Source organism: Diospyros lotus, chromosome 5, assembly GCF_014633365.1.
Source record: "Diospyros lotus cultivar Yz01 chromosome 5, ASM1463336v1, whole genome shotgun sequence".
NCBI classification, from domain to species: Eukaryota; Viridiplantae; Streptophyta; class Magnoliopsida; order Ericales; family Ebenaceae; genus Diospyros; species Diospyros lotus.
The window spans coordinates 7611318-7683406 of record NC_068342.1 but is presented as its reverse complement, the minus strand read 5'-3'; the positions used below and the strand labels follow the sequence as shown (position 1 = coordinate 7683406).

The 72089-nt window shown below is 34.6% G+C and overlaps 1 protein-coding gene across 4 annotated transcripts; it reads left to right on the top strand.

Annotated features, from left to right (window-relative positions):
- Positions 1–26792: 26792 nt before the first annotated feature.
- On the top strand, positions 26793–46739 carry LOC127801888 (pre-mRNA-splicing factor ATP-dependent RNA helicase DEAH10). 4 transcript variants are annotated; one of them, XM_052337396.1, is made up of 16 exons: positions 26793–27453; positions 27565–27606; positions 27882–27971; positions 29365–29558; positions 29658–29704; positions 31699–31779; positions 34071–34287; positions 35747–36167; positions 37112–37315; positions 38726–38886; positions 39240–39425; positions 40292–40523; positions 43114–43310; positions 43555–43689; positions 45128–45356; positions 45821–46739. In XM_052337396.1, exons 4-15 carry the CDS (start codon positions 29398–29400, stop codon positions 45315–45317), a joined length of 2232 nt encoding a protein of 743 aa, XP_052193356.1. In that variant the 5' UTR covers positions 26793–27453; positions 27565–27606; positions 27882–27971; positions 29365–29397; the 3' UTR covers positions 45318–45356; positions 45821–46739. The 4 variants fall into 4 exon arrangements, with proteins under 4 accessions (XP_052193356.1, XP_052193355.1, XP_052193353.1 ...); XM_052337395.1 differs by having other exon boundaries at positions 27882–28015; positions 45836–46739; XM_052337393.1 differs by having other exon boundaries at positions 27882–28015.
- Positions 46740–72089: the final 25350 nt, after the last annotated feature.

The window sequence follows — 72089 nt, the reverse complement described above, 5'->3', positions numbered from 1 at the left end:
ACCTTCACTTGATCATATTTATGATTGAGACTAACCAATAACTCCATAATCTTATCCCTTTTTAAGTATGGAAGTAAGAGTAGTAGCATCTTCACTACACAACATCTTTATGTCTTGATAGTGATCTAACTCAGGCCAGTAATCATTCATTTTATTATAACAATTAATCACCGACAAAGATCTCTATTTGGTACTACTTATTTTTGTTTTAATCTCTAAGGTAAAAGATGCATCTTGCACTTTAGAATATGCTCTTTTTACTATTTTCCAAATATCATTGGCTATAGATAAAAATATCTAGTTTCTACTTACCACTGGCAGTATAGAACTCCATAGCTAGGACATCAACATTGAGTCCTTAACGTCTCAGGCAACAAATGCCATATTAGTGGCCTGGGATGTTGGTTCAATCAAATGGGTTATTTTTTCTTGGCCCTTCAGAAAAGTTCTTACCATTTGAGACCATTAGAGATAATTTATGCTATCCAGTTGGTATAATGGTGCATTCTTTGTAGCTCGCTAATAAGAGTATTAGCAGGTGATTGTTCAAATAAAGCAACTTCTACTATAGCCATAAGAGTGGTTGTTTCGGAGATTTTTGATATGGTATCATATTTGGTAGGTATATTAGGTAATGCAGGCCAAAAAAGAGTAAAACAATGAAGGCAACACTATGGCGATAAAAGTACACAATAATTAGACAATGAAAGCAATGAGAGGAGTGAAACTAGGGCCCTAGGAATAGGATAAATAAAATTATATATTATCTTTTACGTGTGTGGTATAGCCTCATTTATAGGGTTAAAAATTTACATCATAAGAAAGATTACATTTATGCTAAACTAGGAAAGATAAGCTATGCAGAAAAATAGGAAAAGATGGCTCTATAGAAAATAGGAAAGTATTAAAAAAAGATAGGTTGATAATTAATCTCTAAAATCAGTCTCTAAACTAGGGATGATTTGGCTAATCAATTTCTTAAATTAAGGAATGATTCTAATCAAACATTTCTTATATTTATGGATAGGGAAAAAATCAAAAACCGCCCCTGAGGTTTTAAGAAACTACCAAGACACCCTTGCACTACTGAAAACCCATATTTTCCACCATATCAAAAGATTATTAACGTTAAGTGTAATGACGAGATGGCAGTGTGATGGAAAATTTATCTTTTTGCATTTTTGGCACGTCTGAACTACAGGTATACACTATTCTAAATTTTTATGTATACTTATGCAGACCAATATGGGGTTATTACGACTGAAAGTGACTTTCTTAGGTGAATTATATGAAATGCTCCTAGTAAATTCTGAATGTATTAGTTTGATTGTGTTAATTAGATATGTGAAGAACCTGGCTCTTGGTGATGGATTAAATGGGGATGATATGTGCAAAGTATTTGTCAAATTGCCTTGGGAAGATGATAAAGTGGAGGTTATGATAGATGTGCAATTTTTGAGGATTTTCAATGAGCATGGAGAACATGGTTTCAAAACTGTGGAGGCTAACATAGAACGGACACCTATTCAAGTTGAAAAACTCGTCCCTCTGCAACCATTTACTGAACTAAGTGATCATGACGAGGAAGAATATACTGATGGGAACAATGATACTGATAACGAAGGTGGTGAAAGTGAAGAATCAGCTAAGGAATGCAATGATCGATAAAGAAGATGGTGACACTGAAGTTTTTCAGGAAGAAGAATCTCAAAATGTCCATCAATGTGAGGACTGGGACCATGATCCCAATGAAGAATTCAAGTGGAGTGATAATGAGGGTGGTTAGTAAAATGGTGATGTAATACCCCATATTGCAAAGTGTTAAGTAAGTTCAAGGAACTGAAAATCAGTTTGAGAATTCAGTTAAATAATTATCGAATTGATGGAATGGAGTACCCTAGAATGTAAATATCTAAGGAAAAAGGTATGTCATTGACAAGTGTCTTGAGACATGATTTATGACACTGAAAATAATCGGAACAGAGATAATTTCTCGATACAACTAATGTTAGCCTGGAAAACCGAATGATCATAAGGAATGTAATACCCGAGATTTTTAGATTCAGTTATTTGAGGAAATAATATATTTCAAGGGATTATGGATGTTTGGAGACAAATGTTCAATTTCTAAGCCAGGGGCAAAATCGTAATTTTTAAGGTTCGGGTAAAAGTGTAATTTATCTAAAAATTAGGGGAATTAACATAATTAATCCATTCTCCAAGGACTAAAATGCAATTAAAAATTAGTCTGGGACCATGTTGAAAAGGGCCTAAGTGCAATTACCCAAAAGTTCGGGCCAAAGTGTAATTCTTGAAACCTTTTTACTAAGGGCATTTGGGAGATTCAGAAAAAACCTCATAAATGACTTTAGAGATAAGGATGAAGTCTCATGATGACATTAGAGATAAGATGAAGGCTCATGATGACGTTAGAGATAAGATGAAGGCTCATGATGACTTTAAGGATAAGATTTGATTGGATAAGATTTTGTTGAATATGATTTGATTTGGATAAAGATTTACTTTGAATAAGATTTGATTCGAATAACAATGATTGCATAAAATCTTAGAAGATTTAGAATGATTACAGAAAATCTTAAAAGATTTAGAATGATTGCAGAAAATCTTAGAAGATTTAGAATGATTACAGAAAATCTTAGAAGATTTAGAATTATTGTAGAAAATCTTAAAAGATTTGGAAATGATTATATAAAATCTTAGAAGATTTAAAATGATTACAGAATATTTTAGAAGATTTACAATGATTGTAGAAGATCTTAGAAGATTTAGAATAATTGGAAAAGATTTTGGAAGATTTGAAATGATTCCAGGATATGTATTTCTTGGTGGCTAAGTTTTCAAAACCTATAAATAGGGGGTTCAAGGCTAAGGATTCTCTCATTCAAAGTTGTGATAAATTCGTGTTAGACGAGAGTGCTTCGGATTTAGAGGATAGAGGGCTTTTAAAGCATACGCGAGGCATCACATGCTTAAGCACTTGGGCAACGCATGAGGGCATGTAAGGAGGTGGTTTGGTCAAAAGACTTGAGGAGTTGCATGAAAATCGAGGTTAGGCACAAGATTTGAAGTGTTCTGAGTTTCGTTCAAGGGGAGTGTTCGCCCCCAAAACTGGATTTATTGTGAGTTGTTCACTACTAAAACTTGGTACTTGTTCTATCTAAACGTGTTGTGACTTCATGAAAAATGGTTTTGTTCATTGACATGATAACTGGTAACAATTGATTTTAAGAAGGAGATTCGTCCCTAAACGTTTTGTACCTATGCGTTGCATTTTATAAAATGTTGTTTATATGATACATTGAATTGTGAAATGTGGCATTGTCTTGCGTTTTGTGTGTTCGTATGAAATGTCAGCCTAAGATGTTGTCTAGATAATGTAGCCATAATTCTCTAAGGGCGTGACGGAATAATAGGGGTATCTAGTACTTGTGTGCATGTCAGGATAGTTGTCTTGGTTTCTGTGCTAGGTCGTTTGGTCAGGGAAGTTGCACTAGGATGACTAGGTGGTCCATATTGTGTTGTTCATGTGGGATGTTAGCCTAGGATGTTGTCTGGATAGTGTAGTCATAATTCTCCAAGGACGTGACGAAATAATAGGGGTATCTTATGCTGATGAGTATACCGGAATAGTCGTCTTAGTTTTCGTGCCAGGCCATTTAGTCAGGGAAGTTGCACTGGGATGATTAGGTGGTTTATGTGAAATTTTGGAGTTGGGATTGTGTGGTGGTTCCTAGATGCTTAGAGTGAGAACGTAATCTCCGACGTAAATGTGGTGAGCCGGGTTCTTGCGTTGATGTGACCCTCCTGGGTAGGGAGTTGGTAACTATTGTTCCCGAGATGTTGGAGAGATACATTGGCTTGCCCTTCTTAAACTAGAATCGTGTCGTGTCATCAAGTCGGTGTGGTAGCATGGCTTTTAGAGAGATTGTTCGTTTCCCGTGGTAAGGTTAAGTGCTTGTGATTCTCTTGGGTTAGGGCTTACCGAGTATATTGGTTTATTTCATGCCTTGCATTCATTCATAAAAAATGTGTTTTTGAATTCTCACTTAGATGATTCATCATCTAATATAGACTATGTCTCTAGAATATTCAAACGTTCCAGGTGAAGGCAGCAGTGCGAAAGGGACAGGGATCGCCAAGGAGTGACGGCGATTAGTGGATAGTTTATTTTATGTCGTTTTCAATTATGTTGTTAATTTTGATGACGTCATGTAAACGTTGGTACGACTTTATATTATGAATAAAGTGATTTCGATTGTGTCTATTAAGGTTTCAATCTAGTTTCTGCATTTGAGATGATGTACCTGTTTTAGTTTATTGATGGTTCATAGTTGATATACTGAGAAGGTGTAACGAGATCTTTAGGGAACGATTTTGTGTTGAGTTTTCATTAATTGGAAAAACCGGAATCTTACGTTACATAACGCCCTGGGAAGGCGGGGTGTTACAGGTGATGATACCGAAGTTGACAAAGAGGTTGCAACTCAACATGCAAATGAAAGAGAGGCTGATGAAGTTCAAAATGAGAAGTTTCAATTAATAGTAAGGGTGAGGTTTTGTCTGACTGCAATGATGACTCTAAGGCTGAATTTGAAACTGATATGGAAGATTCAATTGCCACAAGAGTTAAGAGACATATAAAAAGAAGAAAATGGCAGTTATGTACGGATGAGAAAGTCAGGTTAAAGGAAGGAGATGCATTTAGTGATGTCTACAAGTTTAGAAAGGTCCTCAAAGATTATGTCATACATGAAGGATTTAATATCAAAAAGGTAAAAAATGAGAAAGTAAGGCTGACATATGTGTGTGCTGCATAGGGATGCAAATGGAGGATTTATACATCCCAACTTAGAGATTAATGCACATTTCAAGTTAAAAAGTACAAAAGCAAACACTCATGTGTTAAGGCAAACAAATGACTTGAAGCAAGCAGTACATGGATTGCTCAAAAGTACATGTCAGTATTGAAGAACAATACTAATATGCCAATAAATGTCTTGAGGGATCTACTGAAGCAAAATTATGGTGTTGTATTGTCAAGGCTAAAGCTACAAAGGGCCAAGCAAAAAGCAACAGTACTAAGTGGTGGTGATCACATCGGGGGATATAAAAAGTTACATCAATACTGCCACATTCTAAAGACTAAGAATCCTGGTTCAATAGCAGTTTGCAAGGGTTACAAGCCACATGTTGAGAAGTTACCTCACTTCCAAAGAATTTTTATATCTTTATAAGCACAATAACAAGGCTATTTAACAGGGTGTAGACCTTTCATAGGCATTGATGGTTGTTTTTTGAAGGGGCCATACGGAGGGGTGCTACTTGCTGCTGTATTCGTTGATGCCAATAATGGGGTCTTCCTACTTACAGTTGTTGTATATAAAGGAAAGAATTTAGAAAGTTAGGGGTGGTTTCTGGAGCTGCTAATGGATAGTATGGGTGAGATAGAATCAAGGCTAGTTACATTTATGACTGATAGGTAAAAGAGGATACTAAATGCCCTTGCCAAGATATGGCCAAGCTCACATGTCAGATATTGTGGTCGACATGTATATGCAAATATGAGAAGCAAGTTCCCTGGTTTGTTGTTGAGGTCTTTATTTTGGTCAACTGCAAAAGCAACCAATATTGTTGATTTTAAGTAAGCAATGGAGCAAATTAAACAGTTGGATTCCAAGGCATGGGAATGGCTGAACAACATTCCTGCTAAGCATTAGTCACGACATGCTTTTGACACGGAATGCAAAATGGACCATGTCACTAACAATTGCACTAAGTCCTTTAACTCATGGATTGAGTGTATTAGAAAACCAACTCTTCAGATGTTAGAGGACCTAAGAAGAGTGATCATGGAGAGGATTAGTAATAGAAAACACAACGTTGAGATGTGGGAAAATGATATTCCACCACGGGTGCAAAAGAGACTAGATGACAATGCTACCAAAGATAGACTTATGAGAGTGATATTTGGTAAGGCTAATGAGTATGAGATACTAGAGGAAACAGTGGTTGTAGTTGTCAACTTGTACACTAAAAGTTGTGATTGTGGGATGTGGTAGTGCTCTAGTGTTCCTTATAGCCATGCTATGGTCGTGATAAGGAACATTAGAGGCGAGCTTGAAAAATCTATAAATGTGCAGTTAAAGAAACACGTGTACATCAATACGTATAGTGTGACCATCCATCCTATACCAAGAGAGTCATCATGGCTTGCTATAGATGTAAAAGATTTTCAGCCACTAAAGAAAAAAGGAAGCCTGATAGGCCAAAGAATGCTATGACAAGAGCTGCAACTGAGCCACAGAAGTTGAAAAGGTCTTTCACCTTACAATGTGGTATTTGCAATGGATTGGAACACAATAGGAGGAAGTGTCCCAATGCTGTTGTGAAGAAGAGAAATAAGTGAATGACCTCTGTCATGCAAGTCTTTTTGGTGGGATTCCTAAACTCTTCTTTTGTACATCATAGGTGGCTTTTTTGGTGATATATTTTGTAACGCCCCGTTTTCCCAGAACGTGCATTACCTCGAGATTTCGGAAATTTTTTTTTTTTTTCAACACAACACAAGCCTTTTGACATACACATCTTCATCATAGTCATTTCCGACAATCCCGATCATACCTTCTCAGTATATCAAAATTTAATAATTAATAGACTAAGACAAGTATTATCAATCACATCAGCGGAAGCAAGATCGAAACCTCAATAATATATAACCAACAATTCCTTTTACAATAACCAAATCGATGTTTCACATGAAAATATCAAATTATTACATAACCTCTGAACATCATAATCATAGACAAAAACCTACGAAAACTAAACATAGCAGCTACATCTCGATGATATTCTTTCCCTTGGTGCCACTAAATTCACCTGGAATGTTTGAATATTCCAGGGATATAGTCCAAATTAGATGCTGAATCATCTAAGTGAGAGTTCAAAAACATTTTCATGCAGATATGCAAAATTATATATATAACCGATAAATCCCGACATGCCCCAGACTAAGAGAATCCCACATAGCACTTAGCCCTAACTGGGGAAAATGCAATCTCTCTAAAAGCGACACGACCACATCGACCCATTGGCAAACACAATCCTGCTTAAGAAGGACAACCTCGACATATGAACTCGGGAATCACCCCATTGTCATTGTTAGGCTTTACGCTCCTACTCAAAATCATTCCAAAACCCAACGCAACCTTAGCCCCAAGAGTGTCACATCAGCACTATCCCCGAAATCCACGACACCTTGGCCTTAATGCTATTGCTCAAAGGAACGTGGGGTGGTGTCCACTCTCAGCCCCACCACTTGAGCTAACAATCGAGGTGGTGTCCACTCTCAACCCCGCCACTTGAGTACCATAGGGTGAAGTCCGTCTCAGCCCCGTCCCAAGTGGGTCAAATAGCTTTAACCCTTAGCAGGCATTCCGAGTGCTGACACTCGAGAGCTACGTCATAGGTTAACAACCCACGTCCCACATGGACAACACAACATGCCAATGCCGAAAATCATAACATGCATAACTTAAAATCAACATTTCGATGTATGCAATTTATCGTACGAAATTCAATGCATGTGTAAATAATCGTTTGGACAAACCATCACAATAAACCAAGCCATAGGGATGAACATTCACAGTAAACCATTCATATGCTACTATAAGTCTTTTCGGGTAGAACCACTCACCTTGAATGTATTTGGATTGCCTCGATCCTTGTGCACTGTCTCGATTCTCGTGCCAAGCGTACTATAACTCAACCTTGAGCCTCAACGATACCCTAGACATCGTATGCATTCAAAGAAAAATCAATATCTATTTTCCCAATTTTCTCATTATTTTTCTCTAATTTCTTCCTATTTTTCTCTCGATAATTTCAAGTAAATACCTCTTCAAGCATTTTTTCTAAATTTTTCTCCACAAAAATTCATGAAACAATATTTATAAGCCTATGAAATTTTATGGAAATTTTCGATTTTTCTCCTATTTTCTCAAATTTTCATAATTAATTTTCCTTGAGAAAATTTATTTCTAATTGATTTCCTTCGAATCTACTTCAAGAAAAATCACCATAACTCATAAAATAAATTTCTCATCCTTCTGGAATTTTCTCAGAATTTTATAAAAATCCCTCATTTTTATTTTTCATTTACTTTTCCATTTAAAAATCCAAAATAATTATCTCCTCAATAAATTTCCAGGATACAAATTCATCAAAATAAACTATTCATTTTTCTTGAATTTATGGATATTTTTTCATAATTTTAATTCCTTTATTTCTATTTTTTCTTGAATTTCCTATATTTTCAGTATTTAAAAAATACAAAAAATACCTCCGATCATCTTCTCCGGCGATGGCACACCGAAAAATTGAAGCGACAACACTAGGCTGTTCCTCTCTCTTAGTCGATCCCAATGGTACCCATCTTGCTCAGAAAAAACTACCGGAAGCCTTCCGATTTGGCTGAAAACAGTCGGCCGAAACTATCCCGCCACCGAACTCCGGCAAATCAAATTGGCCTTCGATTCGAACTCCGATTGACACGAAACTTTCCAAATTTTCTACTCATAGCCTTGCAACCAAAAGCCCCTTAATAGATCATTCGATCAACCACTCTACAACCCAATTTGATACTTCACGCAATATGTATATATATATACAGCCGAATGTATATATATGCCAAAACACTCCCTACACTACTCCAAAAACCCTCAAAATTCCCAGAATTGCTCCTCACAACCTAGGGAACAAAAACCCCTTATCCCCGACCTCTAATTTGCTCCCAAAAGTGAGAAATCCGAAGTAAAATTTTTTATGCAAACTCTCATCAAAACTCGGCTATTTATAGCCAAATTCGTCCGATTTTCTGACCAATCAAAGGCCATTGTTTCACCCCTACGCGACCTTGGCCATGCCCTGTCGAAGAACAGCTGCAAATCCCCAGATTTTTCGGCCACAAATCGCGGCCAGATCTGTCATTTTTTAGCAAATTTTTAAAAATTGCACTTTAGCCCTTTAGAAACTTTCTTTTGCATTTTGGCCCTTATCCTCAAGCCCCTTAATTATCCAACTATACCGCTAAAACCCACAAGATTAGTACTTCTCATTTCTCTCTTGAAACTTTTAAAAAATTATCGTTTTAACCTCCCTCGGGCAAATTTAGAAAATTACACTTAGGCCCAATTGATCGTTTTGACCTCAAATCCACTCGATTCAACCTGAAACCACTTAAGGGTTGTTCTGATATTTTACTCTTAGTAATAAAATAGTTTTGATAATGACTATATGAAAATCAATTTCTACAATATGGATTATATGAATGAGAAAATAACTTTTTAATATGTGAATTTTGAAGCAAGGTATGGATTATATGAATGAGAAAATAACTTTTTAATATGTGAATTTTGAAGCAAGGTATAAAATCCTATGGAAGAAATTTTAAGTATAGTTGAGTGTGGTTTATTTAAAAATATATATCTTTTGATAATCTCAACTTGCTTTCAAAAGAATCAAAATGAGGTTTTGTTAAGTTTTCAATGTTTTCAAAATGATAGTCGACTATGTGTTTCATTCTGTTGACTATGCCTTAGAATAGTCGACTATGTTGTTAAGGATAGTCGACTATGCTGGTTTAATTTGTCGACTATGTAAGGCATCTGTCGACTATTTTTTAATATGTCGACTATCAACTAAGGATAGTCGACTATGGCTTTTCATCTGTCGACTATTTTTGTTCTTTAAATTCAAAATTCTCTTTGCATTTTAACATCTGTCGACTATGCATTTGTATCTGTCAACTATAGGATTTTTGTGTTAAAAATAATCGAATATCACTTTCTGTCTGTCGACTATGCTTAGCTTTATTTGATAGAATAGTCGACTAATCCATTTTCTCTGTCAACTATGTGTTTCACAGAAACTTATAACGGCTAGTTTTTGGCGCATTAAATGCTCGCTCAACCACCCACAACGGTCCAAATTTTGAACTTGCCCACCATCAACTATAAATAGGTGGTTAAAGATGCATTGAAGGCTGCTGAAACACATTGAATATCTTAAACAACCGTGCCTTCACTGTTACATCGAGCGTTTACTTTTTTCTCTCTGTATTTCCATTTAAGAGGCTTTGATATCTTACTGTTCTATTCTTTTAAGCCTTGATCAATTCGTTTAAAGAGAGAGCTTGTAACTAAGAGTTGTACTCTTAGAATCTCTACTTCATCTTCTGTATTTTTCCTAGCAATAGCTAGAGGGCCCATTAAATTGGGAGGTTGTAACTCTGCCTAGTCAAGGACTAGAGGACCTGCTCATATTGAGTAGGGGGTTTGATAGTGAAATTGTTTTTAAAATCCTTAGTGGATAGCTAAGGTAGTGGACTAAGCTTGGAAGGCTGAACCACTATAAATCTGTGTCTTCACTGCTCTTCATCTTTTCTATTTTATGTTTGCATCCTTGTTCTATTGACTTTGCTTATTCAGTGATAAATTTTTCTTTAACCAATATACTTTTTCTTCTCAAAAGAATTTTTTTAATTATACCAATTCACCCCCTCTTGGTGTGTGCCATATCAGTTCAATTCTATCATGTTCTATACATCAAATATTAGTCCTAAACACACTCCATTGATTTTTCGGACATCGTCTATAACAATTCGGTAATACGCCCTAATTGGCAGCTGTATTTTTGTTGTACCAAAAACTATTCCTGATCTTATTTCTTTTATCACTAAAAATCATAATTTAAATCACTCGTCGATACTACACCATTTTTCTTGGCTATCTAGGGTCCGGGGTACTCCCTCTGACTAATTCAGTCGTTTAAAACTGTGTTAGTGTACCCTATAGTCTTATTTTTTCAAAATTCCATTTATGCCCCTTATCAAATATCATTTTTATCCTCAATTTATTCCCGGGTATTACATATTTTGTATTGTTTACTACAAACAACAATGATGCTTTGCCACCTTGTAATTTTTTAGAAGAAAATTCTAAATGTATATGTAATGGTACAATGTATATAATCAAAATTCACTACAAGAAAGTAGTTTTTAGTGGCCACTTTTAGTGACAGCCAAAAGATATTTGTCACAAATACAGTTATTAGTGGCGATCAAAAAAATTGGCCACTAAAGAGCTCATTATTTGTGATGGCCACGACTTGTGGCCACTAAAAGTGCACTATTGTGACAGCCACTAAAAGTTTTGGTTACCAATCATGTTTATTTTGATTATTTGTGACAGCCATATATGACGACCATTAAAAATGGATTATTTGTGATGGTCATGTGTGGCGGCCACTAAAGGTGGAGTATTTGTAACAGTCGAACATGGCGGTCACTAAAAGTTTAGGATGTGGAAATCACTCAAAGAAGCTTATTTGTGATGGCCGCCAATGGTGGCCACTAAAAACAAGCTTATTTGTGACGGCCGCTAATGGCGGCCACTAAAGGTTTATTATTTGTGACAGCCATGTGTGGCGGCCATTAAAAGTGAATCATTTGTAACAAAGACAGTTAAAGATGCTTATTTGTGAGAGTCGGTATGGGCAGCCACAAAAAGTACATTATTAGTGACGAACATGGGTGGCGGCCATTAAAGGTGGAGTACATGGCGGCCCACTGGTACCCCTATATGCTTATGCTTATTTGTGACAGCCGATTTGGGCGGCCACAAAAAGCACATTATTAGTGACAGCCATAAGTGGTCGTCACTAAAAGTGGATAGGAAGACACTCAAACAATCTTATTTGTGATGACGGCCAAAGACGGCCACTAAAGGTTCATTATTGGTGACGACCAGAATTGGCGGTCACTAAAAGTATATTATTTGTGATGACTAGAAGTGACTGCCACTAAAAGATTGGGAAAGTGGTTTGAGTCATATGCTTATTTGTGAGGGCTGGGGGTTGCGGCCACTAAAAGATGACTATTTGTGATGGCCAAATGCGGCGGCCACTAAAGGTAGATTATTTATGATAGCCGAACATGACTGCCACTAAAAACTTTTATCATAACTCAGCATACTTATTTGTGATGGCTAGCTTTAACAGTCACTAAAAAAGAATTATTAATACTAAAAAGTACAATAATATAAAATATAATTAATAATTAATAAAAAAATAATTTCATTTTTAATAACATTCTTCTATTATGTTTTTATTTTTTAGTAACATTCTTCTTTTGATATTCTTAAAAAATATATTTTTTATTTTAATATACTTTTATAATTAATTATTAATAATGTACTTATTCTGAAAAAGTATATTTTTATATTCTTAAAATATTAAATATAAAATATAATTAATAATTAAAAACAAAGTATGTTTTTATTTCAATATACTTTTATTTCATTCTTCTATCAATATTCTTAAAAAGTATATTTTTTACTACTAAAAAATTTACAAAAAAAGAAAAAGATATTTTGTTTATTTTTCTTTTCCTTTAAAATATAAACAAAAGTTTTTAAAAAAAGTTTAAAAAATATCTAAAATTTACAAAAACCCAAAAATATATTTTGTTTATTTTTTTCTTTCAAAATATAAACAAAAGTTAAAAAATAAAATTTAAAAATAAATTTAAAATTTTAAAATTATTTATAAAACTTTAAAATAAATAAAATATATTTTTGTGGCAATCAAACATGGCGGCCACTAAAAGTTTCTATCTAAATTGGAATATACACTTATTTGTGGCATAAAATGTGACATAAAATATAAAATATATAATTAATAATTAATAAAAAATATTTTCATTCTTGATAACATTTTTCTTCCAATATACTTTTATAATCAATAATTAATAATATACTTATTTTTAAAAAATATACTTCTATATTCTTAAAATATAAATATAATTAATAATTAAAACTAGTTTTTATTTCAATATTATATTTTTTACTATTATAAAATTTACAAAAAATATATATATTTTATTTATTTTTCTTTTCCTGTAAAATATAAACAAAAGTTATATATATATTTTTAAAAATATTCTTAAAAATTTTTATTTTCTTTTCCTTTCATCTCCCTCCCTCGTCTCTCTCCTGCTTCCTTTTCATTTCCCTCCCTTCCTCCCTCTCTCATCTCTCCCGCCCCATCTCATCATCCGCCGCCTGATTACCGCAACCGTCTCTATCTCTGTCTCCGTTTCCCTCTCCTTCTCTGTCTTTGGCTTTGGCTTTGGCTCCGTCATAGCCTCAACGCTGTCGCTGTTGCCGCCTCTGCTGCCTTAACGCCGCCGCGTCTCCATCTCCAACAGGTATATATCTCTTCTCTGTTGATTGCACATAAACAATATACTTGTAATAATAAATCAGTTTTGAATCTACTTCTCCAACAGAAACAATATACTTGTTAGAAGAACTCATTTGGAAAATAAAATTAATAAAAAAAATTTGAGGTTTCATTAATCTTGTAGGTTGTATTAAATTTTTGGAGTCGTATTACCTCATTTTGGTGACAAAACGTCGGCAAATCGGATGTATATGTGGTCATGCGATTTACAGTATAGATGAGCTGCATGCCTCAATTCAAACTGATGTTGCACATTTCAAAACTGAACTGAGGTACTTTCTACGACCTTTTAATGTTCTATTGCTAACTTTAGTTATGCGTAGTTTTTAATTTTTTTTTTTTTTAATTTTTTTTATTGATATCCAAACTGATGTTTCACCTGGTGTTTGTTTTGTTAAAGAAATTTATATATTGACATCATGTCCATCCAAATTGGTTTAATAATTAATGGTCCAATGCTTTTCGGAGATGGTTAATTTCATTGGCAAATGGTGATTTGTTCCAAAGAAGTTACTGAAATGTTGACTTCTTAATTATGAGATTTGCATACTGTAGATTTTTTCTTCATTCTGTGGCCGTTATATTTTAAGATTTTCCAACAGGAGCTTGATAGGGTTGAACATCACTAATTTAAGTTTTGAGAGGACTAAGTGACATGTCCTTTAGAGGGAGTTAAATACCATAAGCGCTTGGGAACTTGATTGTGCCTGTGTCAAAATACTCTCCGGGAAGACTTCAGCTTTATAAATTTTGAGATGATGTCCTTGTTCCGTGGAATGTTGCTTAATTTGATCATTTTATGATATGCATCATATACTTTCTTTTGCTTATCCTTGCTTTTGCTTGTGGTAATACTAGAATGCTAGTTCTTATTTGTGCATTCTCTTATAGATTCTTAAAATGTCCTCTGTGTATCATTATTACCACACATATCCTCCTCTGTGCATTCTCTTATAGCTTCTTTTTGCTTGCATTTTGAAAATTTTCAAAAAAAGGCCTCCAATTCATATAAATGATAGTTTTGCATTTGTATGTAAAATGTTTACGTCAAAACAATATATTCAACATATTGTTTAGAAAAATGTTTTTGCTTGAAAAATAGTTTACATTATTTTTTTTTTTCCATCCAAATACCAGAAATAAGTAAGTCTTTTACTAATTACTATAAAACATTTTATGTCTAAACGAACTGAGCCTAAGTAACTTTATTATGTTAAGTAACTTTATTATGTTTCTAGTTTGTATTGGAAAATATATCTATATTTAAAATTTGAATCACATGCATATATATGATCTTCTTCACATCAATCATTTAACACACTTGTCCGTTTTCTAGGTTGTTGGATTCAATGTTAGGAAAATCTTGATTTGTCTTATTATAGATATCCCAAAACTGCAGGTACAAGAAGCTTTTATCGAGTGTAGATTTGACAAAAGACTTTTTCTATAGCTACACATATCCTATAATGCAAAGTTTGCAATAAAATGTGTTGTCTGTGGGTGAAGATGACTTATATCTGACACTACCATGGATCTCTATATAGAGCCTTGGAGAATTGACTTTCCTTTACCAGGAAGATGACTTGGGATTAGTTTCTTAATCACATTCTTGTGCTTGTTTGCTAGGCTAGTGTGAGTTTGAAATGCAAAATTTGATTGGCTTTTGAGGATGAATTGTAGTTCATCTTCAAAGGTCAAAATGGTCAACTTGTCTAAATGGTTAACCTCTCGGGTGTTTTAAAAAAATCTAAGGGTGGTTGGTACAATTTAAGCAAATTTAAAGCGCAATCCCTAAAATTTATTCATAATTATTTTATGCCATCATTAGATGTTACCTTGGCCCATTATACAACAACAATCCTATGCTTTAATCTTACTAGATAAAGGTCTCTTAACTATTTCTCTTTACAATCATTTTTTTGTTTGTAAGTTTAGTATAATTTTAGTATTTGTAAATATTATGGGTTTTGCCACATTTAGTTTAGTTGGATTGAGTGTGAAGTTGGGTGAGGTTAGGTTGGCATGAATTTGATTAGTAAGACTAGTAGGGTGTTTGGGTGGCTGAATATTTCCAGCCTTATTTGCTCAAATGCCTACAGGCATGAGAATTAGCAAATGCTTAAACTTGTGAATTTTATAAGAAGAAAAGATTCAACTTTAAGCACTAACTGTGTGTGTTATAAAGTAAGCTATGGCAAAATCACTATTACAATTTAGAGGTTTGTAGATGAGCCTAATTTTTTATAAAGAAAAGTAGTTAGAGTCAAAGAATGATTGTTTTTCATCTCGAGGATTCTTAATTTCAAGCTAATTTCAAGAAAATTTTTTATTGTTATAAACTTTGGGGCTACTAATATTGTCACCATTCTTTTTTCCCTTGTAATGTTGGTTTGTTTTCAAATCGTTGCATTATTTGGGATTGTATTTGCATCGTAAGAGGTATGTACCCCGTGAGTGATAAGAATTTTATCATTCCTTCCAGGTGGTGGGAGATCATCCTAATTTCTAAGTATGGAATAGTGAATATATATATGTACATACCCCATGAGTGATGGGGATTTTATCACTCCCTCCGGGTGGTGGGAGATCACCCTAATTTATAAGTATGGAATAGTAAATATATATATGTACATTGACATTGTGTATGTACATACCCTATGAGTGATGTGAATTTTATCACTCCCTCCGGGTGGTGGGAGATCACCCTAATTTATGTGTTTATTTATCCATTATGTTTAGATTGTCTAATGGATGTTTAACAACTTGTACCTTACATTTGTTGTAGTTTCTTTTATTAGTTTTTTGAATAGGAATTTTAATTTTTTTTATTAATACTTATTTTTAATTAGTGTGATGGATAGGAGTTGGATGCAATTGGATGACAGACTTTGTGACCAATACTTGAATGGAGTTAATGATTTCATTGAATTCGCGTTCAGAAACCCAAGCATAGATGGAAAAATTCGATGTCCTTGTGTGCAATGCAACAATACATATTTTTTTGATCAAGATGATGTCAAGTTTCATCTAATTAGGTATGGAATAGTTAAGAATTACATTAATTGGTATTACCATGGGGAAGAGGTATTGGTTGAGGTAGAGATTAGTGATGAGGATGATGACAACAATAATAATGACGGTATGCGTCCTATGTTGGAAGAAGCCTTTGAGATGCCACGTGTTAATATTGAGATGGGTCATGATTCATCTAACGAGAATGAGCCAAACTTGAGTGCAAAATTTTTTTATGAATTATTGGATGATGCCGAACAACCTCTATTTCCAGGATGCACCTATGTGTCGAAGTTTTCATTTCTTGTGAAATAATTATCTATGTTTTAATAGTTTGGTTTTCTCATCAGTAAAATGATAAAATAATTATTAGTTTTTATTTATCATATATTTATTGTATAGGATCATCATCATCTAATGCAAGAAAAAGAGGTCGAGGGAAAACAAAGAATAAAATACTAACATCTTTGTCTCCTGGTCAAAAATTGCCATTGAAATTCAATAATTATGGTCAAGCCATTGGATCAAATGCTAATGTGTTTACAAGTCATATTGGCAAGATTGTTAAGTATGTGAAGATGCACCAATTTCTTGCAAGCATTGGGAAGATGTTCCACAAGACAATAAGAATAAAATGTATTCTTATGTACTGGTAAGATTAATAATTATTCTATATTATACTTATATGATATTGTATTAAATCGTTCTTCATGACTTATAACGTTTCAAACAACTTTTTCTTTTAACTTGTGTAGGAGAAATTTGAATTTGAAGAAAACGAAGTAAGAAAAAATTGGATCTTTAGAAAGATGGGAAGGGCTTTTGCAAACCATAGATATAAGTTGAAGGCTGACTATTATGATGCATATGACAATGATGATGATCGAATTAAGTTTGCTCCAACAATAGTTGACCAAGTACAATGGAGACAATTTGTCAATTGGTTGAGCTCACATGAGTTTCAGGTATTCTATACCCTTTACTTTTTTTATGCACAAGTCACTTTAATTATTTAAAACATGATTATTGTATTTGGTCTTACATATAGGCTTTTTGTGCTCGTAATAAGTCTAATCGGTCAAAGCAAACAATGACTAAAACTATAGGCACTAGAAGTTTTGCTCGAGTTAGAGCTGAACAAGTATAATTTAAATCATTTATACATCTTTCTCATTAACAATTTTTTTTATTTTGTTGATTGACTTGTCTATTTAATACAGGCTGAAATATTAGGACACGAACCGTCTGCATGAAAAATGTTCAAGGTAACACACAAGAAAAAAGACGGGTCAATGGTTGATTCCACATAAAAAAAAATAGTGGTAAATTTTATTGTAAACAGTTTATGTTGTTATTGTGATATATATTTTAGTATTATGTTATAACATATCTATTTTATTTATTATCAAATTTCAGGACAAAATTCAATCTTTAGTAACCCAAAGAGCTGAGGAAGAACCTTCTTAAGTTATTGATGAAAATGAAATTTTTTCTGAAGTAATGGGAAGAGAAAGACATAGGCGTGTTCGTGGGTATGGATTCGGACCAACTCCTTCTTCTGTTCTTGGAAAGATTCCATCTCGTCATGAGCTTGTTACAGAATTTGAACAAATGTGACAACATAATAATGGTTTGAAAAATGAAATACAACTTTTGAAAGAGAAAAATGAAGCGTTGTCGACAGAATTGGACCAAGTCAAAGAAAGACAATCAATTTTTGAAGTTTTTATGGAAGATGTTAGGGCAGGAAGGATTAGAAATAACAATTGACTAGACTTAATTGTTTGATGTCTTTTTTTTTTATGTAAAGTGCTTGATGTTTTTTTTTTTATGACAATGTGATTTTAAATTGCTAGATATCTTTTTTTGATGACAATGTAAATGTAAAGTGCTAGTCAATTATTAATTGACTAGAGTTGTTTTCTGAAGTTTCTTGATGATTAGAATAGTGTTTATTTTGGATACAATGTATTAAATTAATAGGGTTTAAAATATAGAAAAACAAGTAGTGGGTTGTGGAAAAATTTTATAAAAATCACTTTTTATGGCGACCAATAAAAAGTGGTAACTAAAAATGTCTTCTTTTGTTGTAGCCATGACTTTGATTAAAAGTATTTGTCAAACACTTTTTGTGGCAACCAATATAATGTGGTCACTAAAAAATATTCATTTTGTGATGACCAACACTATCACTAAAATCTTACCATTTGTGATAACCAGCAAAGCCGTCACAAAAAAAATCATTACTTGTGGCAATGGTGACCGTCACTGAAGAGTCATTATTTGTGATGACCATGACCATCACAAAAAATGACATTAGTGACGGAGGACTATGGTTCTCACTAAATTTTTTTTGTGACCGTCACATTTGGCCACCACTAAAGAGTATTTTTAGTGACGGCCAGCCAATAATCACCACTAATACTATTTGTGACAGACTTTTTAGTGACAGCTTGTGATGACCAATTTGGCGGCCATTAAAATTTTTAATGACGAGTTTTTATGCTTTTAGTGATGGTTTTGGCCTCCACTAAAAATCTTGTTTCTTGTAATGATTTCCCAATGATGTGAAGTTTCATATTAGCCACAGGAAATAGGTGATAACACTAAGGTGAAATGGACAATTTAACTAATTGTAATGACTTATTGTGACTTCTATGACTTATTTTATGCAAAAGCAATGATGATGAGTTCCTTTTTAAAGTGTGTTGCTATTTATAAAGTGTAAATTCTATTTTTTATGTGTTTCTGTGTTAGTTATATTATATTGACTATTTTTAGTATCAAAACAATACATATGCATATCATTCTTTTGATTTCATTCATACACATGCATATGATTCACCTCCATCTAGGTACATTGCATGCTGGATTATTTTCAGTCTTTAACTTCATCACTATAACAAAAACCAACATAAATACTCCAAAATATAACACCACTAGGATAAAAATCATCCTAAATCCTCCCTGCATAATTGATTCTAGCTTGTCCAGCTTTCTCAATGATGCATTAATCTTCATAGTAGGCTGCACAACCATGTTATCACTTAGTCCCTGAGTACTTACACTATTGATTTCATCTTCTTCAGGTGTTCAAAAAGAGTAGTACCTACATTTGTTAGTTTCACAATGAAAATACATCTTTCCAAGGTTTTTACTCAGAAATCTTCATAGTGGCTTTTTTCCCCCCCACAATTGCATCTTCTATTCTTGAACATTATCATTCCACCATTTATATTACTTATGGTATTTGAAGTAAAAGAAGCTATGAGATTGTGTGCTGAGGTGGCACTACAGGAAAATGGGGCATTGCCGGCAAATTTTTCCCGACGGTTTAAAGAAGTGTCGGGAATACACCAAAATCCCCGGCGGTTTCAAAAACCGCCGGGGATAATAAAAATCCCCGGCGGTTTTTATGAACCGCCGGTAATGAGTACACATCACCGGCGGTTTTTATAAACCGCCGGTGATGTTCACTATCCCAGGCGGTTTTTGAAACCGCCGGGGATATGATTTAATATAGCACCGCCAAAATTAACCCCTCCCTCGCGCCCCCGCCCAAATCTTCCTCTCATCCCCTTATCTTCTAAAATCCCCCCCTGCAAACCCTAGAACCCTCTCTCGCTCGGGCCTCGCCGTGTCTCTCTCGCTCGCTCACTCGCCCTCGCTCTCGCCGCTGAGTCGCTGCCTCTCTCTCCCTCGCCTCGCTCTCGCTCGCCCACTCTCAGTCGCGCGCTCTCGCCCTCGCTGCTCGCTCTCGCCCTCTTCGTCTCTGTCTCTGTCGCTCGCCCTCAATCGCTCTCGCCCTCGCTTGCTTTCGCCTTCGCCCTCAAAAAAGGTTAGCCTCGAAGCTTCTGCTTTGATTTGGATTGACGAACAGAGCCCCTGAATCTGTTCGTCAATCCAAATCCAAATCCCCTCAATTACTCACAATTGTTGTTTGCATATATCTGATATTTACTGATGTATGTGCTCTCAAATTTTAAAAAGGATTGGTGAAATTTTAATTGCATAACCAAATCCCCTGAATCTGATATCTGATATGAAATGCTTAGCTGCTGCATTAGGAAGCAGAAAGAAAAATGTTGGTTCATATATATATCCAAATACTATTTGAATATATAAACACTAAACATTTTGACCATGTTGCATTTGGATTGAGAAATTTCAAATGACCATGTTTGATTCTGTCATTTTGAAATACTTGCATTTCAAATCCTGGATTTGGACCCAAATACAAATGCTTCCAACAATTATATAACCAAAAATGTATTTGGAATTTTTCAAATTCCAAATGATGAAGTCATGAACCTATCCATACGCAACCTTAAGGAAATACATGACAAATTTAGAAAACTAGGCCTTTTGTTGAACAAAGAAAACATTTATAGAATGATTCAAATTCAAAACAAAATATATTGTCAACTGAAAGTGACATGCACTTATTAACAGGACAAGCTTCTACAAAAAAAACTGACCACCTTGGTCACTTGCTTAGATTTCCACTTCTACTTGTATCTGAATTTTATGGTTTTATGCATTGAACTTATGTGCATTTAGGCATGCAAATTCATGGAATTTGAGCATGTGAATGTACATAAGTGATAGCATCAAGGAATTTGAGTGCATGAATGAATATAAGTTAGAGGGTGTTTGGCTAAGCTTAGAACTTCAAAGCTATAGATCAGCTTTTCTAAAAAGGTTACCTATTTTGGCTAGGCTCCAATAGCGAAAAGCTCTACCTAGCTTAAAAGCCTTTACACCAACGTTTGTAAAAAGTATGGGGGGACAACTTTTGGTTTTTGAATCTTGAAGGAAAAAAGCTGGTTTTGACCAAGACCATTAAATTTTGGATTTAGATGACATGGAAATATCATGTGATTGCTTATGTTAAGGATATCAAGAAAGATTATTTTTTGTGGATTTTCTTTATAAATGAATCAGATGAATGGTTATTTCCACGTATAATATGTTTTGAAAATTATTCTCATGCATGATTGAAAACTTGGTTTAAATGTAACATTCTTAGAAACTTGAAAAGATTGGAAGACATGGCCATTTTGCCTTTGTATGCATATGTAATCATACTAGGTTTGAAAACAGGGACCAAAAAGAAAAAACAGAGAGAGAGAGAGAGATCTCAAAGCTTGTACCCCCATATATACGACGTCATGCTTCTTGGATCACCAAGATTTGTTGTTTTAATAATTTCATTTATCTATATTTTGAAGTGGCATGAATCATGAGTACTAGCTAGATACATGTATAACTCATAAATTAGGTACACTAATTACTTTCGAAAAAATTTAAACCCAAGTTACTATTAATTTTATAATATATAATATTCATTTACGTATAAATGTTTCCCAATTGGGGATGGATGACTTGTGGGGAAGGGGCAACAAACAAATGTGATATTACTAGCTAGCTAGCTAGCTAGTTCAAGAAGGGGTTACGTACGTATGTAGTCCTAAACTAGGCTGGCTTCCAGTACTAATAATTAAAAATAAAATTATGTAAATTAATTGTGATATGTTAACAGATGGCACCTAAGAGGCAGACTCGTTGGCCAATTGGATCCATGTCACGTAGTACAGATTCACACCACAATGATTCACAATCAGTTTCATCCCATCATCCAACCCCAAACCCAGTCCCGTCACATCCCCAGCATCCTGAAGAGGACTTGATCCACTCACAATCCAATCCCCAAGACTCACATAATCAGCAAGGTAAATACCAAAAATTTATTCAATATGCATAAATTATTATTATTTTGTAATTCAATGTGAAAATATTGTGTTATTATGTTTTAGCAGGTACAAGCTCCATGTCATCTACTGCCAAGAAAGGAAGAGGAATATCAAGACAAATTTCAAAGTGGGGAAAGGAAAAGATTCATATTGAATTTGATGTTGAAGGACAACCAATTGGGGAGATGGCAATTAAGTTGGAAACCCAATTAGGTGTGATGGTAAGGAGTATTGCTCCCCTTACATTTATTGATTGGAGATCACCAGGGATGGAACCATATAAGGAGCGCATCTGGCAAGAGGTCTTGGTGAGTAAATAACGTCTCCGATTCTTATCTATTTGACCCTAAACTTTTATACTCTAACAAGTGTATCATTGCAGGATAACACTGATGTGCCTACAACATGGAGATCAATTTGCTTGCAACATGCTTCCAAGAAGTGGAGAGAGTACAAAGCCACCTTGAAGAGGCATTATGATTGCCATGAGACAGATGCGGCTCGTTTATCAAAAATACCGCCTGGGGTGGACCCGGAACAGTGGAAGGTTCTTGTGGAGTATTGGGGATGTGAGCAAACACAGGTATGTATGATTTATGTATGGTAGATATATCAAATGGATTCTCTATACCTAGTTCTAATATTATGTTACAAGTAGGAACGTAGTGCGACAAATCGTGCCAATCGAGATAAGCAAAAGATGGGTCACACCAGTGGTAGGCGATCACATCCTCAGGTTAGACACCAGGTAAGAATAGAATGGATATTACTTATATATCTTTATTGATAATTTAATTAGTAATGCCTAAACTTTAAACATTTAATATATTTCATATCTTATATATGTTTTTAGATGACTATTGAAAGTGGAGATGAGCCAGATAGAATCAAGCTTTTTAAACAGACACACACCAAAAAGAGCGGAGAGATAGTAGACTCTACATCTTCATATATAATCGTATGTATTTCTAAAATTTGAAAGTTGTAGATATATTTTATTTCTTTTACTTGTCGATTTATGTAACTAACTTGTGAAATGTTTCTTGAGGAACAAATGGATGAAAGGTTGTCACAAATACCTGTTGATGAACAAACCCCAGATTCGCTAGAGGATGTCTTTACTCAAATACTAGGCAAAGATGGGCATGGCAGGGTACGGATAGGAGGACTTGGAACATGCCCAACTAAGGTAAGACAAAGACAACAATATCAAGTGCCCCAAGAACAGTATGACCAAATGCGTGCGCAAATTACTGCCGAACTAGAAGAAAAATTTCAAGCTCAAATCCAAAGTCAAGTTCAAATGCAAGTTCATGCAATACTTGAGGCAATGGGACATACACCACCGGCTCGAGACAATACACCACAACCGAGACAGGTATGTCGTTCCATTAGTGCATTTTGTGATTTAAAATTACATGTTTACTATATATATTAACTAAATTATTTTGAAATATAGCCATCCTCATATGCTAGTGCTTCTGCCGCACATACAAGCACACCATCACCCGAAGATGAATGCGTTGGATTATCGACACCAGAATGCGGTCATCATTTAGAGGTAAAATTCCCTATTACCTTGTCCTGCTCCAAACCTTTTGCATGATTGTTTTCTAAGTTAAAACCTTGAGTAGTCGATGAAGTTGTAGTCTTTTTTTTCTTATTTTTATATTGCACAGGTTATAAGACAAGCGATTAGCAAAAGAGATAGAGAAGACTAAGAAAAACTTGGTGAACGACTCTTAGGTGTGAATATGGGTTATAAGGGCCTTAGAGATGATAAGGCCATAGATAGAAATGATTGGAAAGCTAGATTTTTTGTAGCTGACCCCACATAGTATGATTAAGACACACATTGTTGTTTTTAGATTACATACTTTAGGAGGAACAAGATGTCAATCAATGTTGTTTTCATGAGTAAGAGCGTGTTCCTGGATCAAACATTGGATATGCTTATGTTGAGTAGCCTTATACATAAATATATATAGGAAAATTCTGTATTTCTACCCACCCTAGCTAGCTATCTGTAATAATTAAGTTCTGTATTTCTACCCACCCTAGCTAGCTATCTCCAAGGTAGAACACGGCATTACACGTGCTCTTGCCTGCTCATCTCTGTTTTCATGAGTTAGGCTGGGTAAGCTCATTGAAATAATTTAATTCTGAGAGAGGAAACAAAAAAGGAAAAGAAATAGAAATGTGATCCACATTCAACAACTTAGAATGCATCAGCTCTAAGAATAGAGATGTTTGTCTGTGAGTTGCTATATGGTTTCACTGAACATACCTAATATAGAGTTGAGAATCATAGGCTAAAGGAAAAGTTTAAAAGGACTTCAAAGCCGGCAAAAATTTCATCTTTGGATTTGGAATCAGACACAACCTGCAACCATGATACTTCTACATTGAGCCCCCCCCCCCCTCCTCGTTCCCACCCAAAACCTAGAAAAAGTGAGGCTACTGTTGTGCCACTTAAATGAAATCTAACCATGTAGTTTAATGTATATGATATTCTTGTTATCTGTGGGACTATTGATGAATCAATACACACACGTGAAGAATAGAATGTGTTTCACACTAGTACAGTCACAAGATCAATAATATTCCCATGGAATAAGAGTACTTGGTTAAACTATAGATCTATTGTTTAACCAATGCATGTTTAGGGTATGTATATTATATATGTTTGCTCCTGTTTGCGGTTGATTTTATTCTAATTTTCTTTTATTTTGGTGAATATTGATGGATTCCTTTTATGTTTTTTGGCAACTAAGAAAAAATTTGATGGATTTCGAACTTGGGTTTCTGTGAATTTACCTTTACCTCTCTTGGGTTTGTGTTCTGTAGTTCAAATTGTAGCGGGCATTGTTTCAGTAACCTAGGAGTGTACTTTAACCCGACACTGTTGTAATGGGAACTTATGTTTTGCTTTATTGTACTTTCTTACCATTTCTTAGAACTCTCTAGATTGATTGTTTGTGCAAGAACTCTGGATATGCTTGACATTAATTGCTGGAAGTAGTTTGGGGGCATCCGTATTTTGGCTGCCACTGTGAGGACAAACTAAGCATGTGCCAAAATTTTGGCTTGTAGGACCGGCACCAGTGTGAACTTTAAAAGTTCTGTTATTAATTGCTCGGCATATTGTTGTTTCCTTTTTATTTGGTAAGAAACCATGAGAACAGGATATAATAGAATATGCTTTTGTGGCTCTGTGATATAGATTTGAGATCTAGACTAATTACTAATTACTATTTACTATGTCAGATGCATTATCTTTTTATGCAATTTCATAGTTAATGTACATACTTATAGATCTATTGTTTTTCAATGCAGATTGAAAAAATATGATATGCAATTTTGGTTGAAGCAGCATGGTGGTAATCAAGGGTTATCTGAGGTCACTTAGATGTGTTTTAGTTTAGGGTTGATTTGTATGTGCAAAAATGATATTGTGTAATGAGATGAGACAAGATTGATCTTTTAAAATTGTAATGGTATTTAAATAGATTTATTATATACAATTATTATATGTATTGTGTGTAGTGGGTGGATCTTTTAAAATTATTGGTAGTTTTTTGTTATACTGATTTTGATTGTATTTGATTAATGATATAGGTACAGGTTGTAAAAAAAAAATTTTTAGCTGGTGTAATTTGGTTTTCTGTGGCGGTTCACCTTTACCGGCGGTTTCAAAACCGCCGGTAATAAGATTATTTCCGGCGGTTTTAAAACCGCCGGTAATGATATTATTACCGGCGGTTTTAAATCGCCGGAAATGTTTTTATTTTGCCAGCGGTTTAAAACCGTCGATAATAATATCATTACCGGCGGTTTTAAAACCGCCGGAAATTTTTTCGCTTTACCGGCAGAATTGAGTAACCGCCGGGAATTCTTATTTTTACCGGCGGTTCAACAAAACTGTCGGTAAATTTTTTTTTCCGGCGGTTTTCAACCGCCGGTAATATTTTCCGACGGACGTATTTCCGGCAGAATAAATTACCGCCGGTAAAATTTTTACCGGCGGTTTTTTTACTTTTTCCGGCGGTTTTTTAACCGCCGGAAAAAATTAATTCTCTTGTAGTGTGGGAAAGATGGTGAGGAATGCTATTTCTTCTAGTTCATGTAGGAGTTGTGGTGTTTCAGTAAGTGCAGAAGAAGAGAAGATAGTGATTTATGGCATTTGGGTGTAGTTTTTATAAGTTAAAAACTAATCGTTGATAACATTTTGCTAAGATTTAATTAATCAATTTTTTTTATTTTTTTATTTCATTACTTTTGTTTGTTTTAATTATTTATTTGTTTTAGTCATTCATGTGAGTTTTATAAAGATACTTTGATACATTTCATTATCATCAAATTTCAAGACAAACGGATGATTATGCTTTATACAACATATGTTAATTCACAAGATGAAAAAAATGGGTTTTCAATAATTGGGGTGCTTGGTAGTTTCTTAAAATCTCAGGGTAATTTTTTATTTTTGCCCTTTAGGGCTAGGAATTAATATAATAATAATAATAATAATAATAATAATAATAATAATAATAAAAAAGTGATAAGGAGGTAAACATCAAACAAAAACAAAGAAAAAAAAGAGAAGAGAAAAAAAAAGAAGCAGCCCGATCTGGGCGATCCTGACCCGACCCAACTTGGTCGGGATAAAAGGGTGGGGGAGACCGTTCAGTTCCCCTAAACCCTAGGCCGCCGCCCCCCGTCCCCCCCGCCGGTTCTGCCTTGCGCCAGCCGACGCCAGCGACCACCTCTCCGCCACTATCTACGATTTCCCCCCATCCGTTCTTCACGCCGACCACCGGTTCCATCGCATCACCAGTTCTGCCACCATCTCTTTCTGTCTCCTTTCCTTCCGTCTTCCTCTTTCAAGCCGTCACCACCATCTCCTCGTCTTCTCCGGCGTCAGCCACCGCCACCGGTGACAACTTGCAGGGCCGGACCTATAGTGAGGCCCATGAGGCGGTTGTCTCAGGGCCCATAAATTTTGTCATTTTTGGGGGCCCATAAATTTTTTCCAAGCCCACCCCCATTCAGCGCCTTCTGCAAACCCTTCTCCCTTCTGCAAATCCTACTCCCTCTCTGGCTCTCTCCCTCGCCCTCGCCCTCGTCCTCGTCCTCACCCTCGCTCTCGCTCTCGCTCGGCCTCGCCCTCGCTCTCGCCCGGCCTCGCCCTCGCTCTCGCCTCTCGCTTGACGCTTGCTCGCTCTCTCGCTCTCGCCCTCGCCTCTCAGTCGGTAGCTGGGGAAGTCGCATCTATGGCTATTGGCTCTGGCTCTCTAACTCTTGCTCTCGCTGGGTGACTGGGTCGCTCGCCTCTCTGCATTGCCATTGGGACACTTTGGTTCAATCTTTTGAGGTTTGGTTCAATCTTTGGTGTTGTGTTCTGTTCGTGTTCAAATTCAGTACCAGTGACAAAAAAATCTTTTGGTTCAATCTTTGCTGTTGTGTTCTTGTTCTTGGCTGGCAGGCAGTAGCCACTGGCCAGTGGGCATCCCTTCATTCTGTAGAGGTAAGTTAATTTATTTGATTATGTTCTATTTAATGTGTACTTTTATTTTGTTTTGGCTAATTTAACACCTATAATGAGTTCAGGAATTATGAGTTTAGGCTTTTTACTAATTGTTATTTGACTACTTCATTTAGGTAGGGATTGTTCTGGCTGAATTGTGTTAATTGTGATTGAATATTTGAATTGGCCATGCTAAAATTGTTAAATTTTCAATTTTATTCTTTGACATGATATGAATACTTATTTATAAAATTTAAATATACACTACGATTCAGGGCCCATTTTTACATTTCGACACCCTGGTGACAACCACGACCACCATCTCGCTCATTTTTGGCGTTGCACAATCACTGGTTCGGCCGCTGGTGAGTATCGTGAAGCTGTTGTTATACCTAAAAGAGCCACCCAGGTGCGTGCTTTTCCCCCAAATATAATGATTAATTATTTTGCTTGCCAGAAAATGTGGACAGGAAAAGGGTAATTTTATTTTTAGTGGTATTGGGGGCTATTATCTTTCTACCTGTGTAATTAGTGGGTGAAGAACTTCATCCTCTGGTTGCATATTTCATTTTTGTGGCAATGAAGCTTGAAAAATTGCCATTTTAAATGTCTTGGACTTGTTTACTGATCACAGTAAGTACTTGTATGTTTTCTTTGTTTTTTTTTTTTTTTTTGGTGATTGTATGCTGGTCATATCATGTTGTCAGTTTTTTCCATTCAATTCTTTTTTATGCTATTGCATAAGTTGAGCTGTAGCTTTAAAGTTTTATGGGAATCCTACAAGACTTAATGTACCTTTGAAGTGTGATCGACGTTAATCCTTTTTTGCAGTGATATCTGGTTATAGCTATGCACTTGTTCTTAATGGTGAAAGGGGTAGACCACCTAGAAGGCAATGGCAATGTGGGGGTGCCCAGTGTTATTAAAGGCACACCTAGGTGCAAGGCTCACCTTGGGCGCCTGAAAGCCTTCCAAGTGGGCGCAAGCACGCCTCAGCCCAAGGCGCCTTAGGCAAAGGAGCGCGCCTTGGGCTTTTTAGCTGTTTTTAAAGCTTTTTATTTCACTGTTTGTTACTTTATTTAATTTTTTACTGTTAAGGGTTTAAATTTATTGTTTCAACTACAAATTTGACAATAAGTAAAAATGCTATTACTTCAAGTGCTCCAATTGAATTTGAACTAGATGAAGATGGATAGGGAGAATTGAACAAATTCAAGCCATGCAATAACAAAATGCAACATTAAGTCACCAAAACAAAGAAAGATGCAAATTCAAGTCTAGTACCTACCAAAAAAATGTATGAAACTATCATCACACTTCTAAACCATAGAAATCATCCAACAAGAGGGGTAGATGATGTGGAAGAAGATATTAGATATGATGCTTCTAATGATGAAAATATAGAAATGTTTGGTCTTTAGAGTGGTTTTTTTTTATAACATGCTTGTTAAAATATTATTAGAAGTTAGGACCTATTTTATTAATTTTTCTTCAACTATATTTTTATTTTATTTTTTTTTATTAACTTGGGCCTCGTTCTACCAGGCTCGCGTCTCACCTTGCGCTTTAGGCTCCAAGACACTTGTGCGCCTTTAATAACATTGGGGTGCCCTAATAAATTTTAGTTTTAGTGGACCACTAAATATTACTTGTTTTGTTCTATGTGGTTGCCAGGTCTTGAGTTGTTAAGACATTAGATGGGATCTCTCCCTCTCATATTTTTCTCTTAGAATCATGCGCCTCTCTTCTTAATTGCAGTTAATTACCTCTTGAGACCAAAACTAGGCCAATATGCCGTCAATGGCTCCTTCTAGTCCTCTTGGAACTAGCAAAACCTCGACGCATGCCCAGAACCAGAGGCAGAGAGGTAACAATGATAATGATAATAAACTAGCGAACAACATTGATAACTTATCCAATGATGTCCGAGAAAAAGCAATCCCCTTAGTGAGGTCAAGTCCTCTCTCTCTCCCTTCCATTACATATTTATGTCTCGTGCATTGGTTGGCTGATATGATATTGATTATGCATGCTTGTAACAACACTTACAGGAAGGAGATGATTGCTAAGCAAAGAAAATCCTTGCCTATTGCCTCAGGTATCATTTTGTCTATGATACTAAATGGGTGCAAACCACACCATACCATACAACAGTTGCATTGCTCTTAACTAATGTTTACTATGCAATGAGCATCTCTTTATTTACTCTTCTATTTTGTGTCATTCCTTTTATTTTTATTTTTTAATAAAGGTTTATTTATGCCTACACACAATATATATATATATATATAAAAGGTGTTCCCGTTGCATGAGGCCTCCTACCTTGTAGGGGTGGGGGGGAGGGTGCAACCTTATAGTTGCTACTAGTGCAGGTCCTCTGAATATATATAAATTTTTGGATCCCCAATGGGAAGGGTAGGGGGATTTTTAGTGTCATATTAACCAACATAAATTGTATAGTATTATCAATATATTATATAATTATTATAAATATTATTTATATAATATATATTATTAAAATAACATATTAATTGTATTAAATAGTCTAGTTATTAATAATTTTATATTCTATTATAATATAGTTATGTTAGCAATTAATATATTATATTAAAATAATAACATATTTAAAAAAATGTAATTATCAATGATTATTAACATATGATATGATATTATTAATGTTCTGAAACTAGATTGCGGTATTGAACTGGAAAGGGGAGAGGTCTATGGCTTAGTGGTCATACCAAGGTTGAACCAAAATGTATTTTTGTGAAATATATATCTGATTTAACAATATGATATAAAAATTTAAAAAATAGAATTTATCACATAATAATTAATAGACTTAAAAGTGTATTAGGTAACATTGTCGTCCAATTAGAAAAGAATTATACAACAATATTAGCACAAATTTATTATGGAAATAAAATAAAATTCAAGATCAAATATTTAGAATACAAATCAAAAGATTTAAAAAATTATCCATATATTAACAAAATGAGTAGATGGTATTCAAATCATAGACATAAACTCATTTCAAATATCCCAAATTATTATTATATTTACTTCTAACATTTAAAATAAAATAAACAGGCAAAAAAAAGAAAAAGAAAAGTTGTCTTGTTCAAGTGGTTGAACGAGCCCGATTTGGCTAGTTCACTGGCCAACTTTTTGCCAACCGATCTTTTGCCCTGAATTGAACTGGTTTTCCAGTTAGTTCCTGGTTCAACTGCTTCAATTGCCTAGTTCAGTCTAGTTCTTAGAACACTAGATATAATAATATACTTAAATGAAAAGATAGTATATTAATAATATAATCATATTATAAAATAATATAATTATTAATTAGTATTATTATAATAGTGTAATTATGTTCAAAAATTAAACACAAACACAAATAAAATGATGTTTTCTATTTTTTTTTTACAGATTTTTTACAACTGACAAGAAATTCAAATGGAATATTAATAGTTCTATTCTAGGGTCTATGTTTGTGTTAATTCTAGCACAAGTCTAGATTATGGGCTGCAGAAACCTTTTCCTGATCATGACCTAACACACAAACTTTTGTAAGTAATGGCAACAAAATTATAAAGATTGACAAAGCTAAAGTTAAAGTGTGTTTTGAACTCGTGGAAGAGAGAGTGACCAGAATATAAATCAATTGGGGAAGAAGTTATTGAAAAAGTAGAAATCATCTTTTTTTTGGTTTTATTTAAAGAAAGAGAAAGAAAATGAAAAGTAAACAAAGAAAATGAGAAGAAATTGTAGGGCAATTTCCCTCTTGTTTCCACTACTTTTCCTCTTTTTCTCCTTTCCAGATTTACAACTAATAAGAATTATAAGATACTTGGAAAATTGTTATTTTCCTTTCCTACCATTTTTCTTTTGCAAGTTCCTAATTTAAGGCTCACCTATGCGGTATTCCAAGTTTATTTTGCATAGTCAAAATTTTTTGTTTCTTTTATGTGGTTTATGACTTTGGTTAATATGTAAATCTGTGTATGTCCCACTTAGTGGGATCCAGGCTTGGTGGTATTGTTGTTTATTATGTAAATTTGTATATGCTTCTCATGTCATTGATGGTTTCCCCAGTTGAAAAGCATCTTGTTGAAGAGGTCAAGAGTAATGATGTATTAATAATTGTTGGCGAAACAGGAAGCGGAAAGACAACACGTATGTTATGTACTATGATTGCCTTTAAGTTTTCAGTTCTTCTCTATTATTATGATTGCCTTTTTTTTTGGTTGGGAAGGTGTAGGGTTAAGACACCCTTGATTAACAAGTGCTGTAATACATTCTGTCCACTGCTTCATAAAAGTTTTTGGTTGGTTCTGCATTTCAGGACACATTCTCTCTTTGTAATTAGTTGTGTTTCCATGTTGTACAGGTTGGTTTAACAATATCAACTTCATGATAGAACACAACCACATCAACTATCCTTATTCACTGCCATCTCATGGAATTTTTCCATACGAAGATGGCGTTAGAACTTTATCTCATCATTCCCTCACTAGAAGTTGCGTTAGGAAAGGCATTTGGCATAAAACTTTGCTGCATTGCTCTTTTATATTGTCAATGTGGTTTTTAGAAGTCAATTGATCTTATGAATGTTGTGCCACCAACTCTAACTTGGTTGGGATAAGGTGCAGTTGATGATTCTCATATTGCTACAATTTACTGCTTATTCCTTCCTGTAAACCATTCTTTAATTTGTACAAATAGAATAGTTAGTAGCTGTTCAGAGGGAAAAAATGATGTATATGTCACAACATTTACTGAAAAAGATCAATCCAAATCTCTACAGCGGATAAAGTGAATTGTATCAATAATCAATAATCCAAATTTGAATAATCCCTGGCATTATGAGGTAGGGGTGTGTGGTAGGCAGTTTGAGCGGGGTTTTTTAAATCAAACCACTATAGGTGGTTAACCTATCTTCTAAACTGCAACCAACCCCCCCATCTGCTTAAAACCACCCAAATCATAGCCTAGTGGTTTGCACAAGTTAGGCTGTTAGCCTAAGAGCAGTATAAAAATGTACTATTGTATACTGAATAAAAAATGTACTGCCTGAAAATTCATCAAAAAGTGAAAAAGAAAAGAAGTCAAGTGAGCAACACTACAACTTTAAAGAAATATCCATAGCAACAAATCTCTAGAGTAATGAATACATCAATGCACAAAGCAAACTAGTATTTTTCATCCAATACAACTCAAGGAAACATCCCACTAGTTGGTTGGTTTTGTTTCGGTTTACCTACAGGAAACCATCACCAAACCAACTTATCTAGTTTTTGAAAATCCTAAACCACAACCAACCATTGCTCAAAGGAAACCATGGTTTGGCTGTTGCTTTGATTTATTTTGGTTGTGTTTTGTGGTTTCCTTGTTCAGCCTATTATAAGGCATCTATAATTGTAAACTCAAAAAACCCTCCAAACTAGAAATTGAAATTGAAGTTGGAACCAAAACAATAGCATCCTAATCCTCAAAAACTTGGAATTTGAAGTGAAGTAGGAATGAAACTTAACATTCCTAAATAACTAGTACCCTGCATAACTAGAATTATAGAGTACTAAAATGATTTGAGTTCTAGATCTCCATCATTGGGACTTGGTCTAAGTTGCTCTGTTGTATCATCCTTTTGTTACTGAGTAGTTAGATCGAAATTTGCTGAAATTGTGGGACCATGGTAGTGGACAAAGTTATTGGAGATTGGGATTGAGGGGAATGGTATCAAAGAATTAATTTAGATATATAATTAAAGAAAATATTTTCAACCCTGTATTTTCAAAGGATTAATGAAAAGGAGAAATAAATAAGGTGTGAGAAAGACTGAAGAAAACTTGGTTGGAAACCCTTAGTTATAACATAGGGTATAATGACTTTACAAAGGATATGATCATGGATAAATATGGATGGAGATCTAGAATCGATGTACCGGCCTCACCTTGTGGGTTAAAAGCTTGTGATTGCTGTTATTTTACTGGTACACCATCTTATGAACTACTGAGTGAGAAGTAAAGGCTTTCCCTTTTTAGAACTTAGTACATGGAAAATAATATACCATTGAGGAACATATGGATTATAGACAATTTTTTTTTTGATAAGTAATTAGACATATATGTTGGATAAATAAGAAACATAAAAGGTAAGCAACCCAATAATGGATAGGGTTGTTGTACATAAATGTAGGATATTATCTCAATATCATGGTTAGTTTTTCACAGGGCCTCTCATTCTTGAACAGTAAATTTGTCATTCAAAACAAATTTCAAGTGTCAGTAGCTCCATTAAAAGCAGAAAGCTATTCTTTTTTTTTTTTCATAAATATATGTTCTTTTTTATTGTTCTCTCCCTTTCCTGGAGACAAAAGGAAATAATTTTAATTATACCCTGCTTTTACTTCCCTTATATAGCTGATCGTACCCCTTCCAACCTGTTCTTTTATTGACTTTTTCCAGAGCTACCACAGTTTCTATTTAATGCTGGATTCTGCCATGATGGGAAGATTATTGGAATAACTCAACCCAGACGGGTTGCTGCTGTTAGTGTTGCAAAATGGGTGGCAGACGAATGTGGTGTCAAGTTGAGCACCAAGGTTGGGTATTCGATTAGATTTGATGATATGACTTCTAGTTCAACAAGGATCAAATACATGACAGATGGGCTGCTCTTAAGGTAGTAGTGTGCAGAAATTTTTCTTATTTTTTCCCCTAATTTATTGAGTCCCCAATTTCTGCATTCCACTTATTTTAGTTTGATGGTAGCATCTTTGGAAACATAATGCCTCTTGTGGCTATTTGGTTTGTGTCTTTTATTCACTTAGGGGGTGTTTGTTAATCAAGATAAGAGGGAGAAAAGATCAGATATGGGAAGCATTTCGGGTGTTTGGTCTTTCTAACGTGTTTGTTAAGCTTATCTGACCACTTCCAGAAAAGGCTTCACGTGACCTCTTATCTCTCCCTTTCAAGATAAATTTATTTGACCTCCCCCCTTGGTGGCTCTTTCAAGATAAGGCTCAATTACTTATATGCTCCTTATAGGATAGTTAATGCCATTTAATGCATTTTAAAGATTTAAATTTATTAAAAAATTTATTTATTTAACTCTTATAATTAATATTATTTAATACATTTTAAAATTGTTATATGTTTTGTCAATTTTTAAATTTTAAATGACATTATTCATTTCATTGATTTTTAAAATTTAAATTTCTTTCTCTCTCTATATATTTTATTAACTAATATAATTCCTTTCACCAATTTTTAAATTATTTTATTTAATTTTATATTTTATTACCTATTATGAAAATATGTTTTGGCCATTTTTAGTTATCTAGGTGGAATTATTGTAATTCTAACAATAATTATTTCTACTTTTCAACTCTTTTGAAATTTATTTTTGAACATGAATTTAGAAAATAAAATATTAATTTTAATTTTAATTTTTTTGACAATTCATATTAATCATAAAATACTATTTTAATCATAAATTTGGCAATAGGGATATTTTGGTTAAAAAACTCTTATCTTGGTGCTTATCATATGCATTAACAAACACATAAAAAGAAAAAATACAATTATCAATGGATTCCAAAAAATTTAACAAACACTCTGATAGAAATCTTAGAATGCTTTCCAGCCTTATCTTGATCATTCCATATCTTGATCCGAAATACATTCCAAACTTATCTTGATACCTCTTATCTTGCTCATTTTAACAAACACCCCATAGAAGCTATTGTAAGGGCATTAAAGATCTTGTCTCAAACTCTTAATGGAGTTCAAGCCTAGATTTTGTTTTTCCTCCTTACTAGTAATTAGTTCACTAGTATTTTGTCCCACCCAGTATGATTATGTTATGGTGTAGACGTTCACTGTGAGCACAGAAGGATGCCTTAAACATTCAGCACACCAAGGAATCACAAGATACTTTACTTTGGGTTAAATAAAGGTGAACACAAGTAAGGCAACAAGTTTGAGAAAATAAGAAAGTGAGAGATTAAAGATTTAGTACATTGGAGCAGTGATTCAAGATTTTAGTTTCTTTTTTTGAACTTCTTATAGGGCTATTTACTACTGGATTTCCATCATGTTGTATTGTATGCAAACTCATGTAAATGTGAAATTGCTCGCAGGGAAGCATTGTTGGATCAATATCTCTCAAGGTATTCAGTTATTATTGTTGATGAGGCTCATGAGAGAACTGTCCACAGTGATGTCTTGCTTGGCTTGTTGAAACGTGTACAGAAAGTTAGGTCTGTACCTATTAATGAGTGTCTTAATAATGTTGATCGTACAAATCCAAGCAATGGCATGCTGATGGAGAAGAAAAATGGCGCTCCATCTACTAGTCTTGGCAGACAGTATCAGCGAATAAAGCTTAGTCCATTGAAGTTAATCATCATGTCTGCCAGTCTGGATGCACGGGTTTTTTCTGAATATTTTGGTGGTGCAAGAGCTGTTCATGTTCAAGGGCGACAATTTCCTGTAGATATACTCTACACCCGTCATCCGGAGACAGATTATGTTGATGCTGCTCTAATTACTATATTCCAGGTTGTTAATTGAACCTCTCCTGGGCACTTTAGATCTACACACTACTTTAGACAGTATTGTGTGTTATTTTGCAACATTTAAAAGTCTTAACGGAAAAATATTGTTGCAATTTTGTTGCTGATAGCTATGGCACATGAAAGGCCTAATGTTATAAAATGTGGTACAAAGTGGTAAGACTTGTATAGAATACAGAATTACAGACTATCATTTTCAAATGAATTGTGTAAGAATTAAATTTCAAACAGTATCATGGTCGTTCTGGTTATCCTGCCAAATTCCATTGTTATAAACTTTCCATTGTTACATTTCTTTTTATTTCACCTAATAAATGATTTATGTTGGGTTTGGAACTTGGATTTGTAGTAGGAAAAGGGAAGGAAATGAAGCAGGAAAAGGAAGTAGATGTTCTTATATTCGTATGGAAGTACTTTAATTTGCTTCTGTTAATTTTTTATTCCTTCAAAAAAAAATCTAGTTTCAAACAATAGCCTTCTGAAAATAAATCTAAAGAATTTTTATAGTTGCTTTGGTAATAAACTTACTGTTTGGAATGAAGTGTATCATTCTTTAGAACATACATTCCAGATTATCACACAGTAGAGTAGTAATGTTTTCTGGCAGAACTGAATGTTCTTTGAGCTTGCTTGAGTCAGTATGTTGCCACAAAAGAATTTTGGCCTTTAGAGGCATTATTTTTTTTAATCTTTTGTTATTTCTTTATCAAGTCATTCCTTTTTGTGATTGCTGGACTCCATTCTCCCAATTCTTTTTCCCAGTTATCCTTGGGGGCTTTCCTTTAATTTCTCTCTTAACGTTGATCCACGTGAGTCCACAAATCCACTTTTCGGTGGTAGTGATCATCTGTTTTCATTGACATTGATTTTTTTTTTTTTAAGATAAAATGATTGTTACAGCTTGATTTATTCATTTTTTCATCTTGATAGATACATTTCGAGGAGGGTCCTGGTGATATACTTGTATTCCTGACTGGCCAAGAAGAGATTGAATCAGTTGAGAGGCTTGTCCAAGAAAAACTTCAACAGTTACCAGAAAACAGTCGGAAGCTAAAAGTTTTATCAATATTCTCATCTCTTCCATCAGAAAAGCAGATGCAGGTCTTCATGCCAGCTCCGAGTGGATTTCGAAAGGTAGATTGTAGCTTTTATCTGTTACCTGGATCCATTTCTGATTGGTGACAAAAATGAGGCCTGATTTGATGTTTTGTAATTTAACAGTGGTAGAACGGCTTTGTACTTGAGAATATACATGTTCTTGGAAGCCTGAACTATTTGGTTAAAATTGAACATACACATCTTTTTGGAACTCTGGTGTTAAAATGGAACATAAACATCTTTTTTGGAACTCTTTGGTTAAAATGGAGACATAGACATCTCTTGGAACTATTTGATTAAAATGGATTCTGAAAATATTGAGGTAAATTTTTGTCTTTAGAGGACCGGTTATCATAAAAATTTCAGCTAATTAGTCCAAAGTAACATATTATTGAAGATCAGATAATTTGACTTTTGTGCAGCATGTATATCCTGCTTGTCTACAGCTATATATTTGGTAATTTTCATGTAGGAACTCTCTCTCTCTCTCTCTCACGCGCGCCCGCACAGCTTTTCTTCTTCTACTTCTTTCTCAAGCTTACTCTTCTTACCTATCTTTTGATTTTTCAACATCAAACTTGCTTTTAAAATAAACAAAACTAGATTGTGCTAAATTCAAAGTAAGCAATCTTTTTATCAGTTTGTATTGTAATTGCACTGGCTTCTTATGTTTTTGTTGAGTGTGGGCACCAAATTGTTTCAGATACAAGGGCAGCAAAACAGTAAAGACAGGTGCATCAGAAGGCTCCAGCAAAGAAGAATAAATATGGTTTCCCTAGAATTTGCATTAACTGTTAGACTCCAGCTCACCTGCCACTTTCCATGGTCATATCCTTTTTCCATCCTCATAATGACCTCCATGCGTCAACAAGCAGAATGTGATGTGTTTGGCATGCCAAATAAGTCATTGGACCAGATGAGGTGTATGCTTTGGTTCGCGATTGACAATTCAACTTCTGCTCTATATCAATGTGATATAATACTGTCATGTGAAAGTCACATGATGGAAAAATGAACCTAGTTAAGTGCATATCTGGATTGACCTTAAGAGAAATCTTGTGTGGTGTCATTCCAGCAAAAACCAGTTGTCATTGATATGCCCCCACCAGCAAGTTTCCCTGAAAGGTGTTTCTACGATAGTCTGTTGGTATTTTTTCCTATCTAAAAGGGTGGGCATGCCCCCTATTGATGTTTATCATATATGTTAAGATGCTTTTACTCCTTTAGGATGCAATTGAAATATGTTGCTATAAGATGCTGTCTCTAATCACTATTGTTTTTATGTCAGTTTTTAGTACTAATATTTAGATTTGCACATTTCAATGTTTTTCCACTAAAAATTTTTTTTGGGCCACCATCCTGTTCTGCTGATAAACAACCCTATTGTTTACTGTTTCTATGTCCAAGGTTCTAAACCCCATTAATATGCTTGCATGTTGTGTTTAGATTGTACTGGCAACTAATATTGCTGAAACATCCGTAACAATACCTGGAATCAAGTATGTCATAGATCCTGGATTGGTGAAAGCTCGCACCTACTGTGCTCGTACAGGGGTGGAATCATTGGTGGTTGTTCCAACATCTAAAGCACAGGCTCTCCAAAGAAGGTAAGACTAATAAAGGAGCATGGAAAAATACACTCGCCAGGAAAGAGAGAATCGCAGAATCCATAAAATCCTTTTTTATTCACTTGCAAATTTTAGTAAGATTCTTATCCATAATCTACTTTTTTAGGGAAAAAAGAAAAGAAAAGAAAAAGAATGGTGCCACATATGTTCTGACCATATCGTGAGCTCCTTATTTGCGAGTAAATGAGAAGGTGAAACCAATAGGTTTAGGAAATAATTCTTATAAATCCAAATGGTACATAGTTTGTTAATTTGTTTGATTTTTTTTTTTCCTGTGTATTTGTAATTGCTGACTGATAAATTTGATATTGTGATTGTTATTTTCACCTCAGCGGACGTGCAGGCCGTGAAGGCCCTGGAAAGTGCTTCCGCCTTTACCCTGAGAGTGAGTTTGAGAAACTCAATGATTCCACTGTTCCCGAGATTAAGCGGTGCAACCTATCAAATGTTATTTTGCAACTCAAGGCTCTTGGTATTGATGATATTATTGGGTTTGATTTCATGGAAAAACCATCAAGGTGGGGGGAACAGAAAATGAGATTGGTTTAGTACATTGCTCAAATTTTCATGGATGGTTGTTTGTGCAAACAATCCTTATACCTTTTTTTATCAACTTGTTGAGCTGGTGTGTTCCCCTATTCTATTTGTCAGAAGATCTGTTAAGATTAGGAGCTCTTAGATACTCAATCAATAATTCTAGTTTGCCAATTCTCTCAACACTCCTCACCCGAAATTGACCCACAACAGAAAATATAAACTGGAAATGTAAGAACAGAATTTAACAATGAGAGAAATAAAAGAGATACAACCAAACCAAACATAATAGGCGCACGATGTATCTTGGTTCGAACTGATCAAAGATCAGTCCCTACATCCAGCCGCAAATCCTGAGAGCAATCCACTAGAAAACTGGTGAAAACAGTTTACAAGAACCCTATCATCTCTATCACACGAGTACACTGCCCTCTCACAGAGATTACAAAGAACTCTCTACATACAAAGCCTTTTCTCTCTTTCAGCAATCTCACTCATATTCAGAGACACAATGAATGACAGTTTTTTTTTCCTTATCCAACCGCCTTGCCAACGCCTTATATTTGTAGACCATAGAAGGCGTTAATTACAAAGTCTATTATTTAGCCTACACAATGACTAAACTAACCCTTATATTATAACATCTAAGTTAACTTCTTTCTAACTTAGAATTTCCAGTCACATTCATTTGCCTAAAGGGATCTGCTTCTTCTTAATCTTCTAGACAGATTCCTCTAATGCAAAAACCTAACAAGATCTTTTATGTTTATTGATATTTTGTTGCTATTCTTGCAAAATGTGTCTATGATTGTTGGAAGAAATCTCACTAGTATTTTTATTATTCAAACAGGGAAGCTATTGTCAAATCATTGGAACTACTGGTCTTGCTAGGTGCTCTAACAGAGGAGTATAAATTGTCAGATCCAGTTGGTCATCAAATGGCCCGGCTACCCTTAGAGCCTATTCACTCAAAGGCACTTATTTTGGCTAATCAGTTCAATTGCTTGGAAGAAATGTTAATTGCTGTTGCAATGCTCTCGGTGGAATCTATTTTCTTTAACCCCCGTGAGAAGTTGGAGCAGGTATGCATTATAACCTATCTTTTCTTCATTATAGTTGCACAGCTGTGAGGTTTATGAAACAATGATTGCTACTACTTGCAAATAATTACAATCATTGACTTAATGGAGATGTGAATTGTTGTACACTAAGTTTGGATGGGTAATTTTGGCTCAGCTTTGTTTGTAAATAGACAGTTTGCTTAAATAATTTAAGCAAACTGGGGTAGGTGGTGGGTGCTTCTGGTGTATTATGAGTTTCATGTATACCTAAAAAGTTGCAGAGATAATGCACTATATGATTAGCCATGCTTAGGGAATAATGGGACAGACCAAGTTCATCAGAGGAGCATTTGTTGAAATGTGAATGTTGATATGGATGTGTCACAATAGAGATTATATTCATATATGTTTGTTTAGTGGTAAAGCCAACAAACAGGAGAGTATAGGAAGTTGAGGTGTGATGGATGCACCCATTGTTGTCAAACTCGCGAGTCAACTCGTACGAGTTTATGAGTCACATAGGTCATAGTTCTGAAAGGTGATAGGCGCATTGAGGCGCAAAGGGTCTTGGAGCTTGAGGTGCATGAGGCGAGGCGCGCCTTTGCGAGGCGAGGCACGCCTTTGAGAAGCGAGGCACACATTTTAGAAAAAAAACTCAAAATCTTATAAAATTATAAACAACTATCAAATTATCAATAATAACACATACATATCATTTATGATTCATCATCTTCAAATTCTAAACTAACAACATCAAAGTTGATTCATTCATCATATAAATTCTAAATTAGAAACATCATCAAAGTTCAAACTCAATGTCTCAAACTCAAACTCAAACTCAAACAAGTACCAATCATCATGCAAAGTTCTAAACAAATTCTTAAACACTACAAGTCCACAATCAAGAAAATGTTTTTATTTTGAAAAATGCTATTTTTTTAAATCTAGAAGATTAGCGCATTATAAGGAGATATATAAGAAAATATTTTCATTTTGAAAAACTATCTCTCGGTATTTTTATAGCTAATATTCATTATTGTTAAAATGATTTTTAATGAATTTTTCAAGAAATAGTATGTATGTGTTTTGGGGGTGGTAAAATTGCTAAATCCCGAGATTGTACTAAAATCAAAATTTTATTTTCTTATTGTTATGGATTTTAATTTTTTAGATATTTTTATTGAATCCAAATAGGGGATACTTTCTTATTTATATTTATGTATTAAAGTAAATGTCCACGGACATTTACTTAAACTAAAGAAATATATACATGCTGGAACCGAGAATGGCAGTTGGTTTCGGTGGGCAATGGGCTGCTTGACATCTGGTTTCATGAGGCGCGCCTCATGTCCCGTTGCCTCGCCGTGCAAGGCGCATGCCTCCTGGAAAATGCCTCACCTTATCCTATTCGAAGCGCCGAACTGGCACCGTGCGCCTAGGCGCGCCTTTAACATCTATGATGTAGATTTAAACAAGTCAACTCGCTTATAAACTCAGATTTTCATAGAATCGGAGTTGACTCGCGATTCAACTCGGTAAACTTGGTTTGTAAACTTTTAAATTTGCATACTTTTGTTAGATATTTAATAATGTGTGTTGTTTTTATTTATATTAGATTATGATTGACTTATGAGAATTTACATTATATGTAAATTAATATTTGAAATTTTGATTATGGATGAATGATGACAAAAGATAGACGTAATATTTAGAAATTTCATATCATTTAGTATTTTTAAAATTTATAGATGAATTTATTTTGAAATAGGTACATACATGTACTTTATTCATAAGTAATGCAGTTGTAAATTGTAATAATTATGTTATTAAATAGTATTAATTCATTTTTTTATAAAATTATGTCATTTTGAACATATATTTACATACATTAAAGAGTATTTTTAATTGTCTCTAAAATCTTATAATTTTACGACCCGAGTTTATGATTCGATTTTATGGACCCTCCTTCGATCCCACTTAAAATCTCAATTTTAACAACCTTGGATGCACCAGTTAAAAATGTTTGGGTTTGGCTACTGTGTGGTGTGGCCTGCATTTAATGAAATGGTGGGGACATTGTTGGACCAAATTTTACATCAATAAGATGTTATTGCATTACTACAACTGAAGTTGTTCCCTTGATGGCATGTAAGTGTCAACAGGATGTATGTAGTGAGCCAAATAACGGAACAAGGATTGTTGGGTTCAGTTGACACAAATTCATTTGGCTTTACATCTGAATGTTGAACTATTATGAACAATACAGGGATTATCAATTTACAGTAGATGATTTATGTTGGAGATTTCACATTGAAAACATGATGATTGTTTTGTAAGTGCAGTGAGGGGTTGTCATATAAGTAGTTGATTGGCAAGATTGTTGGTTTAGAAAATTAGTAGGCAGTGACAGTGGGCCCTTTTTTTTCATTGAAGTCCCAACTATGTGGAAGTTTTTATTTTTGGCTTAATATCGTGTGTGGCAGTGGGTCTTTTTGTGGTTTCCTTTGTTCTGTTTTTTTGTGTGAATGTGTTTTGTTTGTGTGCCTTTGTGTTTGTGAGGTGGTGGAAGTGTTTCAGAATCAATAGTTAATTAATTTCTCTTATTTACTAGGCACAAACTGCAATAAAGTGCTTCGCAAGTCTGGAAGGAGACCATATGACTTTAATTAATGTTTATCGAGCTTCTGATGAGTTGTTGAAGAGCAAGATTGGGATCAGTACAGAAAAAGCGGAAAAGAGTGTAAGAAAATGGTGCAAGGAAAATTTTGTTAATAGCCGCTCCCTAAAGCATGCTCGGGACGTTCACAGGCAAGTTGCATTCTCCTTGTGCTTAAAATTAGACTGTTGACAGCTTATATCTTTCTTGTTCCAATCATGGAGTTCTGATCGATCTATTGTTTCCTGTCCTTTCTTGGGCAAAGATGAATATGTCAAGTGTCATTGATACTTCCAAGCATCTAACCATTTTGCTCCTATTAAATTGCACAGCACTCTCTGGTCTATTATCAACTGGTCATCCATTTGAAGTTAATCAATTGTGCTCCCTTTTCAGGCAAGTTCGGGAAAATGTTGGACGGATGGGTCTGCATGTTTCTTCTTGTGGAGATGAGATGCTCCAATTTCGTCGTTGCCTTGCAGCTGCTTTTTTCCTCAATGCAGCTTTGAAGCAAGCTGATGGTACATACAGGTACAAGTAAACTTTTGGAGTTCAATTCTTATTGGATGTCCTTTAGCATGGTTACTAAAATGGGGATCCCACCTGGTATAGAAGGGATCTTCTAGATCAAGGGTTCATATCAGGCCAAAATCGAAAGATAACACTAGCAATTTTGTATAATATGCTACATACTTCAAATTATATAAAAATAAGTCTAAATCATGTAAAAAATAAGTAAAACTACATTAAAAGAAAGGGATAAAGTAAGTTTTGTATCCATGAAGACTTGGAGAAAAATTCATAAGTAATGGGCACCCCTAGTGTACGAGGTTCCTGCTTTGCAAGGATCTCTCTCTCTCTCTCCTCCCCCTCTTTGTAGAGGTGGTTTACACAACTCAAATCTGTGACATTTGAATAACCATGGACTCACCTTACTGTTTCTACCTTGTGTGCATTAGGTAGGATTGACTGAATTTTAGCTCTCCAATTATCTTTATTCGGGGCCATATATTTGTAAGATCATTATATTCCATGTCACATCTAAGAACTTCTCACCAAGTTTTATTTGTATTTCTTTACCTTTTTTGTTGTAAATTTCTTTTAATTCATAAATGTCTCATAGGTGCATTTATTGGTTGTCTTTTAATTTTGTCTTTTGTTATATGGCCAAACATCAGTCACAACATTTGTCTTGGTTACACTTTATTTTGCATACGTTGATACTTTAACTGCCCACCATTTCAGCCATACAATAAAAATAATCTTATAGCTTCTTTTAATTTAACAAAAAAAAAGATATGTATATATATCTCAAAAAATGTTCGAAGCATTTTCTACAATTCCACTTTAACTATCTTGTTTTAATTGTGAGTAACATTGTCAATATTTTTTCATTCTTTTTGAACAATTGATTCAAGATATTTAAACTAATATTTATAGAAATAATTTCATCTTCAAGTCTCACCACTTCACCGTCACATTTGTATTTTTATTGAACTTATATTTCCTATATTCAAAATATGCAACATTCCTTGTTGAGAAGAAACAATGACAAATTAGTAGTAGTAGAAGAAGAGGAGGAGATGAAAGATGAAACATCACTTGGGTATTTACTTTATTTATGATTACGAGAAGGAAGAAGTAAAAGAAGAAACATCCCTTAATATTTACTTAAAGATTTGGCTGATATTTTTCATTGTTATGCAGTCTGGATTGATTCCATTAAAACATAAGATCTAATTTACTATTTTGAGCACCAAATTGCTTGGTTCTTTATTTGTAAGGGTCTTGGGGAGGATAAATCCATAAACAAGAATGAATAGTGAGCTAGAACTTGTGTACCTAACCTCATAGTAGAATTATGGCTCGATATATTTATCTTTGTTGTTAAATATCTTTGTTTTGTGTAGTTTTCAAAACATTTTCCTTCCCTAGTGAATATATCTCACGTTCATTTTATGATTTATAGGGTCTTGTCAAGTGGTCAGGTGGTGCAAATCCACCCATCTTCTGTGCTATTTGGAACGAAGCCGGACTGTGTAATCTTCGATGAGCTAGTCCGAACCAATCACAATTACATGCGCAATGTTACTAGAATTGATTATTTGTGGTTGCCAGAGTTGGCTCCTCAGTACTATGTCTTGCAAGATCAAGCTTAATTTTTGTAGCTTATGCGCCTCACTTGGGAAGGTCATCTGGTATAAAAATTTTGTTCTTTTACATAGGTTTGTTTTGCCAATGTAACTTTTAGAAGTCAATTGACGTTATGAATATCAATACAACCCACCTGATTGAGTTAGGATAAATGATGGCATGCCTCTTGGGAAGAATGTGTTGTTTCATCAAAGAGTATTTGGAGGGGGAGATGCATTTTTTAATCATGAATGCTCTTTTAAGGGAAAAGTGCGTTGTTTCATCAAAGAGTATTTGGAGGGGGAGATGCATTTTTTAATCATGAATGCTCTTTTAAGGGAAAAGTGCAAAGGGCAACGCTTGTAGTAGCAATAAACTTATTCATACTGTTGGTCAGATTAGTGAACCCTAAAAGCCATGTCAGTTGAGAGTTTTTTTTTTTTTCATATAATCATAATGTATCATATTTTGAGAAAATTCGTATGTATATTGATGATCATTGGATTCGAACCACTGATTTTACATGCAGTGGGGCCATTGGCAGGTGTAATGCTTTCCGGCTTTCAATTCCACCTCGTTATGGCCTGAAGCTGAGAAAAGTGGCCGAGCTCGAGCCTAGAAACTGACTTGCCTCGCCAAGCCAAGCCAAGCCTGAGGAGGAGGCTTGGCTCGTTTCTATTGCAACCCTACTCTTGGCTCTCGCTCACTCTCAGGTTTGTTTACTTGTTTAATTTTGGGATTTTGATTTGGTGCTAGCTTGTGTTTGCCCCTTTCCGACCGTGATGAAGACTTGATTAGACAGTTGCATTTTGCCACATAGATCCTTGCATTTTGCCACCGGCTCTCACTCTCATTCTCATCTTCCTCTCTCCCTGTTTGAACAGTAGACACCTCTCTTGCTGCTCCTACAAACAATCTATTTTCTTCATTAAGTGCATTTTCCTCTGTAGAACTTGCAACACAAAATAACGAGGAATACATTGAGTTGTCCAACACCAACTGAAAACATTATGACATTATTTGTATATGTTTGTATGTATACACTAGTTTGGAATCTTGTTAGATGGAAAGAAGTATCTGCCTCGGAATCCTCTTAGGAATTGCTTTAAGTATGCTAAAAGGAATGAGGTATACAAGGCGGTGAACGTGGTGGGCGACGAGGAGGCTCCCATCTAGATAGTATGTATTTATAGAGGATATTACCAACACTTTTTGACATGTTTTTGTAGGAGAAATTTGAGCGATTGTATTATCCTCTCTTTTGTATCATGTAAACGCGACTAGGGAAGAAGGGGACCATGCAATTAAGTTGGCTGAATTGTACAGTGATTGTTTGGCTGCAATGACTGATTTGGCCTTGAATGATGACCAAAGCTGAGCATTTTGCTTCTTGTTCTGGATGTTTTTGGTGGTTGTAATCAGAATGTTTGCAAGTTGTGCGTGTTGTTTTCCTTAATGTTGGTTGTTGTAGCCGAATGTTTTTTTTTCCCATCTACTGCTGGGTGAGAGTATTGTTTCTGCTTTTTGAATTATAGTTTTTTATTTTGATAGTATAAAGAACATTCTTATTTTGATCTTTAGTTTCTGGCCTTTCCTCCAAGTTTAGTTTTTTGAATTTACTAAGAGCTATATATATAATACGTTTCAAAGTCCAAAATAAAATAAAATTAAATGAACGTTATAGAGAAGCTTTATAAATCATAGTTCACCATTTTAACTCATATTCATAATTTATCTTAACGAGAATCTGATCCTCAAACCGTTTCAAATTCGAACCGGAACCGGAACTGCCTATTCAGGAATTGAATGAAATGAGACAATAAAGAATAATTAATTAAAGGTGCCTATGAGTCTGGCTAACGAGAGCATCAATATGAATTAATCTTAGTGGAAATTATAAATACTAATTATATCTTAAATTGAAAATTCATTTTTAACACCTTTAATAATAGCTAGGTTTGTTTGTTTTTTTGTTTTTTTTTTAAAATAAACCTTAGTTTGACTTAATTTATATTTTTTATTGGATTAATATTAGGCTGAATTTCGGTTAGACGGCCAGGACAGATTTAATCATAAAATATTTAAACCAAATGAAATTATGTGTTAATCGTAATAATTGTTGTTTTTTATAATATAAATATAAAATAATTAATAAAGTTTAAAGGTATAAATTAATAAAATAATCAATATATAAATCAATAATAGGTCAGATATTAGACCCTTAGTCGACTATCACGCTAATTTTTTATTAACATTGTAACAAGAGTTAAAGGTTTGATCGACAAAAAAATAGTATGCTATACTAAATAATAAATATAGAAAATAATAAAAATTGGTAAACAAAAAAGTGGCCTTCTGTTTACCTTTGAATATATAGAGATCGATCTCTATATCGCTATTTAGTAAACGCGATCGTCTGTATATTTTTGAAATATTATTTAAACCACTCTCGTCGGTCTCTCTCATTATTGGCACTTGCGAAAGTAAGAGATCAGTCCCTCTCCACTCTCATTCTCAATTTCGTCATTCTGTCATCGACTTTCACTCTCATTGTTGATTCTCTCCTATCAAAACATATATACATATATATATATATATATAAAAGATTGCGGAAAAACCTAACATCTAAAATACCTACCAATAACAGTACAACCGTGACATTTAAACTGGTATTGGGAGAACTCAACTAGAGCAACATCAAAGGGCCAATTAAAATAATATAAAATGGGAAGACTAATTTATAAAGGTGTCTGGCAAATTTTCTTTTATCTTCATCTCTTGAATTTTGGGATGGTCCACCTTAAACGATTCTCTTTGCTTGTACCTTCAATTACATAGAAAAAAATAAATCATAAATTAGACCTTTAACTCTTGAAGAGAAATTAAACTCACGACCTATCGAATTATATTGATATATCGCTCGCTCTTTTGCCATTCAATCTATGTGCTGGGGTTTATCTTTTGGATTTTCTATTAACAAAGAGCTTGTTCCATCCATAAATATCAATTTACAAGTGGATAACAACGGTCTTCCGTAAATACATAACCACCACCCAAAAAAAAGACAAAAATAAATAGCTCAATTTCCTAGACATGAACTGAACCCACAGTTTGGTGGTGCCGAGAAGGCATTAACATGACTATCTCGAAGATTTTCTTGGTACACAGCACTGATACCAAAAAAGAAATCTCCTGCAGGAAAACTAGTGATTTCAGCATCCAAGTTATCCACAAATACAAGAAGACTTGTTTCCTTGTTCAGGTGTTATGGACTGAAAATAGGAAAGAAACCAGGAATGCAACCCTATTTCACAGATGTTGTGTGCATTGAGATTGAGGGGAATGAAACCTGAGGCACTGATGTTCTGAGAAGCCCTCATGTAGAATACGTAGCAGGTGTTGGTTGTCTCCTATAATTGTAAAGAATTATGATTTGTGTGAGTAGGGGTATATAGTTTTCATTTTGGACCATATGCTGTAGACATCATTATACTTAATGAGACAAAAGAATTGCAAAATTGAAGCTTACTATACAAGCTATTAGACCATCTAGAAAGTCAATTATCTACTATAAATAAAAACAAAACAACCGAGAACTAAAAAGCCATCTAAACCTTCATTTTACAGGAGTCTGAACCTCCTGCTTCATACTATAAATATGTAAATTGAACAGCAAAATTACAGGTGATGAATTGGTTCACAATGTTGTATTGGGTTGAAACTTGAAATAAAGCTAAAAACCTTTAAACTCATGGTGTATTGTACCATTTATTACAATAATTACAAAAAGTAATTCCGACTTATATACTTGAATCTGTATAATGTTAATCGATTACAGAATTGAGATCTGGTTTCTGTGTGGGTCCCCACAGAGAGCCAAGGTTACTTATTACAAGAGTAACCAAGGAAATCAGAGTTTAAATTAGAAAATTATGGTGTTTGTTTTGTATCTAAAGTACCTTCGCATTTTGCAAAGTTCATTAATGTTTTAATGGCAACACCAGTCAGAGAAAAGAATAAGATAGAAAATTCAAGACAGAATGCCTGGGTAGGCCAATGTTCAACGTGTTGCAGAAGAAACTGTTGTGAATGGGAAACTAGATATTGTAAAATTATGGCACTAAAATTCTCATGGTAGCCATTTTTATAAACATGAGATGGTATGACACAGAACAAGCATTTTTCTTAAAAGGTCTTAGCTCATTGGGTATAGAATTATATTAGCTTCAAGAGTAGTAATAAGGCAAGGTTGCTTAGCCCTTATCAGGGAACAACAGTAATAACCTTCTATATATTGTGCATGAGTCTTGGTCTTTTAGCAAGACAATACTATGGCCTTTTGTGGTTTGCAAATCAGTGTATAAAATAACATAAGACATATATATGCTTTATCAATATCCGTAGACATTGATTGACAGGCAGCGAGAGACTTACATTAGTTAGCTCTTTGCGAGCTCCCTGCAACTCCTCGTTGGTATAACGCTCCTTCACAGAATCACAATTAGTGCCTGACTTAGAGCTCCCAAATAGTCAAGTTCTTCTTCCTTTTCTTGAAGATCTTTTTCAATTGATTCCATCTTCCTCTTAATTTCCACTTCACCATCCTCACTCATATGTTCCATCACTTCTATAGCCCCTCTCATATGCTCAATCTCCAACTCCCAGTGCTTGTTTGGCGTCAAGTTTCTTTTCCAGTTCAATAACTCGTTCATAAAGTTTCTCCTTTTCTCTGCCATTCAGGTCAAGTCATGTGTTTGATTCTAGTTCAAAGTAAAATATTGTTGTTCCTGTAGCACATTAAAGGCAGAAAATGTGAAACAAACCTTTTGATCCTCGGCCAACTTCAACATATACTTTCATCAGCTTTCTTTTGCTCCAAAATCGCCTTCTCATTCTGCAGAAGGAAAGCAGCTGTTACTAGTTTTGAATAGCAAGTTCAATTACATTTCATGAGCTAATTAATCAGTTACAGCACCAAACCCTCAAACAATTCCACTTACACTAAAAGGAAATAGATACGAATTTTTTATTTCAAATAATATTATTTTTAAAAAATTTACTATTTTTTTTTTGTAAATAAGAATTTTATTAAAAAAAATCTCAAAACTTCTACAGTTTTATGTTAAGATATACCCCAAGTATCACAATCAAAAATGAATCTATACTACCATTTTATAATTACGTTCCTTTGACATAGAGAATATATGTACAAATGTTAGAATAAATCTTCAATAAAATAAGCATCACTATTTTTTAAACCATCAAGTCATTCACTTTCCCAAGCATTAATTTGGCTTTAGACTCAGTTATGTTACTAACCTGAGTTACTCACCAAAATAATAAAATAATAATTTAGAGTATAAAAACATACTCATAATTTAAGCCACTTTTTTAAGCAAAAGTTGTCATTTGTATTGTTAACCCCCAATTACTAAGTGGCTCAAAACAAAGGAGTAGATAACAAATAAATATCGTTAATTCATAAAAACCTCCCTAAGCATTAGTTCGGCTTTGGATTTCAAAATTAACAGTTGTACTGTTAATTCCGGGTAACTCACCAAAATAATAACTTAGAGTGCATAGGCACAGTCATAATTCGAATCACCATTTTATGTGAAAATTGATAATTTTTTTTTTTACTAAATGTATATTCTATCTATTTTGCTTATCTAATGTTATAATTTCTACTTGTTCTTACCATAGTTTACTCGATTATTATTAATTAGAGCTGGAGAAAATGCAAAAGAATTAATGCATCGGATCAAGTAAAAAAGATTTTCAATGACAATGAAAGGAGAAAATCACATTTGGAAGTGAAATGGAAAAAGCTTGGTTGCTCAAGAAAGGACGGGAAGAACGCAAAGTTTTAAATGAGAGTGAGAAAAGGAAACTTGACCAGGAGAAGAAAATGGTATTATTCTGTTGCATCCTCAACTTAAATTAACTCAACAAAACTTTATCCCAATATTTAACAGAAAAGTTGTACCTATATCATTTCAATTTAACCTGTATCATATACTTTTTGACTTACAATTGGGAATTAAAATACTTTTTGTTTATAATCCTTATTGCTTTTATGCAAGTGCTTCTCTTTTTCTTTTCCTTTTTTTTTGCTAGGGCAATCAAATGACACTTCAATTTGGGAAATAATGACAGTCTAATATGGGATTTTTTTTTTATAGATAAACAGATATTATAGATATTTGTAAAAGTTATGGTATATACACAACAAAGAGATAATAAGCAGTACTTCTTACATTATTAGAAACCATGCCAGTAAAACTTTAAGGTAAACAAATATAACTAAAAAAAAAAGGAAGCACCGACTAAATAGAATGTGAACTCACACGGGTTGATGAAGGCAACATAGTAATTACAATATCGCTTGCTTCAGCAACTTTCAGATGGTGAATCTTTTGTGAGAATTCCCTTGTTTGAGAAGAACTTCATAGCACTGTGGTTTCTAAGAACAGAAAAAAGATGAAATTCATGCTTGAACTAAAAATATAAAGAAATTATCTTTTAGAGAATGAGATACAGAAAACCAGTACTATAAAGGAAAGAAAGAAGATACACTGGCATGGAGGAATTACATATGCATTCCCCTTCTTATATACCATTACTGTCGCCCATGACTGATACAATCAAGATGATAGACATAACAAAACAGCATGGAGGATGAGTTGAATACGTCACAAGTCATAAACAGTGACTTTGTATCCTGCCTTAATCAAATTACTAGCCATTCGAGAACCCATATTGCAAAGTCCTATGAAGCCAACCTGCTGTAGTCCATCAATGGAGATACTTCTGAGAAAATTAGAATGGAAAAGAAAAGGTATCTACAAGAAGAAAAAAAAATCTAAAATTGTAATTTATTTAAGCTAAGTAAGAATGTGGAGATAACAGTCTATAGGTTCACTCAGTTTTTGTTTAGTTGGTAAGGTCATTAACTTATTTCATGTCGTTATAGAATTACTTAAACGTTGTTAGAATAATTCGACAAGGGTGGACAGTAAACGCATGAAGCTTGAGATGTGACAATATGCGTCACCAGGTTTAAGAATAGTTTCCACCCCTCAATAAATGGTGGCTTCGGTGACTATCCCCCATGATACAACATATATACTCTTCAAAACTTGTGTGCACGAACGGGTTTTGGGGATAAAGGAGCAAGAAAGTAGAGATGAACCCAACAAAACAGTGACAGAAGAAACAGGAGGAATGCTTGTCTCACAGGTGCAGTAGGAGGCGGCTTTTATAGGAGACTAAGGAGAGGAATGTGATTGTTGAGAGAGGAATTCGGTAGCTAGAAAACTAGTTCAAATGGATAAGAAGAGGATAAAAGATAAAAAGAGAAGAACTGAGTCAGCAGAGACCTACTCTTCCTTAACGGTTGAAGAAGACTAATTCACAAAAGATTACAAAGTGTATCCTAGCTCGCGCGCCTGGGGGAGGGGGTGGAAGTCCTCAATTTTTGCTTGGTCTCTGTGTGTTTTTCTTTTTGATCCAACTTTGGTTATGTCAAATAGTATTTTACTAAGTTATATGAAAAGGATAATTAAAAACCTATGTTGCACGGAAACGGAAATGGGAGTTGTTTCTAATAGGAAACGAAAATGCAGAAACAACATTTTTCTAAAATGGTAGGAAACGGAAACGTAAACTGTAAATTTAAAAAATATATGGGTTTTTTTGTAAATATAATTTTTAATATAGAAAAAAATAAAAATAAAATATTCAAATATAAATAATAAACATAAATTTCATAATGTATTCAAACAAATATAAACATAAAATGCACAATGTATTCAAACAACCATCAATAATATTTAAAAAGTTCTATTATCCTTACATGACTTATATTTTATGCACATAAAATATATTAATTTATATATTTAAAATTTAATTTTTATATCTATAGATAAAAATTTATCCTTACTATTTAAAATCACAAAAACAATTCATAAAATTTAACCTTACGACTGTTTTTATGGTTGCTCTATATATGTTAAGTTTTTTCTTCTCATTATAAAACAAATGATGATGAGTGAAAGAGTGAAGAATGATGGGTTGGAGGAATCTGTGAGAGAAATAATATTAGATATTTGGGTCTAAGAATTAATGAGGATTTGATTCATAGAATCTTGATCTGATTTACATTTCTTTCTATAGAAGGAATAAAAACAACAAATAATAACAAATAAAATCAAACATATGAAGAAGTACTTTTTTTAATTAATATATGAGGAGACACTCATAATATAATAATATATATAAGAATAGGATAGTGGTTGATTCATCATATATATGGCAGAAAGCTCGATCCGCAAAGAGATTCAATTTTTTAGGCTCCAGTGCTGTAATCGTGCGCTAGAAACGTGCTTTCCAGCGGCCCACAAGTTTTTGAAAATTACACAAACGGCCCAAAAAAGTTTTGGGTCGTTTTTCGCGTTTCTAAAACGAAAACGATTCAGAAACATCAAAACGGCGTCTCCAAACCGTTTCTGTGCTTCACAGTTGAAAACAAAACAGGACATAAAATGAAGCAAGTAAACGTTATTGTATAAAAAAATAAAAAACAAAAATTTCAGGAAATGTATATAATATATATAAATTTATAATAATCTAATTATCTTAAAATACTATAAAAATGATTTTCTCACACAATCAAGTCATAAATAGCTACTCACCATTTGCTTTTGGCCCATGCAGAAGCCGTAAGACAAAAAAAAAAAACACGAGATAAGCAAGATTTCCTTTAAGTAGCATATGTCATGAACAAATCAAACAATATGGTAGTCAGGGCTCGCTCAAGGGGTTCTGGCCCCTAGGCGGTTACTAGTTTAAGGGTCTTACCCACATTTATTGCCATGGTAAGGAAAGGGCTGACAGCGGCAATTCGGCGGCTGGTGGTTGGCGTCAGCAAGGACAGCACAGGCGCTCTCTTTCTCTCACTCCATCTCCTCCGGTTTCTATTTGCCAGTCCGGTCTCACCGTCTCCTTCTCGGCTTAGTGACCTCACTCACCTCACATACGCAGGTTGACAGCAGCAGCAACAACCAGCAGGGAATGAGATGGCAGTCCGACGATCGGGGGCAAGTGGGAGGCCAACGATTGGCAAAGGGCAGGGGTGCAACTGAGAGGCGAGGCAACCCCCTCTTTCTCTCCCCAACCGTCGTTCTGTGTCTGCATGAATTGATCAGCGGCCAGTGGCCGCCGCCTTTCCCGCCATCGCCTTCCCCACCTTCTCCTAAAGTCTTTATCGGCGATCGACGCCAGCCTTCTCCTCTTGGGTGGTCGGCAGCCTAGGCTGAAGTTGGGTCAAAAATTTTTTGGGGGCCAAGCATAGGCCATAGTGGCCTCCCTCCTGAGCCCCCTAATGGTAGTCCAAGTTTAATGGACCAACCCTTCAGCAGTTTGGTTTGTAGTCAGAGAACAAAACTCTCCGCATATAATCTTTATATATATATAAGTAAGATAATCATTATTAATAGTTGATTTACATAGTTTTTTTTGCCTAAATTGTGTTAATTTATTTATTTTTCCCAAGCTATTACTCTGTTTACGTTCAATTTATTAAATATAACACCAAAAAATGAATTATTCAATTTATTGAATGCAATAGACAAATATTTAAAAATTAAAAAATAAAAATATATATCTTAGACATATTAAACAACAGATAAATATGGTTAATGATGATTTAATAGTTAATTCTGTAAACAGATAAATATTACCGAATGTGTTTACATTCAATTTATTAAATACAACAGGTTTTAATGCACCAAAAAATAAATTATTCAATTTATTGAATACAATATGTTTCAATGCATAAAAAAATGAATTATTCAATAATGATTTATTCAATTTATTGAATACAGAAGATAAATATTTAGGAATAAAAAAATATATCTTAGACATATTAGACAACAAATAAATATGACTAATGATGATTTCAACATTAATTCTTCAAGCAGATAAATATTACCGAATGTACCTACATTCAATTTATTGAATACAACAGATTTCAATATACTAAAAAATGAATTATTCAATAATGATTTATTCAATTTATTGAATACAACAGGTTCCAATGCATCAAAAAATAAATTATTTAATTTATTGAATATAACAAATAAATATTTAAGAATTAAAAAATAAAAAAGTATCTTAGACACATTAAATAACAGATAAATATGGTTAATGATGGTTTAAACGTTAATTCTTCAAGCAGATGAATGGGCAACTGTACATTGCAATATCAAAAGTCACAGGATGTAGTGGGTTGAAGATACTAATATGTGATAAAGAGGGTGAATAAACAACTTCAACCACAAATGTTATATATAAAGAAGTCTTTCAAAATTTACTTTAATTACAATGAAATAAAATTGTTGTTTCTTCACTAATTCATATAATATATTAAATTTGTTGTAATGTACATTTCATATTTTGAACTATTATTTTATATATATTTTTGTTGGATATTGTATCCCGTTCATTGCATGGGTCGAGAACTAGTTAGAAATTACAACAGATTATTAAATGATTTTTATTTACTCATTTAAAATTAAAATAAATATAAAAAATTTATATTTTGAATCATAAAGATAAAATTTATTTAAACATGTACTAAAATAAGCCATAATTACTAGTTTAAAATTGAAATAAGTTTAAAAATTTTGTATTTTGAATAATATAGACATAAGATATATTTTAAACATTTAATAAATGGACATGCAAATGGATAAATGAGCAATTTATTTCCATCGATCCCTACTTATGATATTACCTATGCCTATCTGTGAACATATTGGTGTTTATTTTGTCTATTATATATCTTAAGTGATTTAGATATAACTAATAGTTTGAGACCTTTTCAATGATTCTCTAAAGGGGCAAATAGGAATAGCCTTGGTTATTGGTGGAATGTATCCTCACTCTAATCAAGATAAAGGTGCAGCCAACCGAGTTCAAGATTTTATAACTGGATGCATGGTGAGTGTTACTTTCAGTTTTATTGTTACAAATACGGTCGAAACAAATCTAATTAAGTTTGTGACTAATCAATGAAAATATATGGACCTGTTCAATTATAAAAAAAATATATTTTTTGTTTTTCAACTCCATTTTTATTAAATAAGTAAATCTCCCATTAGAAAATAGATCAAAAATTCAATTTTTATTTTTTTTAACTTTATATTATGAATTAAAAAAAGATTTTTTACTTTTTATGTTCTCTAAATTTTTTGAAACTGAATTCTATGACTCTTAGAAACATAAAATGTTAGGATATTTTTAGTTATAAAATTAGAGTTGAAAATTATATTAAAAAATGTTTTCTGAAACTAAACAAGACCTTTATTTTTCCTTTTTCATTTTTGTAAAACATATGCATAATGCTAATAAAACGTCGAGTCTTGGAAGAAATGGAAAACCTAAATCATGATACAAATAGGTATTTTTTATGCGCTAAAAAATAAAATTGCATCTTTTTGATAGGTTTCTTCACCTCATAGTCTATGGTGACTATCCACTAGCTAGTAATGAGAGAGAAGTTGCGTGGAAAGCCGATTACCAACATTCACTCCTGCACAAGCTGAGATGTTGAGAGGGTCTTATGATTTCATCGGAATAAACTACTATAGTTCATAATATGTAACCAACCAATGTTCCATTCAGTGATAAACCAGCTCACCTTAGCTATTCAACGGACTATCATGGTTCCCTTTCGAGTAGGTTTATCATTACCTTCTGTTGGCAACGCATCACTGAATTTTTCATGTGCAGTGCAAGAAAATAGGATAGAAAATGACGGCCTTTTACTGTGCGAATGGAGTTAATGCCATTAAAACTTTCTAATACTGTTTTTAACCTTTCACAGCTGAGCAATTTGGAGTACCCATTGGACCAGAGGTAAGTTCAAGAAGAGACAATTTATCTTCCATAACGTTATTACGTACTATCGATAGTGGCTAACTCAATTTGTGATAAATCAATTTGTGGGAGGGAACCTTATATTCTGTTCCACGTGGATTTAGAGATGTACTGGATACCAAAAAACACTACAAAGATCCAAAACTATACATTACGGAGAATGGTAGGAAAATAATTGTTTTTGCTCATGTTACCTGAGAAGTTTCCAAGTTAAAGGTAGTTCCATTGAAACATGCTATATATAACTCATCCTTTGGATTATTTTCATCAATCAAGCAGCTAAAGAAGGCGTAAAAGATCCATATAGGATATATTACTTTGGGTCAGCTTCCCTCCTAGTTGGAGGATGGCCCGATAATTAATGGTTGGGTATTCCTAAAAGGATGGCCTAGTTTATTTCACTAATATTTTTATCATATGGGACTAAAATATCCCTTAAAGAGATTAGGGTTTTGTGTCTCTTAAGCTATAAAAGTTGTGCAAAATAGGTGAGAAAAAACATAAGGAAAAATGACAAAGTTCTTTGTTTGATTTTGGATTTTTGTTTCTAGCGGTGCAACTGTGATTAAACGGACAATCAGATTGTGTTTTGTGGTCTAATTGAACTGAAATTTGGAAGGTACGTTCGAGACTTGTGATTCTCAGATCTGAACAATGGAGATCTTATTTGGAGGTCGGGATCCTTGGGAATCAATTTGTTTTAGTACTACCTGTAGTTTTTTCAATTTTTACTTGTGCAGTTGTGATAAAACAAACGTTCAGACGATCACTACAAGAATTTTTGCTTTTTGTGATAAAATATTTTGTCACAGTAACTACGAAAATTGTTACAACATATATACTTGTTGTGATGAAAATGATTGTCATCATGTTAGTCACAACAAGCTTGTCTTAATAAGTATATTGTGACAAAACTGAGTTTTGTCACAATATCAACAGTTTTATTGTGACCAAAAATATTTTGTCACTTAAACCAACATATTATGACAAATTATTTTGTTGCAAAAGAAATTTTTTTTTGTCACAATAGATACTATTTAGTCACAACAAATTTTAGATAAAAATCATATGTTTTATCGTGACAAAATGTATGTTGTGACAAAAAGTATTTTGTCACAATTTAAATAGTGACAAAATTTATTTGACATCATTTTTAATGTGATAAAATTAATTTTGTTAATTATTAAATATTGTGACAAATATTTTTTTGATAAAACAAAAATAATGACAAAATAAATTTCTCAAAATTATTCAATAGTGACAAAATATTTTTGTTAATGACCCAATAGTGAAAAAAATATTTGTGTCAGTAATTAGTACAAGTGACAATTTTTTTTGTAAGTAAATATTAATATTGATGAAATTATTTTTCATAAAATTAAAAAATGTGAAAAATATTTTTCTCAAAATTATGAAAGGGTGACAAATATTTTTGTCATATTCTCAATGTCTCAATAGTGCAAAAAATATTTTTGTCAATAATTCACACAAGTGACGAATTTCTTTAGTAAGAAAATATTAATACCAATGAAATTATTTTGTCATAAAATTGAAAAATATTTTGTCACAATTTAAATAGTGACAAAACTTATTTGATATAATTTTTAATGTGATAAAATTAATTTTGTCAATTATCAAATATTGTGACAAATATTTTTTTGATAAAATAGAAATAGTGACAAAATAAATTTGCCAAAATTATTCAATAGTGACAAAATATTTTTGTTAATGTCCCAATAGTGAATAGTGCCAAAAATATTTGTGTTAGTAATTAGTTTAGGTGACAAACTTTTTTAGTAAGAAAATATTAATATTGATGAAATTATTTTTCATGAAATCAAAAAATGTGACAAAAATATTTTTGTCAAAATTATAAAAGGGTGGCAAATATTTTTGTCATATTCTCAATGTCCCAATAATGACAAAAATATTTACATCAATAATTCACATAAGTGACAAATTTCTTTAGTAAGAAAATATTAATACTAATAAAAGTCATGTTGATGGAATTATTTCTAAGACATATCTTGTAACGCCCCGTTTCCCCAACGCGTTATAATTTGGGATAATTTTGGGATAATAATTTTTTTTTCTTCAAACTTAAAACTAAACCACATCATTCTTCAAATCCGTCCCAAAATTCCCATCTATTAATCTCGAGAGAGAATCATTATACACATCAAATGCGGAAGCAATAATCGAAACCTGATATCTTAACATTGATCATAAATCAAATCTTATATCTTTATTAGCCATAAGAATATATATCAACATTTCTCAAAACGTTCAGAATTTAAAGTAGCAGAACTTAAATACATGAGTTACATAACATACATTTCATTCCTCACGCACTTTGCTAAGTGCCATTTCATACCTCATTTATTCTCGTATCTGCTACAATCTCCATCTGGAACGTTTGAATATTCTAGGGGCAAAACCCAAGTTAGATGATGAATCATCTAAGTAAGGGTACATAATGCTATATCATGTGTGTATGCAATGTCTTTTTTCGTAAGTGTCAATTGCACCCCTCATGCTACTTACCATTTTTGCGGCCACCTCTTTCGAAGCCGGGGTGTAAGCACCCCCGCCCGGATATCCCAGCCACCCGGACTATCCGAACGGGAGCGCCTACGGGAGGAAAAAAATAATGAAACACGAGACAAAGACCACCCCGGCATGCATACACGAAAATAAGAACAGCGGAAGCAAAGCTCAAGACATGCATGCACTATGGGTATCCCGCTAGCACAGCGGTCACAAGATAAATAAATAAACAAAAACTCATGTGCCGACATACACAAGACTCGAGAAAACACCTAGCACAGTACGAAATAATAGAGTAAATTCTACTTAGACATCAGAGTGGATAGGGATTGACGAGACTGCCTGTACACCACACCGACTCTGCCGTTAAAGCTGACTCCCTTGCTATGGCCCACGCCGCCACTACCTGGAATGATGGAAAGCAAGGTGAGTCGAGAGACTCAGCAAGCATAAGGAAGAAAAGGCTGAAGGCTACACAAAACCAGAAATCTCACCCCAGAATAAACCCCCAGGTACACACAAGCCATGAGACGCTACAACACAACAGCTCAATAGCATAATAAAATAAAAGCACATACCGGTCCTTGGGGCCCACATAAGACACTTGGCACCCAAGTCCCATACCAACCTGCCGCTGCCCTGAAAGGCAACAAATATCTCCACAAACCTGCGCGCGCTGTCCCAGGCCGGTACTCCCTTCACCTGTATCCGTCGGTACTCCCGACAACCGAGCCATAGGCTCCCTCGGAACGGTACTCTTGTCCGAGAACTAAATACTACCAGTATCCATGCAATGCACATAGAAATGCAATGGCGTAGTGAGCATCAACGTGATACAAGGCGCCCATACATCCAGACATCAGGCCATGCTCCGCCCACATAGTAAACCACACGCCATGCATATGCTCGCGGTGGATGCAACCTAACCAAACTAGAATGTCCGTGTTCAAGCATACTCAATAAATGGATATCCCAATATGCATCCCGTACCCATGTGCATATCAAATCATGAACAGTAATACAATGTATCTAATCATGCAGTAAATCACATACCGGCAGAGCTAGTCAGCAGTGCCCGGCACCGGTCAACGGCCAGTGACTAGGGGTGTCCACCCGACGGTCCATATCAAGGCCGTACAATAGTCTACCCCAGCGTCACCAACAACCGACCCTTGCCCTACTGCTCGATAGCTCTAACCGAACCATAAATAAATCTGAGAAAAACTGTAAATAAACCTGATAAAATCATAAATAAATCCGCCCGTCTAGGAATCTAATTCCCAGGCTGGTTCGGCATCATTCCCAAAGGGAGTGGGGGCGGTACAAACCCCCATAAGCTCACAACAAACAAAACTCTAGAATCCTCGGATTTAATTTAAATTAAAACAAATGAATAAGAATAACAAATAAGGTTAGGAGCCGAATTAGAATAAGGGAGGTGATAAAACACAGGAAATCACGGGGTCTTTCATGGGAATTAAAGATCAGGAAGAGAGGGTTAAGAGATTGCCTTTACACGGCCGTTCCTTGCTTTTCTTACGCACCCGCTGCGAAGTAAAACGTTCACTGACAATAAATAAAATCGGGCTTTAATTAAATAAATCTACTGTATAATATAATTAATTTAGCCGTCTAAAAACCTACGTAAGCGCACCACAATTAAAATCTCAATGAGTCTCATATTTATTTTAAATTAAATCACGCTAATAAAATCCTCGAAGCCAGCTTAATAAATTAAATTTAAATCAAATGACTCAAAATTTCATAATTAATAAACAAGCCGAAACAGACGAAGGGAGGGTATAAAATACGAGAAATCACAGGGTTTTTCACGGGAATTAAAGAACACGAGGAAAGGGGTTGGAACTTGCCTGAAATTAGCTGATTCCGACCTCTCTCAAGCTCCCGAGACAAATTAAATCATTTCCTACCAAATAACACAACCGATACTCAAATTAATTAATTCTAATCGCGTAAAATTTATAATTTAAACATGACATGCTTCGATTAATTTTTACCCACGTACCTGATCACTTTCCATGCTGAAAAATCCCAAAATTCTATTATTTTTTTCCCTTATTTTTCTTTTCTTCCCTTTCTTCTTTTTTTCTTCTCCTTTTCTTCTTCTTCTTCTTCTTCTTCTTCTTCTTCCTCCCTGCATCTCCCGCGCGTGCGACCCATCCTTCTTCTTTCTTTTCCTCCTCTTCTTCCTTGCTTCTTCTTCTTCTTCTTTCTTTCTTCCCGCGGCCGCTGCTTCTTCCTTCTTCTTCCCCATGGCGCCGCACCAGCTCGCGGTCATGCCCAGCCGCCTCCGCGACTGCCTCTGCCCGACGCCGGCCATCGTGGCAGTCTTCCCCGGCCGCCACCAAGCCGTCGGACGCAGCCCGCCTCCACATGCGGTCGGTCTGCCATCACCGCGCGCTGCAGCTCCGCTTTGCGCTGCTGGTTGCTTGCTCGGCTGCCATGGCCGAGCTCTTGGCCAGCTCCCATGGCAGCCACCTCCTTCTCTCCCTCGTTCTATCTCTCTCTCTCTCTCTTTCCCTCTATCGATCACTCCCTTCCTCCCAATCTCTCAGCCCTCCCTGCTCTCTCTCACCCGATCTCTATCTCACTCTCTGATCCTCCCCCTGTCTTTCCTCTGCTTTTGTTCACTCGGTCAGAAGCTTCAGGAAGCTTCAATTTCTTTTGATGCATAGCACCAACACACGTGCACCGCCTCAAATTAAAACATTAATTTAAATTAAGTAACTAAATTTAATTTCAGTAAATTTAGTTTACAGTTTTATTATTTATTTATTTATTTGGGATATTACACGGGGTGTATGGGTGCACCCTTGGTAAAGCAGCGGTGCCAGTTCGTACTCCCTACGGCCTCAATGCGGGTGATCAATGATATCAACGTGTATTTATGCATTTCATAGTCATGTCATATATGCAGTCTACGTGATGGGTACATATCAGAGTATGTCAATATGATGAAAACATTTTCGATGAACATAATTCACTTACAAACCAAGTATTTTTCATAAAACTAACTTTAATTGGGAAGTACCACTTACCTCGATATTCGTGGATTGCCTCAATTTTCGCACAAATCACTTCAACTTAAGCCTCAAAGCATCCTAATCACCATAATTATTTAAATAAACATTAAAACCTATTTTTCCATAATTTCTTGCATTTTCTTTAATTTTCTCTCTATTTCTTCCTATTTTTCCTCAATAAATCCAAACTAAATATTTCTAAAATATTTTCTCAAATATTTCACTACAACAATTCATAAAATAATATTCTTGAATTTTTAAAATTTTTTAGGAAATTTTACTTACCTTGACTTAGCCTCTCCGGCTTTTTCGGTATGCGTGCCCGAACAATTTTTCTTTGACAAAATCTCTGGAATAATAATAAATCATCAAATCCTATTTTTTGGGATTTTTCCTATTTTTTCTTCTTTTTCTTTTTCTTTTTTTTTCTTTTTTCTTTTCTTCTCCCTCTTTTCTTCTTAGAGATGGCAAACGGGCCAGGCCGGGCCGGCCTGACCCGCCACCAAGTGGCCCGCGGGCCAAGCAGGTCGTGCCAAATCGGCCTGCTTAAAAACGGGCCAGCAGATTGCTGGCCCTAGCCCGGCCCTACACGGGCCCGCGGGCCAAACGGGGCGCGGGCGAGGGCGAGGGCGAGGGCGAGCGAGGGGCGCAGGCGAGGGGCGCGGGCGAGGGCGAGACAGAGGGCGAGTGAGGGCAAGAGCTAGGGGCGCGGGCGAGGGCGAGACAGAGGGCGAGCGAGGGGCGTGGGCGAGGGTGAGACGAGGGCGACGGCGACAGCGAGCAAGGGTAAGAGCGAGGGGCACGGGCGACGGTGACGGCAACGGCGAGAGAGGGGGCGAGAGCGAGGGGCGCGGGCGAGGGCGAGGGCGAGGGCGAGGGCGAGACAAATGGCGAGGTGAGGGCGAAGGCAAAGCAGAGGGTGAGGGCGAGGGCAACAGGCGAGGCTGAGGGGGGGTTTTGTGGCCAATTAACGGGCCAAGTGGGCCGGGCCAAATCGGCCCGGCCTTAAATGGGCCAGCAAAATGCTGGCCCTAGCCCGGTCCCGGGTCGAGCCCCAATGGGCCAGCCCGTCGGGCCAGGCCCATTTTGCCATCTCTACTTCTTCTTCCTCCCGTTTCCTTCCGCTCGACCTGCAACCCTTCGCTCACCATCTTGCGACCGCCACGGTTTGGCCCTCTGCCGGCTGCCGCTCGGCCCTCTGCCGGCCACCTCTGCCTTGCCAGACCCCACAGTTGTCGCCCGCACGCCATCCTCCACCGCGGCCAGCATCCCTACGATGCACCCCTCCGCCGACCGCCGCGCCACCATCAGCGAGCCGCACCTTGCCGCGAACCATCGCCATGCTTGCTGCTCGTCGGCCATGGCTGCCGAACAGCAGCTTCGTTGCTGCTGCCATGGCCGACTTCGGCCATTCCAGGCGGCCCTCTCGGCTCCAGCGCTCTCCCTCACGAGCTCTCATCCGATATTTCCCTCTCTCTCGATCTCCCTTGCTGCTTCTCATCGGCCAAGCTCACTGCCTATTTATAGGCAATCGATCACTCTGTCACCTCACTGCCCATATCATCTCGTCATCACCTATTGCGTGCTACTTCTCCAAATCTGGCAGGGCGTCGCTTCAATCTTGCAAGGCGTGGCTTGAAGGTCGCAAGGTATGGGTAAGTTGTAGAGGGATGGGTGGCCATTGCACGCACACACTGCACGCCTATATACTATATATATATATTATATATTACATTAATACATATAGAAAATTACACCTTAATCCTCAATTTTATCATAATATCACTTGAAAAATTCCTTTATCGCAACTATACCCTTAAACCTCAATTTAATTTGCATTACAATACCGAAAACGCAAAATTAATAACTTCGAAGTTACTCGATAATGGAAGTTTTGCCCCCAGTGTCCTCATCGGGTTGTCGTTTCATCCCGAAACCACTAAAGGGTTACTCGTTACGCAAAATCGGAGCCCCCCTAGGGTTCCGTTGATTTTTCGGGAGCCTCCTACATCGATTCGGTTTTACAGCCTAAATAACAATTGTATTTTAGTTGTACCGAAAATCGTTCCCAATTCGATTTCTTTCGATACCAAAAATTCTATATCGAAACGCTTATCGAGACCATGTCATTTTCCTTAGACAATTTTACTCCGAGGCATTCCTTGCAGTTGATTTGGTACTTATAACTGCTATCAAGCTAATTTTTCGGTATTCTAAATTCATCGAAATTACGTGGCAACTTTATACGAACATGGAGTATTATATATCTTATTCATCCTTATATCAAATAAAAAATTAAAAAAAGGCTTGAAAAATATTAAAGTCAATAATGTTAAATATAATAAATAAAATCAACAATATAAATAAAAAAACTTCATATATGAAAAGTCATCATTTCTAAAATAAAAACAATGCTCCAAAACAATACTACTTTCACCAAACATAATTGATTTTCATCAAACATTCTTGATTTTCATCAAACATACAAATTAAATAAAGTTACTTGGCACCAAACATCCTTGATCTTCATCTACTTGTTGCTCCATAATTCCTCTTGTTGTTCCATAATTTCAATCTACCAAAAAGAAAATCATTAGAATAAATGAAAATTAAATGAATTTGAATTGAATATAGCACTTAATTAATAATTAAATTATATATTTTGTAAGGCCCGCTTCCAAATACTCACAAGAAGGTCCTTACATAGATGATATAGAACAAAACTGAACTAAAATATCAACTCATTTCAATTCTAGTAGCGGAAATTAAATTAAGATTCAATTACATTCATAATATCTCATAACTTTAGGCTCAATGGCCATACAAAATAATAAGAGTCTCAAATGCTAATAACATAATAAATTCTCATTGTTACAACATCACCAAATCAATAACTAGGATCTTTAAAGGTAGGACGCGTCTCCGTACACCACTATCCCTGGGTTGTAGTCCTATTGGACTCGCCCCCAATAACCGTCTTTCCTTTACCTGGAATGGCAAAGAAGATCAAGTGAGCCACAAGACTCAGCAAGTTCGAGAAACAAGAAACAATATATAGGATCCAAGAACACGATGACACCAAGAAGAGTAATCAAGAACTCCACAATTATATATAAGATTCGTAATTCATGAATTATCAATTCAACTCAATATATCATGTCACCATGTATCCCTTATGCAAATGTGCATAAAATTTCAATGTCATTATTAATTCTCACAGGCTCACAAGCCATCAATCAATACATGTAAGAGTGCATCATTTCATTATCAATATCAATTTTTCCGGCTCTCAAGCCATAAATGAATGCATGCAAAAGTGCATAAGTTTCATAGAACCTCACAAATAAATATGGAGCCAACCTGCCGGGCTATGGCCACCTCGTCCCGTGCCAAGTGCTCTAGGGTACCCTTTCTCTCTCCGCGCAAAATAATAGGTGCGCAAAACACATATATATGTAACATGTACATGTATGCATCATGTATGCATTTGCCAGCCACATGTATTTAATTCTTGATTCTACGATATTCATGCTGTTAACATCACTTACCCATACCGGGTATTTTCCCATCATCAGATAAATTCAACATATCTTACTTCATAATATTTACCACATTCAAGATGTAATTTATGACACAAAAATGCTTGATGTAATTTACAACACAAGAATACTTCTTTGAGAGATGCTATTTAATATTAAATCTCGATTCACCAGCTGAGGAGTATTATAAATTTAGTAACTATCTTTCCCATCATATGATTGTTGTGATTTCATTTAACCAATTATAGTATGCATTTACTTGCATTCGTGCTCATAGCTCAAATTCATTATTCGACCCCATACAATCAAATGACCACACCACGTGAAATTGCTGACCAAACATAATCCTGAAATTTTTCTAAGGCTATGGACCAAATAGAACATATTTTGAAAATGTCTTCATCTTGAAAAACTAACTCCTGGTAATTTGATTATTAACATTCATCGTTGTAAAAATGATTTTTAATAAATTTTTCAAGAAACGGAAACTATGTATTTCGATGGTGGTAAAATTGCAAATTCGTGGATTTGTACTAAAACCAAGATTCTAACTTTTTATTTTTATGGATTTTGATTTTTTTGATATTTTTATTGAATCCAAATGGGGATACTTTCTTATTTACATTTATGTATTAAAGTAAATGAAAGTAAAAAAAAATTAAGGAAAATGCAAACATTTACTTTATAAGGTGAGAGCTGATAGCTCCCATTCAAAGGCATGTGGGATGAGCTCGGGACTAGCTCGAGGTCATGAGCTTGCGGCTTACGGAAAGAGCTCAGGAGGGCTCACAGCAAGGACAAGCAAACGAGCTCGAGGTCATCAGGTGAGCATCAGTTCACTGAACGAGCTCGCGGTCAAGGGGGAAGAGCTCGCTGGACGAGCTTGAGGTCAGGCGCGCGGCAAGAGCTCGCGGCCAAGAGCTTGAGGAATGAGCTCGCGAGGACGAGCTCGCGATTAAGCTTATGGTCAGGGAGCATATAGGTGTGAGCTCGCGGTAAGGAGCTGGAACAAGCTCACGGAAAGAACTGGAACGAGCTCGCTAGAACATCAAAGAAGCTGAACGTGTATATATATATAACTGGGTTTATCGAACAGAACAAAATAGGGGCATTCGAATGATTGTTTAAGCATGAATATATGGTGGATTAGCTAGGCAAGGCATGCTATAATAAGTTTTATAAATCTCTAAGGGGTATCAGCTTGTTACGCATGTTGTATATATGTTTTTACAAGTAGGTCTCATATATGAGTGAACAGTATATATTTATTTCCAATACAGCTTTTACTGTTTGATGCGAGACCTCCGAATACCTCAACAAAATCATTCAAATGGACTGAGTATTTTACATTTAAACACAGCACATATACATATAAGAAGCATTTGGATCAGCGAGCTCATTCAGAGGTGATATACACACATATATATATATATATACATTGAACACTGCTTCTTTGGATGCAGAACAAACAGAGGTTTTCATCCTCACCTAGCTATATAAAATGCCATTCACGAAGAAAGCTTGGGGTGAAAACAAACCCTATTTTGAGACCTCAAGAAGACTCCAACAGATACCTAGATTCAAAAACTCAATGAACTCTAGTAGAGAATGAACCATATGCAGCAACAAGCGTATAAATATATTTTATACATGTCTATATATATATATATATAACCCCTCACAGTGAGTAAAATGAAGAGACTAACAGGGGAACTTGCACGAGAAAATAAATAACAAGGGAGCTCGCACTGAAAATTAAGAAAGAGTGCAAGAAAAACTTGCCTAATGAAGATAAAATCCAAGAAGAACACCACCAGCCTCTTCCACTTAACTTACTCCGCCACAATAATGAAGGAACAACAACGTAGCAGAAGTGAATGAACAAGGAAGAAGAAGAAGAATGCTAGTTAAGAAGAAGTAGTTTCAGATGGGAAATGAGAGTACGCACAGGAGAAAGGTCACTAGTGCAGGTGTAGCACGAAGAAGGAAAATGCACAGTCTGCACCTGCAACTTTGTCCAAATGACCTGATTGCCTTTCACCTTTACAATGGTCAAATGGAAAACCAAGGGCACTATTGACATTTAATGGCTAATTTCTTTTATTATGATTTTCTTTCAAAAATTTTAAATCTCATTTTCTAATTAGGCTCAGCCCATACCATGGGCCATTCCATGGCCCAACTCATTAACCCAAATAAATTATTATAATCCAAGCCAATTCATATTTAATATAATTAAAAATTTTGAACACATCACAATGGCCCAATTTATTTGGACTTTTCCCACATTGTTGGATCCCAATTAAATAGGTTACAAAATTCTTATTTTCACTTACTTTTTATTCCAATAAACAAGGGAGAATACTTTCAATCCTCAATTAATTAAAGCAAAAATTTTTGAACCCAAAATAAAATACTCTAAAACGTTTAGACCCCCTGACGGGTCGTTACATATTTACCTTCAAGAAAAGAAGTAGATATATTCACTTCACCACTTCGTTCATGTCTAAACTCATCAATCAAAAATTTAAATTGATCATAAGATTCTTGTAAGCTGCTTATTTTGATTTGTTGGCTTTGTATTTGCTCTCTTAATTCTATATTTTGCATTTCAGATTCAATATTTTCAGTTTCTAAAAGAGTTTCTAGTTCCAATTCTCTAAATTTACTTAGTTTCACCCCATAACTAAGTCCACAAATATATCTAGATTTTGGCTTCAAAATCTTTTCAAGAATCTAGCGCCCAATCATTTCAGTACCATCCTCCATTGCTTTGACCCAAAGAGCATTTATTTGCTCCTATAAAAATAAAAATAGAAGTTAATTCAAGCATAAAAATTTATATAAACTAATTGTTAAAATAATATATCATTAAAAATTAATAAAATGAAATTACTTACATAGTTTTCTTGAGCTTGTGGGTGGGTCCAAGTACCATACTTTTACGATATGTCTCGAAATAAAGCCTTACTTCAATAGGCTGATCAACTTTGTCTTCTTGATTTTCTTCTATATTATCTTCTAAAATCTCTTCCAAATTTTCTTCAATAAATTCCTATATTTAAAATTGATATTTAACATACATATCAAAATATTTAAAAAAAATATGAAATACAAGGTAGTTTAAATAACTATACTTCAACTTATAACTAATTAAACATACCATTTCATACATGCGTTCGCAGTAAGACTTTGAACCTGATGTGTGTGAAACTTGCATCTTTGCTCGATTACTTGTATTTGATGCACTTTGAGCCTACAAATTTATACAATATATAATAATAAGAGAAGAAAAAAGTATTATGAACAATTAAAACACAGATGAAAAAATTTGAAAAAATTTATTTATTGTATCTAAATTTATTAGAAATAAAAGATTACCTTAAATTTTTCCTCTTCAAAATGAGTACATAAAGCTTTCCAATCATCCAATTCCATGTGATCAACAGGATTTTCACGTGCTTTTTTTGAGGTAGCAAATTTCTTGTAATGCATGTGGCATTGGTATTTGTAAATCGTAAAATGCCGCCTAGCCATAATCTTATCCACTACTTTTTTTTTTGTATGTGGATCACTCAAATCTATATCAAACTCACTCTACAAATATTTAGTTCAAAATAAGTTATTTCTATATTATAAAACTTAATTAACACATAAAAGTTCTTCTAAGAAAATAAAAAATTATAAATATATTTCACCTCAATTTTTAAGAAAAATGGGCTTCTTAAGAGCATCTGTCATTTTTTTCCAATAAAACACCCTTAATGGTGCCAACAATCGAGTGACAACTCCTATCTCCATTTTAAATATCTTTTCAGTAGGGCCTATTGTTAGATGAATTGATTTTTTAATAATAACTTCTCCAATCTTTTTACCCTATTTCATCCGCTTTTTAACCTCAAATCCTCTAGTTATTCCCCGACCTCTTTTCTTTGTATTATCTGATGTGATTTAACCACAACGTACAAATAAGGTAAGTTTATCAAATTAAACTAAAATTAAAATTAATAAAATATAAATATCATCAATGGATAAATAATTAATTAAAAATCCAAACAAATATAAATAAATAACTAACCTTCATCAATTGTTGACTCAATTGTCACCATGTCATTTGGAGAAATAGATGAACTCCCAATCTTATTCAAAGTGGATGGTGGAATACCATCATTTCTTCTTGGTGGTGTGTTGAATATTTTTTTCCAAGTTGTGTAGTATGAACCATGATTGGTAAAGTGACATTCTTCTTAGAATTAGGTGGCAAAGTAGCGGATTTTCTTTGTGTACTAGAAACCTTTGATCGTAAAGTGTTAGATTTGAATTAGACACGTGTAACATGAATATTTAGCGGTGGAGTAGTGGACTTTGATTTCAAAATAACTATTTTTTTCTGACTAGGTGCCATAGCAATTAAATCTACTCTATAAAAAAACAAAAATATATAAGTCATTCATAGTAATGTTGTTTATCTACTATCAAGATGAAATTTCTAATGTATCAATCTATTAAATCAAATTATATTGTAAGGTATAAATAAGAAAAAAAATAAAAGAAAAACTAAGTGATATTTTAGTGTTTTCAACAGAACTGTTGTTTAGTAAGTTTTCAACAGAATATTTTTTAGTGTTTTTTATAATTTATTAATAAATTCATATAATATTATTTATTTAAAATTTAATATTTTATTATATAATTAAAAATAATCTAATTAAAATTTAATATTTTATTCTACTTTTGGGCCCAGCCGGCGCGGCTGGCAACAAGGATTCCACTTTAGAGCACTTATTTATTGATTTTATGTTATTGGGCTGAATTTTTTTAAGCTAATTAAATGGATTTTAATTCAAAAAGTCAATTAATTTAAATTTAATGGAATCAAGTCCAAAAAGTCAAACTCTAAGGAAGCACTTGCACAACTATGGAGAGAGACAATATGTTTGCCACTCTGAAAAGGTAATATTTTAAATTTTAATCTAATATGGTCTATCCCAAATTCAGGGTGAATCGAAAATCTGGGCAGAAAGCAGGAGTATAAGAGTACAAAGTCTTAATGAGTAGCTCACCAATTATTTAGCTTAGAGTAATCATTTTTTTTTTCTTTTGGTTAATTTTGTATTTATTTAGTTACTATAATTTGGAGCTTAAGTTTTCATTTTGTATTCTGTGAAGAAGTGCATATTTGTCTTTCTTTATTGATTGGATAAAATAGAATTTGATAATTTTGTTAGATATTAAACTTCATCATCATCAAATAATCGTCGTATAATATATATATGACTTGTCTAATTTAAAAAATAAACAATACCGATATTGCACCAAGATTCATGCATAATTCAATCAACCACAAATTTGGCATCAACTAGGTGTGCTTGGATATCCAAAGGGCATAATATTTTGACAACATTAAGATTTTTTTCACAAACATGATCTAATGCAGAATTTAAAAACTAAAATGTAGACCGATAAAATTAAAGCGGAATTATATAAGCCGTGACTTTCTAAAGCATCAAAATAAAAGCAGATAAATTAGCTTCAATGGTTGGCATAATGCACAAGAAGAAAATAAAATTCAGAGTCTCTAAAGGCATGAGGACTAAAATTCAACTCCGAATTATCAGAGGCTCAGAGATTTAATCTCATAATCTGCTTTAGAACCATTATTAGAGCATCAGATATCCAATCTCATGGCTTCCAAATAATATTAAAATACATAAAAGATAAGGATATA

Excerpts from the sequence above, each read along its gene's own strand:
- LOC127801888 (XM_052337396.1), top strand. The coding sequence starts at position 29,398 with ATGCCGTCAATGGCTCCTTCTAGTCCTCTTGGAACTAGCAAAACCTCG. Across the intron at positions 40,524-43,113 it reads CCCGTGAGAAGTTGGAGCAG|GCACAAACTGCAATAAAGTG; the intron begins GTATGCATTATA and ends CTTATTTACTAG. Across the intron at positions 43,311-43,554 it reads CATGCTCGGGACGTTCACAG|GCAAGTTCGGGAAAATGTTG; the intron begins GCAAGTTGCATT and ends CTCCCTTTTCAG.